This window comes from Betta splendens, chromosome 11, assembly GCF_900634795.4.
Source record: "Betta splendens chromosome 11, fBetSpl5.4, whole genome shotgun sequence".
Lineage (NCBI taxonomy): Eukaryota > Metazoa > Chordata > Actinopteri > Anabantiformes > Osphronemidae > Betta > Betta splendens.
The window spans coordinates 5,456,292-5,526,940 of record NC_040891.2 but is presented as its reverse complement, the minus strand read 5'-3'; the positions used below and the strand labels follow the sequence as shown (position 1 = coordinate 5,526,940).

Genomic DNA, 70,649 nt, shown 5'->3' with positions numbered 1-70,649 from the left:
TAATGGCCTTTACAAAACGCCGGGCACTTCACACGCATCCTCGCGACAACAACAGGCTGTTGCAACAGACAGTAACCCGCATATTTGATCAACCAACTCGCCGTTAATATTATTTAGTTGTTGACACTTTATTTAACACTTGTAACTGACTCACACACACACACACACACACACACACACACACACACACACACACACACACACACACACACACGAGAGCAAAGCTGTAATGTAAATGAATTATTAAACAGGAAGGACAAAAGTGTCCGTGTTTATCTTGTGATTTTAAATGTCCGTCATTAACTCATTCCAACACATTAATTATCTGCAAACATTTTCTAGGTGTCGACGTGGTTTGCGAATGCCCGCAGACGCCTGAAGAAGGAGAACAAGGTCACCTGGGGCCGCAGCGCCGAGGACCGGGACGGCAGAATTTTCAGCAGCGACAACGAGGACGAGCACGGCAAGAACGGCAGCGACGACGACGACGACGACGAGGAGATTGATTTGGAAACTGTCGACGCCGACAGACCGGAGGAGCAGAGAGCCGGGGAGCAGCAAGGCGCGGCGAAAGGAGAGGGAGACGCGGGCCTGTCCGTCAGGGAGGCCCCCGAGCCGAAGAGCTCGGAGGGCGGCAGGACGCTTTCTGTGGAGGCGGCGATTTCCCTCAATAAACCGCCCGCTGCCAAGCTCGCAGCGGACCGTTCGCCCAGCAGACAGGAGTGCCAGAGACCCCCGCAGAGCAAACCCAAAATATGGTCCTTGGCCGAAACCGCCACAGCCCCCGATAGCTCTCAGAAACCGGCCCACGCGGCCCACGCGCACCACCCGTCCTTGGCCTCCGCCGCTCACCCGGCCTTGCTCCCGGGTCATGGAATTTACACGTGCCAGATTGGCAAGTTGCACAACTGGGCCAACGCGGCCTTTTTGAACGCCAACTCCCTTTTAAACATGAGGTCGCTCCTCGGAGGAGCTCCGGCCGGACACCTGCCTCTCCACGGCGGCGCGTCGGCCGCGCGTCACGACGCACGGTCGGCGGCGGCGGCGGCGGCGGGCCCGGGGACCTCGGGAACGGAGGACGACAGTGACGTCGAGTCGTCTGAAAGCTTCAGCCCAAAAAGAGATGGTAGGGCTCACGTTCCTCCCAACAGCCTTTTACAATTATTTATTCACTGAAAATACTTCAGAAATGACTTTTACGCATGCGGAAATAAGAACCAAACGACCAAAACAAACAATAAAATTAAATAAATGTTCTGGTAATTTTTTTTCAGACGTCTGCATCTAATATATTCGTTAAAATAAACCCGTATTGTTTTCTATTTATAGATGAAGAGAGCGACCACAGGCCCGATAACCTGAAGTCCCCGTTCCAGCTGCTCACTGACAGGTAACCTCATGCATTTAGAATCAATTTGGGTTATGACATTATCAATTTCTTTTCTAAAGCCTTGTGCTAAATGAACCTTAAAGCAGAGGTAAACACTGTTACACCTGACTGGGCACAAGGCAGACCTCGGCACATAAATCATGTGATTGAGTCCCCACTTTAACGCCCCGTCAGGCAGCAGCCACCCCCCACACACCTCTGTCATTTAAATAATCTGCCGCCATTTATTCACGCCCACTCAGTGAATGCAGCTAATGTATGTCAAAGGGACCGCTGATAGCAACATCATGAATGTAGTGGAGGGTGAAGAGGCATTTTACAATTTACCTTTAGTGGGTTTTAATTTGCATAAATAGAGTTTAACAGAGTTTGGCATGATCTTTATTTCAAAATGTATGACTGAAGCTTTCACAGTTTTTTTTTTCTCATCATTTGTTTTTTCATAAATTCAACATAAAAGGTCAATTCCCCTTTTTTGACACCCTGGTTTCTCCTTTCTCCTCAGACCTCACCACGGGACAGCAGCACAGCGGGTTCTGACTACGACATTATGAGCAGGCAAAGGACGGAACAGAAGAAAGGAATAACTTTATTTAACGCAGAACAATTTAACGAAGGCTATTTTTCGACGGGCGATACATGTCATAGTATTATTGGTGAACTTCCACGTGCGACAGAGATGGTTGTTTTTGTCACAGATTTGCTCGTTTGTTTCTTTTATGTCTTTTTATGTTCCTTCTCTGCGTCCTCTTTTGTGAATGAAAACCTTGATTTGTAAATACAGGATATGAATTTGTCTTTAAAGAATATATTTTTTGGAAACTAAATAAATGTCATTATAGTCATTTATTATTATTGAAGACTTTTTCTCCCTGAATTTAATTATAGATTTAATCAGAAAGTTCTGTTCATCTTCTTCATAAATGTTGGTAGCAGAAGCCAGATTTAATAGAACAATATAATTCACCTATATGTTTATGGACATCAAGGCCACTGTTAGAATTACCAGATAATTTTACATTTTAAGTAAAAAAAGACATTAGTGTTTTCTATTTGTTTAGTGAGGATTACATTTAACCGCCTTTTAATTGGCTCCTTCATCTGTGTGTTCAGTTTCCCACTGTCAGGGCCAATCACCCACGCGGGCTGAGCCGTGGTTCTGCAAGAAAAGCCCAAACCCAGAGCCCTATGCCAGGGCCTTGGAAGCCACTGTAAACGCAGGCAAAATTGAAATTGAAAATTTCCAGGACCTTCTGAACCTGCGTCTGCTTTCAGCCTAGACCTTCCTGCTTTAATGTTGGATTAAACCCCCTCAGCGCCACCACTGCCGCCTCTGAAATATGGATCAGACGACAGGAAAAGGCCAGAGCCAGTATGGGGGCAGCAGCTCAGGAGGAGGTGGATGAGGAGGTGGTGGGGGGGGTTGTGTGTCACTCTGGGCAATCCTTGACGTTCACAGGCCCAAAGAGGGGCTTTGGAGAGAGAGGTTGGCGGGGGGTCTGTGGGTTGTTAATAGCGAGTATTTATCTGTGTGCTTGGGTTACGAGTAGAACACAGATGTCACACAATCTGGGGTCCCTCCGAATTGTGGCGATTCTCAGTTTTCCAGGTGGGGTTTTCGGGAGGTTGAGTCACGGCTTCACAATCGAAAGTTTGATGCTTTGCTCCTGTTTCATTTTCCAGTAACTTTATCTTGAGTGTCTCTTTTCAAATAGTCGCAGTAGAAGAATTCGAAAGCTTGAATTGGGTCAAAGAGAGTTACACGGGCAGCGAAGATGCAGCAAATAGGCAAAGTGAAAGACATCTGTCACCTGATAGAGGCCGGTTAACCCACAGCCGCGCAGGAGGATCCGGTGTCGTTCGCTAAACGGGGACTTGACCGGACCCAGAGATGAACCGTATCAGGTGAAGAGCACCGTCGAAAGGCGATTCGAGCAGACGTCACTCGCTCAACCATTAAAACCGAGGCCCCGGGTTAACGCAACCCGGAGATGTGACTCAATGCTGCCACCTCACTCCCAGACGAAGCAGAGCAGAGCCCGGCGCCTCCGCAGACACGATCCACCCACACGTTGGGCCACAGAACTCCATCCGTTGCATCCTTCGCCGTGCTGCTCGTCCAAAGTCGCCGCTTGATACCTCTCAAAGGGCGGCGCTCCAGCTGAAACCAACCCAAGACCGTGCAACTTGTTCATTTTGCATATAGCTGCGCATTGAGTTCTTTTTGAGAGCAGGAAGCGGCTTAGATCCATCTACACCGTCTTAAAAGACAGCGGCACCTGCTCACAGGACACACATGATTCATCCTATCTATACCTCTGTGTGATTCCAGTCACTGCTAAAGATCCGCCGCCAAGTCAGTCATCATATACTGGCTTTATTGTTCTTCCAGTTCAATCTTCATTAGTTGATGTTGCCACTTGTGCTGCCAGAAAGTAATTTGTATATTAATGTAGGATCAAAAGCTGCAGCGTCACAATCACAAAGGCCTGAAAGGAAACTCTGACAGTGCACCTGTAAAAACCGCAGCTCCTTCAACTTTAAACCCCAGAAACATTATTAACATTTGTTTACACAACTTAACATTCACCCTTACATTAAACTAATACTTAAATATGGTGAAAACTTTGATGTCATTTCTGATGTGTTGATTTTTTATGAGCCTTTTCCCTGGTTTTCATCATTTCATTTCGATCCCGTCACCAACTTTAAGCAAGAAAACCTCATCCACTCCACAAGTCTGACACTGTTTCTTGAAACTTGACTCGAAGACGTGGCGCGTGTGAAAAGCGCCGGCGTCGCGACTTCAGGTGCATCCGCGCATCCGACCTTTATTTACCCGCCCCCGCGCACCTTTTCTCACGGGGACAAAGAGGCCGAGAAAGCGGGCGCTAGAGAGAGCGAACTCGAGTGTAACGAGAGCAAATGGGACGGAGCGAAAGAGAGAGAGATGATGCAGTGAGAGCTGTCATTGATGTGAGAACAGCATGGAAGGAAGCCAGACACTTGGGGCCATTTTCACTTCCTCTGCCAGCACTGACAGACTGCCATCAGCACCACTGAGAAGAAGATCCACCGCTCCCGCACACACACACACACACACACACACACACACACACACACACACACACACACACACACACACACACACACACACACACACACACACACACACACTTCACTTTTTCCGCACTTCATCCCAGTCAGTCCAAGCTACTGTTCTTCCAAGTACCCAAACAATATGTTATTCTTTCAAAGTTGGAAATCAGTGATCTTAGCATGATGGGGCTGAAAACCACATCAAATGGCCGTTCAATCAGCTACGCCGCGTGCCCAAAACATGTTGTGCGTTATGAAAGGAGTGGAAAAGGAGAGCAGATCCAAAATATTATTAGCGCTTACTGGCGGGTGCTGCTGGAAAACTTCTTCTGAGATTCAAGTTTGGGCTTCACGTTGGTCGCTCGTCACCCGACTCGCCCCAAAACTTTTCAAAATAAAAGTAGCGTACGCTGCGAAAAAGCCATAAGTGAACCGTTGCTATTGCTCCTGAATAACAGCCATTGTCGCCGAGGTTTTCGAGTCATAGCAGCCCCTTAAACTCTCAGTGTGAATAGAGTCTTCATTGGTGCTTTGGTATTCTGATATAGGCTCTTTGGTGTGGTCTAATCCCTATTAGAGAGGCAGATTATGGAAGGGATTTGTCTTTGATTTGCCTGTCCCACTGCTCTTTTCTCTCACCACCTCGCTCTCCTCCTATATCCTTCCCTCGTTCTTTTGCTCTCTGCTCCTCTGTTGTCTTGATAGGATGGTCAGGGATTGAACAATGATTGCCTCCGTGTGTCTTCCCCCTCACGCTCCCACCCTTCAGCCTTCCCCCTGTGATTACGGCCACATGCATGAGGTCCCCCGGTCGCCTCAATAGACTTGTTAAAAGCTCCCAGTGGATGAGAGAAATGCAGGGCCCCGTCGCCCGGTCCTCATGTGCGCATCCGTGCCCTTTGGAGGCGCTCTGCATGGCGGTGGACTCCCCTGCCTGTCCCCCCACGGCGGTCACTCCTCCTACTTTCTCCCCGCCCCTCCGCCATGCAGAGATAATCAGGCTTATGTAAAGATGACGTGCTCTTTTGACAGTCACCAGCTCATCAGTGATCCAATCGAGCCCAAATCCGCCATTGTTGGCCCCTCAAAGTGTCCCAAATCCGCTTGTGCGGGAAAAAAAGGGGGCTATGCTCTTTATCCTGCCAATCACTCCTGACATTCCTGCCACTGTTGCCATGGCCTGGGGTCAGAGGTCGTGAAAACAGAGAGCATGAGCCTACTCGGGGAAGAATGCGGAGGCTTTAAAGGAGGGGACTCACAGCACGACGGCCCCATTGGTTAGCCGACGCAGGGGGCAAATGTAGACAAGTTAGGACTCTATAGACCCACTGAGAGGGTCAGCTGGACAGGCCATGAAGATGGGGCAAGAGAGGTGTGTGGGGAGAGGGGAGGAAAATGGGGGTGTTTGATTGCCAAATAGGCTTCACAGAGCTTGACCTCGAGGAGCCCTGAGACGAAAATAATAAACATACGAGTTAATAATTAGCGAATTTCTCATTGACCTCTCCAGTTCAAATGTAAAAGTGAAGCATTTTCCCACCATAAAGCAACAACGTAGGGAGGTAATTCTAATAATACTGATACGAGCCATGATCCAAAAGCTGCCCACAAAAACATGACGGTGGAAGCCGAGCTGCAATTTGAAATGTAAATGTACCTCCCAGCGCAACGATGCTAATACGTGTCACCGCAGGATAAGCGGGGCACTGGGTTAAATCTGTTGTAATGTCGTCAAAAGAATAATTTTCTGTACCAAATGTATACGTAAGTGAGCAAATGTTTAGCCCAGGCAAGATATCATAAGGAACTGACGCCATTCACTGTTCCCGCATAGGGATTAGTGGAATTAGACGCTGGCACAATAGCAAAGTATCAAAACTCATGGGTAATTCAACAAGCGCCACAATGCTGGAGTTTACAGAGCGCTGCTCCTCAGCCGCCATTTATTGTGGCGCTGCAGCTGCGCGTAGCGTACAGACAAATAGGGAGACAAATTTAATATACAGGGAAAATACACACAACAAATACTAATGAAAGGGTGGGAGTGATAAATCTCCCCCGTTGTTGTCTTGCCCATTCACGGCCATAATCTGAGGGAAGGAGCAGATTAGGACAGAGGGAGGGTCCGTGGCGGCGTGTCCGCATCGCTGGCTCCTTTCAGCCATTTTGAAACAATGTTTATCCACTGGTTTGTTATAGCGCAGCAACTTAGCTTAGTGCACTGCTGTGAGAGCCCTGAGGGGGCGGAGGACTCGCTGCGCCATTGTTCGCCGTCCATTGAGGCGGAGCGGCGCGTCGGCGAGGAGCTGCACTAAACTCGCCATCTTACTGGTTTCTGCAATTTAACCTTTGGTTTGTTTAGTTTCTCTCTATGAGTTTTTTTCTATTTTTAGGCCTCTGTTGTCTTAAAAAGAGCTATCGTGCGTCAAGAGCTTCACGGAGCACAACTTTAAAAACGTTAAACTTCTAATGACAAAACATTCTGACCCCAGGTTTTCATTTAGCAGCATCTACTGTACAGGACAGATCACACAAAGGACATATACAGGACGGAAGCATTGCTTTGAGTGGAATGTCTCCTATAGTAGATGATACTAGACAAATTTATTTTATTTAAGTTTTGTATCCAGTTGGAATAACGTCAGGGAATCCCAGCTTTTCCATAAACTGTCTTCATCCACACACAATTCTAAATTTTCCCCACCTGCAAAAACCGGTGCCACTGCCATGTAGCCAACTTGGACATTATAGAACTGGATGCTGCATCAGCATCAGGGTAAAGTCATCAAAATGTGTCTAGTTTTAGTAAAGTGACATGTTTGGAGCAGGGCATAATAACAGTGGTGTGATAAGATGGAGGTTTTCCTGTGTACTGTAAGGCAGAGTGAAAAAAAGAACTGCTCCGCTGCTTTTCACTTTTGTGGGTAATGACAGATGACTCATGGGTCACATATCTTCACAGTGTAATTACACATGCGATGCGTGCGCGTGCGCACACATTCTGTCATTCCTGCAGCAGAGTAATGTGACTCCTCATTCATCTGCCCCAGTCGTTTAGGGTAATAGAGCTTAATGGAGTATATTAACCCTGTCCAGCTTGCATCCCCCCAGATTTGTGCGTGTGTGTGTGTGTGTGTGTGTGTGTGTGTTCACGCACAGGGAAAGCGGAGTCCTGCCAACTGTTTATCTACAAGGAGCACACACACACACACACACACACACACACACACACACACACACACACACACACACACACACACACACACACAGTGAGGGAGGAGAGATCTGGTTTCCCCACTGTCACAGATGCTTACCCGCCTCTCCATTAGCGAAGTGATTGGAGTGGACACAGAAAACTAGGAGCCTTGTTCCCACGGGGGCAATCTGAGGAAATTATTGCCCCCCGATCATCTCCAGGGAGCGTCAGCGCTCCAAAAAGAAGCACTTAATCCACTATCACATGCCGCTCTTTGTAAACCGCATAGCGGGGAGTTTTGGAGGATTCCGTGTGGATTGATGCTCTGCGTTTGATTAGCATGCGGCGAGAGGGCCTGCGCGAGCTGCAGAGCTCTCTCCACGGGAAATCAAGGTGAGGAGGAAGCTCCGCAGAGAGATGGCAGAGTGACAAATGGCTGATCACTGTGGAATACAGCCCGATGTGATGCTTAGAACGCGTTTGTCTGTCTTTACCCACTTTTCTGTTTCATGACATCATTTTAGAACAAAGTGTGAATGTCACGGGGGCAGACGCTGTAGGTGGTCAGGAGTCCTGGGAGGTCCAGTCGGAGTAATATGGGATCTGTAACCACAGCCCAGTGAACGCACGCAGACAAACAGACCTACTATGTTGTCTTTGCGCTGTCACTAAATTGTGGCTGACCTTTTTACCCCGGTCAATAACAATTGCAAGTTGAGCCGACTGCACCCTGAGGCTAATGCCACACACACACACACACACACACACACACACACACACACACACACACACACACACACACACACACACACACACACTGCATGCGAGCTACAGTGTGGCTGCTGTTCTCCAAACCACCAGAGGATGGCACCTGCGGTCCAAGCTGTGGCGTCGCAGCAGCTGCAGTAGAGGAAAACCGTAGAGCCAGACGTTGTTGTTCCAACTTAAACTGAAGAGCATAGTTTACTATACACAACCACAATATTATGATAGAAACACCTCAAAACTGTACAGTACATCAGTGATTTTGGAAAGCATGACTGGCAGGTGTTACTTGGTACCAACGTTAAAACTATACAATTCCAATTATTAAATATCTGGTTAACCTTTCTCTTGTTTTAAACTTTTTGTTTCTATAAATAATAAATCTACATTGAATCCATTGACATGTATATGGCTCAAAAAACAAGCATTAATGAATCCGGCCAGTAGAACATTTTGGAAGAACCCACTGGTGAACTGGGCGACTCGCTGAACATTCATGTCCGAGTAAAGGAGGAAAAGAATTAAGATGATAATCAATCATGGTGACATTTACTGGCTGTGCAGCTGAAGTTTGACCCTCAAGAAGTAAAAAAAAAGTTTTTTTTCATGCTTAGACTATAAAAACAAATGTACATAACATTGTAGTATTTGAATATATGAATATTAAGATGTTTTCTGAATATAAAGAAAGAGGATCATTTCAGAAGTCTGAAAAAGTAAAATAACAAATTAATGAAGAGATTGATCCCTAAATGAATATGAGTCCAAGAGAGCGAATATCCAGTCCAGAGTCTTTTGGTCTCAAATAAGGAAGCAAAGGATCAGCGCCAGCATTTAGGTGGGTTAAAGTGTTTGTTAAAGGCTCTATTGGTCCCTGTGGACCAGGACTCTCCAGGCTGAATAATGTATGTCCGCTCCTGCAGTAATGAAGTGGAAGCGATAGGGAGGAATATGGCCGCCCTCCAAGGGCTCCGCGCAAACTGTACACACTCCTAAAAGCTGCCCGTGGCCCAAACCTGTCTCCCTGCCTCTGCGTCCGTCCGCCTCCTTCACGCGGCGGTTAAGAGGGTTAGCTTGTCTCTGTACCTGCGTCCTACATCATTGATGAGCAGGACCGGGGCATTTATAGTATCCCGCCCAGAGTTCAGCAGCTCCGGGTCGTCCGCGAAGCCGCCGTCAGACAGGAGCGGAGCGGCGGCAGGAACGTGGCTGCCGAGAAACCACTGGAAAAGGGCTTTGGTCTAAGTTGAACAGCAAAGCACTAATGTATATGAATCCATATAAATCCAAACTTTTACTATTGTAGAGTAAACATAGATAGAATTCAGCCAGTTAGCTTAAAGTAGCATGTCAATTTACCGTCCTGGCGGCAGAAGGTTGCCGGTTAAAATCCAACTGTCCCACCAGGTGTGTTCTTGAGCAAGACACCACCTTAAATGCAGAGAACACAGTCTCCCCAAGGGGATCAATAAAGTATGCTTCAGCTCATAATTTAACTTTAGAAAAGTAAATTCGTGCTTTTGCATGGGAGCCTCGCATGAAACCACTTCCTGTCCACTCGAATCAGACTCAAGGCTCAATAAACAACAAATCCGTGTTTTCACTCTGTGTTTAAAGTCCTCTCATTGAAATTGGAGTCCTTCTGCTCGAGCCTCCGAGATATTCTCCCTTTCGGAGCGAAATGGCTCCAACCCAGAGAAAGCCTCCAAAAGCATCTGCATGTTAAACAGAGATTAAAATTGCAGAGATTTCCGGCTTTACGGTGGAAAATATTCAAACGCGGAGCGAAATGATTGAAAGCGCTTGTGATTGGAGTTGTTTTGCCCTCTCCTCCCAACACTTTGTGCGGCGCCTGGCCGTCCTCCTCCACTCGCATTAACACGCTTCTATCATTAAGCCCCGCGCCCCACCCAGTGCATTGTGGGTACGGCCGGATGCAGGAAGCAGAGGATAAAAATGCGCCTCTGTTCTTTTTGCTTGTGAAGCATCTTGAATGAATGATTGATTCGATGAGGAGAGTGAGTTCAGGAAGATATAATTACGGTCTGACGAATGCATGAAGACATATATACTGGAGAACCTGCCATAAATTTATAAACACGCCATATATTAATATATAAGCAGCCCCCTGAATATATATTCACTGTCTTTAGGTAAGAAAAGCTTAAAGAGTTAAACCCAGAGCCTGGAGTCTGCTCGTTCAGCTATAGCTTACAAGTTATTTTGCTCATAAACCAAGATTAAATGCAGTCATGTTCATTGTCACTGGGTAAACAAATTGCCATTCTCTTTGAGTGGCATATGTTTTGTGTGAGGTTGTGCGACACGAGCGCGGGGAGATAACTTCATTTCCGAGCTTTGAGCACAGATGAGGAGGAGACCGTGAGTCCGTGTTCAGTATATGAGCACCTTTCACGGGACAAATGGAATGTCAATCATGCGCCGGTACACAGATGCCGTCTCCCCAGCGGGGAGCGGGATGCTTTCTAGTGATGCAGCTCTGTTGTTTCAGCCTTACTCTGGGTGCACTGGGAATATCTTGTCCTTTTACTCCTCCACATCCCCTCGCTCCATTTCAGATCCCCTGACTATTAACAATTTCTCCGGCTCCCGCACTTTGCCTTTTTAGACTTTCCCTTATGTTGTAGATCGTCTGTGTAAAGACTCTGACCCAACTCTTCTTTCTTCTTTTTCTTGTTTGTGCTGGACGTCCCCAAAGGGACTGTATATAAATGATTATAATGGAGAAGGATGAAATTTTTTTTAATGAATAATTAAAGTCCCCAGTATCAAATACAGTCACCTTTTTAATAATGTACGTAAAGAAAACAGAATAAAGAGAGTCAAAACCCAAACAAGGATCGATTATTTGGCTGATGAGAGATTTAAGCAAAATATTTTTTTTCTCCCTGCAGCTTCTAGAGATTATGTTCATACAATAAATAACTAATTTGCAATAGCACAAGTATTAAATTAAAAGTTATTATGTTTTGTTCCATGAATGTACATGACTGTGTGCAAAAATGTTGATGCTGAATTTTCAATGACAACTTATTTTAATACAATATCCACTTGTAGGAATTTGGTTGCAGTATCATTTTCAATCGTATGGGTCTGGTTAGATTCTCATCTTTGTTTTTGTCAAGAAACGTAAACTCCCTTCTCTATACTTGTCATCGCCTTCAAAACCGATAAAAATAGAACGATGATACGTGGAAGAAAAAAAAAAGAAATAAACGTTTCCACTTCACCAGAGCAGCTTAAGAGTGTTATTAAAACATGACAGGCCATTCAGTTGGTAAAGGTGCTTACTCAAGGGAATGCAGCGTTTATTCTTTGATTAATTTGCTCGGAGGAGATCTGAAATTCCCCCACTCATGAATACGTGCGTGACAGGGAGATTTCTCCGTGACAACTTATCCAAACTGCAGGGCAAAACGATTATGCTAATATCAGGTTGTAGTCATCAATCATCTCGTGTCAATGCGGTGTCAACGCATCTCGCTCCCGATCGTCCCCTTCGGCCGTGGCGCTGTTACCGCGCGTGCGTGTTCCGCGCGCACGTACGGAGCCTTGTGTTTATTTGGAGAGAGGAATTGATCGTTTCCTTATTACGCCTGGGGACTGTTTGCGGAGAAGTGTGTGTGTGTGTGGGGGGGGGGGGGGGTCTCTCGCGCTCGCTCGCGTGCAGCTCAAAGGAAACCGAGAGGATATTAATTAGGCGAACTTCTTGATACGAGCGCGGGGCTCCGAGCTGAATCCCGGCTGACGTCACTGGGGACGCGCCTTAAAACCAAAGAGCGGGGGAGACGCATGGTGCGATCGAACACACGTACGCACACGCGCGCGCGCGCTTCGGATTGGGAGATAGCGGAGGAGACGTCGCAGGAGAAGCAGCGGCTGCGTGAGCGGGACGGAAACTCCGGCGGAAGCGAGAAGTTACTTTTAAAACAGTCCTCGTCCTTTTGCGTCAAATAAAAGTGGCGCGCGGTGGTAGACGGTAAATGTATTTTAAAAAGTGAAAACCAGTCAGCGGCAGAGGTCTTCGTCGGGCACGGATGCTGTTGGATGTCTGCGCCTCTGCTCCTTTGATCTCCTTTGAGCCATGGCTTACTCTCAGCTGGGATACACCTACTCCACCCCACCGCAGGTACCGTCCGCACGCTCATGCACGTTCATCGTCACGCCATGAAGCCGTTACTGTTACTTTATCAGACACACTGATTTCGGTCACTGCCGTCTTCTCGCCAAAGTTTCTGGTGAACTCCAGCCCTCTGAGCGCCTGTCTGGAGCCGGGGACGCCCCCGTCGGTCCTGCGCTCCCCGGCGCGTCATCTGCCCCCCGGCGGCGTCGGCGTCTACGGCGGCCCTTACGCCAAGAGCCAGGGTTACTACAGCACCTGCAGCAGCGACGCCGCAGCCCTCTACTCCAGGGTGAGGTCCCCCTGCTTATTGCCGTAGTCTCCTAAAACACTGGAATAGCTGTTAACTGTAACCAGAGGTTGCTCCCGTGACGATATACGTAGGTAGTGTAGGGATTTTTCATTAATAAGTGATTTGCTTGTATTTTCAGGGGCCACTAGATCCCAAAGACGGAGCCGCATCTTTGGGGACGTCTCAGGCTCCTGCTTACTACCCTTATGAATATGCATTTGGACAATATCCTTATGACAGATATGGGTAAGTTAGAGTCTAGATGTAAAGATTGTGCATTAATCTTTCTTTAGATGATGATGAATGAATGAATTGATGAAGAAATCATGTCTGGGGTGTTAAGACACTCGATTACGATGCCAATGTTGTTTTGAACTTCATTAAGATATGATTTCATACTTCATAATTACTCCTAATTTTCATTCCTCTCTCGCAGGTATTCCTGCGCCGATGGCACTTCCCGGCGTAAAAACGCCACCCGGGAGACCACCAGCACCCTGAAGGCTTGGCTGCACGAGCACCAGAAGAACCCGTACCCCACCAAAGGGGAGAAGATAATGCTGGCTATTATTACCAGGATGACGCTCACGCAGGTCAGACGATCGCACGAGGTCGTTCCCCACGGTTTTTTACTTGATTCTCACTTCCTTCCCCTCCGCCCGCCAGGTCTCCACATGGTTCGCCAATGCACGCAGGCGGCTGAAGAAGGAGAACAAGGTGACGTGGTCGCCCCGGGCTTGTAAAAGCTCTGACGACCGAACCCACGACGATGACGGCGATGAAGCCGAGAAGCCGCCTAAATGTGACGAAGACCTTCCTGGTGAGTGGAGTCTGAATGAGTGTTTTGCCGTGTTCAAGGTTTGATTGTGTTGCTCAGACTTGGTTTCATCCCTATCGCTCGTTACCACAGACGACGGGCAGTGTGCCGACCTGCAGAGCGACCTCGAGGACTTCGACCTGCTGGAGTCGGATGCGTCTGACTGTGAACCCAAGTCAGACTTCCTACACGACGACAGTGACTTGAACCCAAGCACGGACTCGCGGCGCGGACGCCACGAACGCGCCTCGGAACCGCCGCGCGGCCGAGGCAGAACGTCCCCAGACGGCGCCGCACGTCAAAGCGACGCCTTCGGTACCACTCCGGACCTCGGAAACGCGCACGTCAAGCCCAAGATCTGGTCCATCGCCGATACTGTGTCTCCGGAGGAGTTCCCTCCCTGTATGCTGTCGTCCGCCGGGGCGTCCGCGTACCCGTCAAACATGTGTCTGTCCAAGGAGGAGCGGCAGCAGGAATCGCCCGTGGCCACGCTCAGAGAGTGGGTGGACGGAGTTTTCCTGGGGCCTCCGTTCCAGCAGCCCCGGTCGGCTGAGGCGTGGAAGGGCTTAAGCGACGACGTGGTGGACACCAGGACACCGGGACAGTCCTTTGAAATTCACCGACGTGCGTCATCGTTGTTGACCAACTAATTGCGGCATCAACGGACTCTTTTAAACGCCACTGGACTTAAAATAAAAATTCTATATTTTTGTTGTCGTGACTTGACCGATGGCTCAGTTAGTGAATCCTGCGTCTGTCAAGCTTTCTTATTTTCCCACAATGCATTATGCAGTTTGGCTTTTATGACGGTGCCAAATTAATCCATAAATCACCAAGTTTTCAAGGAGTGTTTTTTTCCAGTTTTAGACAGAAGTTCACAAAATTCTGCTTCTGATCTGGTGATTGATTGCTAGAATTCTTCTGTTGTGAATGACAAATATGAATTATTAGCTGCTTATTTACTAGCTTGTCAAAAAAGATCATCAACCACGTTTTTTTTCCTATATTTTCATTTGATTTGTTTAAAAAAGCACTTAAAGGTATTTCACATAATACTGAGCAAAACTATTGACTAAGGCTTCATGTCACAGTCAGTTCTAAACTTACAGAGCCGTATAGAAACTGCATCAGCATGTGGAACAATGGAAGGTTTGGCAGCGCTGGCGTGCCCAGGTCACTTCCTGAGCCTCTGATGGGTCAAATGTTTGGGGTTAACCTATGGTCAGTGTAAAACGAGGCTTCCCTTCGAACGCCTTGACAGACCTTCGCTGTCTAACGACTGACGGACTCGTGGGCCCCATCAGTAGTCACAGTAACTACTGTCACCATACACTTCCCTGCAGCGAGGTTCACACACTTGAAAAATATACAGTATTGTACACTTGCACTACAGCCACGAAATCACGAAAATAAAAGGTGTATTCTGTAGCATGGTGACGTTCTCCGAGTGTAACTTTGCATTAGCTGCCCGCTGTACTGGAACCAGCAGCAGGATCAGTCTGGGTGATGTACATTCTGCTCAGGAATTGTGAAATTTGGTGCGTGTGTGTGTGTGTGTGTGTGTGTGTGTGTGTGTGTGTGTGTGTGTGTGTTTGGCGAGAGTGGAAGAGGGGAAGCGGGCGCTGTTCAGCCGTGACTAATAGAAACACACAGAGGAGGGTGCTGCTAAATTGTTAAATCGATGCCACTTCCACCTCGGCTCCAGATATAGCTGCAATCAGCGATGCGCCCCGTTTCATTAGGCCCATTTTGACTTTGTCAACGTGGGACTGTAAGAAAATCCACCACGCGCAAAATGCCTCATGAAACCTCTTAAGTAGTTTAGAGTTAGTGTCAGATCTTTATCCACTCCAGTGACTTTCCATAGAACCAAGAATAAGAAGCATCACTGAAACAAACAAAGGAATGAAGCTCATCAGTACTAAGTGATGTATAAAAAATACATTTTCATCAGCCTCAATTATTAAAGGTAACTTCACAAATGCAGCACAAGAAACATTTAAACCAACATTTTCTAAAAGAAAACCCAACAAACAGTGAGAGGTTATTCTTTCACCCCCATCGTTCTCCTGTTTTTCGATTTAGGAACACTGATAAAGTATTTATCAGAACAGAGGAGGGATCTGCCTGGGCTTTGTATGGAATTAAGCATTTCAGATTAAATAATTCAGGATGAATTCAACTGAGAATTTCCCTCTGTTTCTGCCTCATAAATACTTCAGGTTTAAGATGATAAATAATGACATCTGACTTTTTATTTCTGTAAAGTTTCTTCTTCCTTCTGCTCACTGTCAGGCCCACTCTTATTATGGCAGCTGATAGCATTTGTTAAATAAATCTCTGGTTACATTTTATGAAATTAATGTGCTAGAATTTATATGATTTTATTGTCCTTTTCAAAACCATGAGATGAATACGACTTCAAAAGGAGTAAGAGCCAGGAAGGAGGTAGAATAGCAGCCAGATAAGATAATGGCTGTGTGTTAAGTGGGGTTAAATGTCACAGTTCTCACCGTTAGCTGTTAAAAACACAACTACACCGACTGAGAAGTGCGTGAGCTGGTCTACAGCTATTTATTAGTTGACATTTTTTCTATCTATTTTTCAAAATAAATGTTTTAATATTTCTAAGGTATCACACAATGGTAACGTTTATCGTAAAATCTAGTAAGAAAAAACGAGAGTCATCGTTGTCCAGCCTTTACGTTTGGATGAGAGTGAGTGATGTCACTGCATTGGTGCTGCCTCACAGCATTGCTTCTCCTCCGCATTCATTTACAAGCTGCACTCAATGGACAAAACATAGAAAAATACCATTAATACAGTTCATTAGTGACTTGATCCCAGAAACACAAAACACTTGAATTTTAGCATTGATGTTTATAAAATTGTGGTCAACCTAAACCTGAATTAGGGTTCAGGCTACCTTTTTTTTGTAACATTTCCTCACAATCATCTCTCTCGCCTCTGCTGTTCACACTCCACAACTTGCCCCACTGAGCGCTCACAGTTTTCTCCCCTGAATATTCCTTCCTCAGCCCCTATCCCTGTACACCCCTCCACTTGTCTCACCTCACCTTGTCTGCTCTCCGCTCACAAGTGAGCCACTCAACAGCAGGTCTGACACGAAGGCCTGCTCCCTGGGCCAGAAGCTGCCGTTGAGCCTAACTACAGAACTACATGACTACCTAACGACGCTGCAGCGCAGGTCGAGGAATCTTAGGCTCGGCGTGTTTGCTTGTCCAGTTTGGGAGATCCTTGGATGCGTTTCATGTAGGAACTGGCATACATGTGAACAAGCAGATGAGAAATGCATTGCAGAAATAACGCTTGGACTTGATCATAATATTATTATATTTCAGGCGCTGCAACACTTTTTTTCTGAATACTTCTACTTTTAAAAATTCTGTTGGACTGTCGGCCCAGAAGTACTGACAACTTCAAATTACTGCTCTCTGCACCCTCTGTCTGACACCTATTTCCTTTCAACACTGTGTCTCTGTCGCATACCGGAACACACACACAATCACGGCGTGCGTATACACACGATTCTAAGTCTCTCGCGTCTTGTCACACACACTTTGGTTTTCTGGGGCTATCAAAGTGCTGAGTGCAAACTCTCTCCTCTAAAAACTGTCACATTTAGCCAGAGGTGTCTCGCTCCCTGCAGTAACCCTCTGAGCTCCTGGCACAAGAACAAGTCATTATTTCCATGGTAAAGGTCAGAAGCTCTGTCACCTGACTCTAAAGTGCTGCTGACTGTAGTCGCCCCGAGACACTGACCAAAGGTCAGTTTTCTGTTTTGGCTCCCACACAGCGCACGCCGATGTGAAGAGGATCTGCTGCTCCCAGATCTGCAGGTGAGCCCGATTCGGTGACAGTGGCTTCCTGACACGCTGGTTCAGATAACTGGCTGCAGGGAGCTCCATAATGAGCCTCGGGGTCTGTAATGTGACACATCTTCAAGGTGAAATATTTTAATAGGGCAATTACAGCGACAAAGAGGATGTTTTGTGTAGATGAGTGATTGTTGTGGAGGAGTGCTGTGTCAAGGAATTCAGTGGCATTTAACTCCATTATCTATTGTGCGGCTCAGTAGTAGTAGTAGTAGTATTTTAAATATCATTAGTCTCTTTTGAGTTTGTCTTTGTGTGAGTGGTCTGACGCAACAGTGCAGATCACATTATGCTTAAGAGCTGTATGAGCAATTACTATTAAATATTATGCAGAAAGAAAGTAGATAACTGGATGTAGTCATAGACTCATGTGGTGATTTGACAGCTGGAATGAAAGAATGAGTTTGTCTCCAAATTGGTTGAGGCCACCTTTATATTCATTATCTATCAGCGCTACCTGGCGTATATGATATTAAATAATATTCTATTCTGATGGGTGATGGGTTTAAGGGCGGTGAATAATTAAAAAGCTCTGTTAGATCTAGCACAAAAACACACTGCTGTTTAATTCAGCACAATTCATATGCTCAGTTTCATTTCAAGATCTCGCCCCAGGCAGTGCCTCCAACTCATCCGACCACCACCTCTGAACCACTCAGACTTATCAACCGCAAGACCAACCAGTCAGCACTCTGACACCAACTCAGCTCGTCTGCCTCATTTTAACAATGCACCTCTCTCCCCTTCAATCATCCAAAGTGGTCTGACTATAGATGAGGTTAAGTAAAGCATAAGCTCCACTTCCAGGAGTCACCAGGGCCAATTATATCAGCCTGACTACTCTTCCCAACCTGAGCTCCATGGTGTGGAAAATGCAGTTCCACTGGCTGCATCACTGGGGACAGAACAGGCTAGTGCTGTCTGGAGACAAGCCAAACGCAGGCCAATTTGGCATGCAGAGGTCTATGGAGAATAAGCCTGATGAAATATATATATGATCTTCTTCAAACATGTATTGTTCCACGAGGCTGTGTCTTATCAGGCTGGCTCCCTCCCCAAGTCTTCCAGGGCTCGCAGACCAAGACACTACAGTACAGATTGTGGGAGGCCGATACACAAAGAATGCGACGGTTCTTTCTCTCAACGCTTTTGATTGCAATCACAAGCAATCAGTTATTCATGCAGGACCGAAATATATCCTGCTCACAGTGACAACTAAGGAGCTGTTGACATATGATAACCTCACTGAAACACTGACCACCTGCCTTTCAGTGGTTCAAACCCTGAGTTGTACTATCAGTCAGCTATGGTCTGTTGATTAGGAAAACATCTGAAACTGAACTTATCTCTTTACCACACAGCCCTTTACTACAGTATTTTTTCCCTCAACCCATAAACATGATCAGGACACTGCTGACCTCTGCCTGTCAGAGAGAAAAATGCATCCAGTGATTCAGATTTCAACATGTGCGTCTTACGACGTATTTGGAAAAAAAAACACACTAAAGAAGCAGTTGATCAGAAAAAAATATATTGTGAAATATGCACAAAGAAGACAAACCTCACACCTAGATATATACTTGTAACGTGACTAATTTATTCATTTCTTTAGGTCTTGTCTCCTAGTTATGAACAACAACCATTTCAACAGATGCTAAAATGAGCAGCAAAAAACAGACAGGCAAGATATAATTTATTAATCAATAAGAGAATTTATACAGAGAAGCAAAGACAGAGGGAACGCCTCAGTGATGATGCTTCTGCTTGAACTGTAGTCCACAGTATCCACATGTGCCCACTTTGGTGTCTTTATCCTGGAGGCAGAGTAAAGTTAGAGAAAAGTCAAGTTAGAATTTATAGCTTGGAATCTACCCCTGCCCATTGACATGTTTGTGACGGGGGACGTACAAGGTTGATATAGACTTTGGGATGTCCCAGAGCTCCTCCGCCTCCATCACAGGACACAACTCTGTCTTCAACGTCAGTTACTGGCTCCTCTGCCACCAATTTGATGGCAAAGTTCTTATTCACCTTAACATTATAAACAACTTGGTCATAATTGGCTCTGGAAACACAGTGAATACAGTTTGTTTTATAAAAACGGTGGTGAACACAACTGAAAAGGAGCAGGAGACCACACAGAACTGTATAAACCAATCTGTGCAAATGTAAATATAAAACAGCAGGTGCACAGGGCAGTGTGGTCATTTGTGGAGAGTAAACAAGAGTTTGGCTAATTATTCAGAAATGGCATTTAAGCTCCATTAAGTCTGGATGTAGCACCTCACCTCTTTCTGTCTGCCAACGAACCTGACTCTCCGGGGATCCTTCTCATCATACACCTGAAAAGCAAACACCAAAGTTGTAAAAGACGTTTTATTTATAGCGCTGTGTCTTGGTACTGTAGCTGAGGCACGTAGCAAAAACTTAAAAAAATGTTCTGAAAAAACGTTAAGTTCAGAGCTGAATGTGTGTATGTGTTATGGGCCAACACATTGCAAAAGTAAATAACAAGAACAAAGTGATGAGCGGTGCACGATGATGTTGTCATCAGCACTGCCACAAAGCTAATGTTAGCAAACATGGAGCCTCTCGGTGCTCCTAGCAGCAGAGCAATGACGCTAGCAAAGTTTAATCTTACCTGTCCGGTGTGAGTGATGGCCTCGCCAGTGGTGGAAACCTCTAAGCTGTAACGGTGAGCAGGTACAGCGGACAGTCTCAAAGGTGAAACAAGCACCTTAGCGTTTTTAGTGAAGGACAGAAGTCTGCCAACCGCGGCCGCCATGTTTACGATAGCCTGATTTCCCAGGGTGCCTTGCAGTGAAAATTGACTTGCTGATATTTTTGCCCTGGGTTTAGTACTACAGGTTCAAATTACTATTATACTGCATGACCGGTTGCAACGCGCATATTGGTTAAGTTAGAATATTAAAGAACACACATGGAAAAACATATATTAGTAGAATTTTGTTTTAATTAAAGTCCGTTAACAAAAAGAGATAGGCAAGAGGTAGCCCCTCTCAGGCTAACCTGAGGATTATGTTGAGGGTTAACAGGCCAATGTGAATTCAACCGGAAGTAGATGCGGTTCATGTTCAAGATTAGCAGCAGCAGCAGCAGCGTCGTTGTCTTCTTGCTGCGAATAAAACTTTAGCTTCATTGATCATATCTAATAGCTTCAGCGCATTTTAAAAGGTTTGTTCACGCTCTTTAACGTTTTAATACCAGCGTGTCATTTAAATTATTTTAGAAGGGCAGGGATTGTGTCCAGCTGCGGCGCTAGCAGATCGACCCTTGGCACGCTTGTCTCCTTGGCATGTTTCATGCTATGTAGCCTGTGTTGTTTAGCTATATTTTGTGCTACATGGTATGGCATTATAAAAACATACGCTAAGCCCTTGATTCAGTTCGTTAGAGTATAGTAATATGTCATTATTGTTCTGTCTGTCTCTTAACAAAGTAACAAAATGCGAATCCAAATTCTATTATATAGTGATGCCTACATTTTCCTGTTACTGTTTCCGCCCTGCAGCCTTTGACACGATGGCACCGCTCCTGTTGAAGCGCCTGACAACCTCCCTGACTCGCCGAGTGGTCCAGATGAGCCGCTTTAATCTGACTTGGTCCCCGCCAGCAGCTAGCACTTTCAGATGCCTCTATGCATTTACCCAAGCTCCTTTCACATCGCCGCTTTCCTCAGCCAAATTCAGCTCCATCCAGCAACTCTTCTCTGGCTCCTCTGCTCACTGCGGGTCATCACTACCGGGGCCACATCTTGCCTGCATCCAGCCTTTCGCAGGGATGAAAACCAAGTCTGCTCTGAAGAGGCGCTGCAAAGACTGTTTCTTTGTCCGACGGAGGGGACGTTTATTTGTTTTCTGTAAGACAAATCCAAGACATAAGCAGAGACAGGGCTGAAATGCGCTCCTGTTGTTAAAAATTAGTTTTTAGTTGTGTATATTAAGAAGGCCTTTGTTGCAATAATAAATTGTTTGGGTGGCAATTTATTGCTAGGTGTCTTTACATATGTGATGTTTCTTTCTTAGGGCTATCATCGTTAATGTACGAATAGTTAACATATATTCGGCTATGTCAACATTTGCTTCCCAGTAATTCCAGTTATTCCGTTCAATTTTATCAAATTCAAGCAGTCGTATTTTTCATTCTTTTTAACCCATTGTTTCTTTTCAATTATTTCTCCACACGAGGGCGCTAAAGCTTTGCTGTATGAATTTTGGCTCCAACCTGATTGGTGTGGTGATCTGTAATTGGTCATCCTTGAGTTTACGAGATACACAAACACTGTACAGAAGTATGATATATAGCATTATCCTGAAACATAGCAATATTCGATTAGCATAGTAAGCTTTTTTTCACTCAAAAATGTCCTCAGACATAAAACGTCTTTATATTTTCAGTATTGTTATTAATAACTAATAGGTTTCAGTCAGACCTTCATGACTTCACCACTCTACATTTAAAAAAAAAATACTACAGACATTTATTTTCTGAGGAGAAACCACTCAGCCTAAGGGAACAATGCAAATCTTTAGTTTCCATGTACAACCAAGTAACCAAATGTTTGTGGTCTAGAAAGAAAAGACACATAAAAGGGTGGATCAAAAACAGAAACAAACGCTGCTTCAAAAAGATTCATATCCAAGGGTCAATCACCACTAACATCTCTAGCGCACATTCCACAGAGATCCTCGGATTTCTTATCACAATATCGGCGAGTTTTACAGTAAATGTGTGCGTGCGCCCGTGAATATCTGTTACTGTTTTGTGGGTAAACTTGAACGCATCTTTTAACAATTTATGTGACATTTGTGCGTTTCTGTGTGCGCGCGCGCCTGGGATATAACTCGCCTTCACAATAAAAGCTGTAACAAGCCGCATTCAGTTATCTTCTTTCAAGAACACAAAACGAAGGGTTTTGTTGTGGACAAAACATAAATACGGAAAACACGTGCAAATATAAAAGAATATATTTTATATGTTAATTTTAAAGGAAACTTACTTTACCGGAAGTCGCGTCGTTTCGTCTCGGACATGTGCTCGCGACCGAGCCCAGCCCCGCCCACCCCGCCTACCCCTCCTTTTTGTTCAACATCAGTCTCTAACGAAGCCAGAAGAGGCAGAGCGGTGTGAAAAACGCACTTTTACTGTTGAACGCAACGACAACAACGGTAGCTAGAGTCCACTTTGGATACAACTCTGCTTCCTTTGCGGTTCTGGGGAATGTGTAGTTGTCAAACATGAAGTCGTCAAACAGTTGTCCTTCCGACGTGGGTCGAAACCCCTTTGTCCACGAGCTGGAGTTCACCGTGACAGAGAAGATAAAGGTGAGACCGTTACGGCCACAGCCGTTAAACATGTTTCTGTAGTGACACGTGTTCGCTTCCTTTAAACCCCCGCGACTCCTTCACGTTGTGCGTAAGTGGCGATTTCGCCACAGTCCAACGTTACCCACCGTCTCCGCACGTCCAGTCTGGCGGTAACATGACACTTTACACACTTTGACAACAAACGTGTTTCCTTTCGTACAGTAAGCAACAATCGGGAAAAAGCAACGAACGACGTCTAGGATACGAAGCACGTGTTTAGCAAAACTTCCAACGACGACCTTGCTTGTTAAATCGGTGTTTCCCGTTTGTTTTTGCCATTTGTGTTATAGCCCATATTTAACATAAGAGAAACATTTTTTTTGCTGACTTTTACTTCTAGTTTTTCTGTGGTTTCCACGTATCGTCAACGCTTCCCTGTGCGCCTCATTGTTCGTTACGTGATACTTGTGGTGTCATTACTGGAGCGGCCTCTATCCCGCACTTCCCAGAATCAGTCTGCGGAGCCAGAGGTAACTCTTGATTGAATTTGCATGGCGCACATTTGCATTTCGATTTGGCGCAAAGCACCCGCCAACAACGGGGAGTGTTTCTGCAAAATGCAGCTTCGAGCTTTATTTAGCCGCTGACCCGTGAGACACGGTAGACAGTGTTCACTTGACTTCCTCCCACATCGCCCCCTCGTCAGTCTGCACTTCTCTGTTTCTAGTGGCTTTGGCTCATCCTATTGAATTAGCACACAGTGTTTACGCTCTGATGTTAGCACAGGGGCCTGTCAGTGAGGAGTTAAGCAAGTTTGTGTGTACACAGATCCTCATGAGGATGGACCGTTTCCTGGGGTGACAAATGGTTTGGGTTTGGTTAAAGCCATTATCAATGATCTGTTCAGACACATGAGGAGGCCACAGCGCTGGTTCTGTCACAGTTAGTGCAGCTGTGACTACGTCTTAAATCAAATACTGAGGTCGATTTAATCTATGTGCTGGAGGACAGCAGGCGGGCTGAGAGACCTCCCCATCAATCATTGGTAGTAAGTGGTGGGTTCGCTGAAGGCGCCTATATTTTAGATACATTGTTCTAAGGTGTCTGATTTGTAATGGAGTCAAGTAACCAGATACATTACGCCATTTGCTTTCTTTTATTCAAAGCAAAGAATACAAAGCATCAGCCTTTTTGTTGTGACCATTTTCAACAGTGATGATTCACTGAGAAAACTCTTTGACCTCATACTTGTATACACCTAACGAGTACTGAAAGTACTCTACACTCCTCACTTACACAAACACACGGGACAAATAGCAGTTCAATGTCTGACTGTGTGTGTGTGTGTGTGTGTGTGTGTGTGTGTGTGTGTGTGTGTGTGTGTGCGCGTGTGCGGGTGCGTGTGTAGTAGATTGTAAGCAGCTGTAGGTTTGTGTCACATGACAGTGACAGACCAATCACTGTATGCTTCAATGTATGTGTGTGCGTTAGTCAGGTGTGTTTTTCCACCTCACACACGTGTGCAGACTTGTATCATCTGCTTTAATCGTGGCTTTAGCGTACGGTACAATACATGACTGTGCATGGATCAGCTGCTTTCACAAGGCATGTGCTGTTAAAGTGTACATAAGCATTACCCCCCCCCCAGGCTGTCGGTCTTCCTGGAAACATGTTTTCAAAGCTGAAGCGGACACAATCGGCCGTGCTGAAGACCAACTGGGTCAGCAAGTGACACAGACAGAGGGGAGCGCTAATTCAGCTGAGTCACACTTTGCTGAAGTGTGAGAATGCCGCACATCCAGCCGACAGAAACCAAATAGTTGTGATGTTTGTAATGCTTAGAGCAGAAATCACATTATTTGTGTGCTGCGTATGTATGTGGACTGTTTGTCAGTCACTCAAAATCTGCTTTCCCTCAGCAACCTGTTTTTTTAATGGCTGCACATAAACGTGTGACGAACTGTAAACGCAGTTAGGTGCTTCCTATGCCGCTATATTCAAATAAGCATATGCTTCCTGTACCTCATTTAAAACAGTTAGCAAAGAGCAGTTAGTCCCTGTTACAGGAGACACAGCAACTAGAAGTGTACGAGGCCGCATGTCACACAGGAGCTGGATCACATTGAAACATTGACAGTAAATCTACATGTGATTCCAGTAAAGCCAGTGGAGCACAAGTGCAGCATACAGTAAATTATCAGCCACGGTTGCCTGTACTCACATAAAATAGCATCAATTGCTTCTCTGTGCCTGCCCCAGCTCATTCTACTATCACCTCCTAAGAGAGTGTCAGTGGGTCCTCCTGGATGCATTGAACGTCTGACGAGTGCACTGAGCACTAGGTCTGGGGGAGCAGAGAGGTGCTAAAGCATCATAAATCACCCCTTTTACTGTTTATTTATTAATACACCCCTCCACGGTGCACCTACACTCCTCAAGAGAGAGCGACACACAAGAAAGAGTGGAGACAAGAAGGTGGAAGGGGGGTTAGATATGATTCCCCCGAGTAATGGCAAAAACCACATGAATGCAAAGCAGGATGAACACAGCAGTGTGATAAATAAAGGGGCAGCTGAGCAAATAGATACAGGGAGGGATGGAATGATGGATTGATTGGGGGGAAAATCCTCTGGGATTGGAGATTACTGTAAGGCAGGCTGGAAGGTTGATGAGTGGGGAACGGGGGAGCACGAAGGAAGTGATTAATAGATCGAGTGGGGGTCGGACAAGGGGGATGGAAGAGGCTTAATGTCTGAATTTACACCTGAGGCCGTGACTCTTTGACCCTGTTACTACTCACACACACACACCACATCCCCCTCATTACCCAGTGGGAGAAACAACATGACAGAAGAGCAGGCAAGTCAGCTGATCTGATCTGTGCTGATGCACTCAAGACAAGCCTCTAGACCCAAGTCGCCTTATCTCATCCCCTAGCTTATTGTTTGTGCAGTTAAATGTCAAAGTTATGCAAAAGACCTTGGTTAATGTCAAAGAGTCACTCTTTAAATATGCATGGCATTTACAGCATGTATGAAAGGTATTTCCCTCCCCTTTGTCTTCCCTGTCAAAGTGAACATACCGGTAATCACAATTAGCAAGAAGTTGATAGAAAGGATTTCAGTTTAGTTCCTCGAACAACCATTTGACTCAGAAGAAGACAACAGTTCAGTTAACAATTCAGCCCTGAAATCAGCAGTGGAGCACAACATTAAGGAACAGGTTAGTTTTAGTTTGCCAAGTCAGAAGTGTGACATTGTGTGTGTGTGTGTGTGTACTGGATACATAGTTGTTTGTTGCTTCTTTTAGACACATGAATGCGTGTTTCCTGCTCCTCACCCTGCAGGGCATGCAGGCGTGTCTTCCTCCACTTTACAGGAAGGTCCTCTGTGTTAAACGTATCTGTAGTTCAAGTTACACTGTGGTTGAGCCGTAAACATGTTCATAAGCTTCTCCTGCTTCTCCTCTGCAGATCGGACTGATGTCTGTCACCGTGTTCCCTGTGCGCCTGCTCTTCGTGTCCTTCTTCATGCTGCTGGCCTGGCCCTTCGCTTTCACAGCCGCCTTTGGCCGTTCTGAGTTTGTCATTGAGCCGCAGTCATGGTGGAGGAGGTGGGTGTCACAGCGCTGCCTGACCAAAAAATGTTCTAAGTAGGATATTGACAAATGAGAAAACACACAATTGTACAGAATCTGTTACACTTTCCTCTCACGGTGTGTATTATCAGATTTGTAGACCTGTGCTTGCGAGTCATCATGCGAGCCATGTGGTTTTGCGGCGGTTTCCACTGGATCAAGGTCAAAGGTGAACGTGCGGCACCGTCTGAAGTTCCTATCCTCACCGTGGCGCCGCACTCCTCCTACTTCGATGCCATCCCCGTCACCATGACCATGTGCTCAATTGTTGCCAAACTGGAGAGCAGGAGCGTTCCAGTCTGGGGCAGTGAGTAAATCTGACACACATTCTCCTGGAGGCAACATATAAGCTCTTCCTCCCTTGGCTGACACACACACCCACATCCTCCTCTTCATCGTCCTGCCAGCTCTGATCAGCTACATCCGGCCAGTGTTTGTCTTTCGGTCGGACCAGAATTCCAGAAGAAAAACCGTTGAGGAGATCAAGCGGAGAGCACAGTCCGGAGGGCAGTGGCCTCAGGTAATCTGAATATGCACAAACACACACGTAGGCTGGATACACAACACGAGAGGGATTGAAAGATGATAGTGTAAATATAGTGAGATAAACAGATGCAGCTCAGTCACACGGAAAAAAGCTGGGTCCAAAACATGGACTGTCAAAAGTTTGAGCAACTTAACGCTTGTGTGTTTGTTTCAGATCATGATATTTCCAGAGGGAACGTGCACCAACAGATCGGGTCTCATTTTGTTCAAGGCTGGTATGTGTTCAGCCCAAGTCTATTCTTTAGGCCGATTATGTTACCAGGTGGAAGGTGGCATGGGTGTGTTAGGCCTGTTCACTTCTCCCCACAGTCTGCCTGTCCTTTAATGTTCATCGTGCCACGTTTGCATCACTGTCCTGCAGACGTCCAGTCTTCTGCTCGCTGGTTTTATTATTTTTGACGGGTTATGTATTTACTCCTTAGACCAGGTGATACTTAATGTAGCTCATAAGCAGAAGCTCCTAAGTCAGTCAATGCAGGTTTGGGCAGCAGTCCAGTGTGTACCCACACAGCAGACTTTAAAGCCTTATAGCGTTTCCAGAGGCTGCATGTTTTTCCACTTAGTTCAGTTTTCATTCCGTTTAGTGCCTATACTTGTTAATGATTAAGAATGCATGAAGTTGCCTGCGTGGCTGCCAGCCGCAGGTATGGACGTCTGGGCAAGGTACAGCCCGGCTTGTTTTTCTGTTCCGCTCCGGTCGGTGTGCGTGCGCTGCGTTGGGATGTCGGACATTGTTCCCCGTCGCTCCGTGTAATCCCCTCTCTTCCAGTCTGTAATTCTGTCACTCCCAGTAAGCCCCGCTGATCACACCCTGTGTGTTTGTCCAGTTTGATCTGTCTGTTGCGTGTTGCCACTGCTCTTTTTGGCAATGTCCCCTCTAGTTATTTCTATTCACTGCTCCCCGCACAACAGAGCAACCGTGTGATGGTCTGTGTTTTATTGTGTGCCACGTTCGCATGAGCCTCCAGCTCATTTTCAGACCGTACCACCTGCTTTTTTATCACTCAATTGCAATACTATACTGTGTGTTGTGGCCGCGGGCTTGTCCCAAACTTACATTGCAGTGTCTTTCTACACAGTAGTTTTCACGCCAGTTAAAATCTGTCAAACCTGCTTGTTAAGCAATAGATACAAATAATATTAGTTCATTAATCTTCTATTCCCTCCACTGTTGTCTTTTCTAGGTGCTTTCATTCCTGGACTCCCAGTGCAACCAGTGGTGCTACGCTACCCAAACAAACTGGTAAACACCTGGCATCCAGTCCATCCTTGTCCCTTCCTCCCTTGTTGAAGTCTGTCTAACCATGGGCGTATCCTGACTCCTCCCTTACATTCACAGTGTACGCACACCTGTGATGTAATGGTTTCTGTCCCTTACATTACCAGAGTCCCTCTTGTGTTAAGGATGATATTTCATCCCCTGCCTCTCTCTCTCTCCCTCCCTCTCTCGCTCTCTCTAGTTCCTTCCGTGACATAACGCATTTCCTAGACCCTTTTAAAACGTCAACGCCGAATCTTTTATCTGAGTCCAACCCAGACCATAAAGCAGCTGAAATATTAAACCAAAATGTGTTCACGCAGCTTGATAAAGACCTGTACACACAGCAGCCGCTCATCTCTCTGCACCTCTTCTCACTCTCTCATGAATTATGCAGTTATTATTACCTAGTTTTTCTTTCTTTCCCTGGTCACTGTTTCCGCTTGTGCTGAGTTGAGCTACTGTGACTAAAGTAAAGCACAAGGCAGTGAGTGCAAAGAAAATTTGGATAAATATTTCTAGAAAACCTTTATCTGTTATAAGCTTCTGCCTTTTGAAGCTCAGTTCACAGTTTTTTAGTCTTAATCTATACACAAACTACAATATTGAATAATAAAAAATAGGAGGAGCTAATTTGTTTATGCTGAGCCTTTGTCTTGTCCCTCACCACAGGATACTATCACGTGGACATGGCAAGGTCCTGGAGCGTAAGTGTTTGTTCTGTGTTTGTGTCACACCCGTCATTACCGTCTCACACACACATACACACTCACAGCATCAGCTGCCCTCTACAGGATGCGTAGTTATAGCTTCCATTATTCCTTCTATTAGAATGTAATGTGGGAATATGCTGTAAGAAAAGATCTGTTACCTCCGGTACCATTAGTCTTGGTCACATTATTTAATTCCATCTTTTTGCCCATGAATATGAAACCAGTTTCTCTGTTTTTCAGTTTCAAGATTTTGTGGCTCACTCTGTGCCAACTACACAATCCTATAGAAATAGAGGTCAGTGTTTCAGTAATACAGTACTCAGATCTTTCTGCACAGCTTCATTATAACAGGATCGTTTTGTTCTCTTTTGTTAGTATTTACCAGTGTACACTCCATCAGATGAGGAGAAGGAAAACCCTGCCGTGTTTGCCAGTAACATCAGAAAGATAATGGCAAAGTAATTGTGTTTGTTCAAGTTTCTTTGTCTATCTTATCTATTTGCTTTGGATCTTCACAAGATGCATACAGAAATTTTGGCCTTAACACACCTTTTCCTTCCCTCCTGACAGGGCACTAAATGTGCCACTGCTGAATTTCTCTTTTGAAGATCGTGAGATCGGCTTTTCAAAGGGTCCGCTGCAGATATATGACTACCACAGCCTGCTGGAGTTCAACCAATTGGTGCGGAGCTTAGGGTAAGGTGAGGGGGACTGGACTGACTGGTTGGAGTGGGTGGGTCCCATCTTAGATGTAGGAAACATCTTCTTCTTCTTCTTCTTAAGGCTGAAATCGTAAGCGGATCAAATAAGAGCAGGCTTGTTGTTGTATTGCAATATTTTATTTGGCTGATTCTAACTTTGATAAAATAATGTAGATGTAAGATGACAAATCTCCCCCAATCATATTTTAAACATCATTTCGTCTTATTACAGTTTATATAGTTTGAGGTTTTGGACTGTTTTCTGCATAAAACCAGACATTTTTTGACAGCAGATAGTACTCTAGGGTGCATAGTTTTGGTTTGGATGTCTTAATTAGCATTAATTGATAATATGGTTTCAATTTTTTTGATTTCTAAATTTGGCCTATTATATATTTTATATAGATTGTTATATTACTATTAAATACAATTAAGATCTTTAGGTGAGGAGATTTAAAATCCTATAAAAAAATCTAAATATGTTACTTAAACCTTTTTTTTTTTTTTACTTTTTTTACTTGAACATTGTTTTTCTTTACTTTTTCTTCTCCAATTTGTCAGCTTGAGAGCAGGAACTACTAACAAATTGCTAGAGGATCATGCCAGAAGAGCCAGAAAGCTGCACGCTGACAAACTAGGGTTGGAGGGCTTCGCTCAGTTCCTTGACCTGCCAGTTACACAGGCACTGACACAAGTCCACAGCCTCTTTGACAAGGTAAAGACAGATGACTTTGGATGAGCGGTACGGTTAGGTATACCACATACATACACACAGCTGTCTGTTTCTGACAACCAATATCAGTTAACCTTACTAAGAGTGATTTGATAGTAGGAGGAAGCTGGAGAAATCCTATGTGAGCACAAATACACATTGTATGATGATGAACAGTCTGGGTTGAGTCTACATCTAAAAGAATACCTATCAAGAAAATGAAGAACTGGTCAGTGACTGATTAGCTCCCTCTTGTGGACAATCTGGATCCTGGAAGTTATTATTATAAGTTAGTATTAGTATTAATATAAGTATAAATTACAAATACGTGTATAATCGCATAACAGTTCTTCCTTCTGTAGTTCCTGTACCTAAGACTAGGATGCTTAGGTTTATTGGTGCCTGATAAGAAAATGGTTAAAACTGTAACATACAACAAAGACGTTACGAACAGTCCTTGTAAAATCAGTCACAGTCAAAATGAATAGAAACCGGTTAAATGAATTTAATAATAGTAATTATAAAACTTTAAGTAATTCAAGTGGTACATAAATGTTTAAAACACATTAACTTCCATCCATCTAAGTGAACAGCCACAGTTTCAACCTACATCAACATACAAGACGTTTGCAGCAAATTATGGTTTCATGTAAGATCATATTTGTTTAATATTGCTATTTGCATTTTATTTTCCCAGCATGGAGATGGACAGATAGACATCAGACACTACGTCATCGCTCTGTCTACTGTTCACCAGCCGTCGAACTCACTGAAGACCCTCAGGTTGGCTTTCAAGGTGAGCATATTTGGCACAGACTCGTCCGTCCATCCATTCATCCACCCACCCACCCACTAACATGACTTATTGTGGCTCAGATGTATGAAAGCGAGGAGAATGGGGAAGTCCTAGAGACGGAGCTCGCCGACATCTTGGAAATAATGCTCGGACTGAAGGAAGTGGAACTGTCACGTCTGTTTTTAGCGCTCGGTAGACATGACACAGGGAAGATCGCATACGGTAAGACAATGACAATAGTATTAGTTGATAATTTCATAAAACCCCCTTTTTTGGCTTTTCTGTCTCCTTCTTAATTTGCTTGGCTTTTTGCATTCGCCATCTGTCATGTCAGTTTTATTCTTTGTAGAAATACTTACTTCTTTACTTTTAATATCTTCTATATCTATATCTATCCAGATGAACTTCACCATTTCATAGAGCAGCATCCGCATTTCGTCAGGGACTACCTTGACTTCAAAGGCGAGGTCAGCCAGCCTCAGAGCTGCAACGGCCACAACCACAAAAAAGATCAGTGAATGACGAACTTTAAGGTTTCTGTTTTAACAGCAATGCAAAATGCTGCTTCTTGCCACCTTGTGCCTTTTTAAGTGCAGGTAAAGATATGGTGGTTTAGTTAAGCACAGATGCTGGGATCTGAATTTTTCCTCCCAATATTGTTCTCATTATAATGAACATGTTTTTACTGCTTTTCAAATGTGTTTCATTTAACTTTACAGCTATTTAAGACATTCACTGAAATGTGTTTTTTAGCCCTCACTTTGTTTTGAAGGTAACACTGCTGATCTCAGGTATTTCCCTGTTGTGGTGCTCATACAACCTTTATAGACACACGTGGGCCTTACTCCTAATAAATGATGAACCTGACAATAACCAAGCACATGACACAAGAACTGTAGACGAACAGCGGCGTTTCAGAGAAATTCTTAATTTTGAAGCAAAAACCCTCAAAAGATGAGCAACTGATAACACCACCTAATTTTGCAAATGTTTTGTAATGTTGACCTCTTGGTCAGATAACGCTTGTAAAAGAGATCCTGATCTCAATGGGCTTTTATCTGGTTAAATAAAGGTTAAGAGATCACTGCTTGGTGCACTTGGTGATGCCACTTAATCCTGCCTCAGGGTGTGATCATTAAATAGTTACAAGCATAGGATGCCATGCTGTTGACTTTTAGGCGTGTGTTAACTTCTCAACCTAAAAGTAGGACCAAATATGCAAAGCAACCTTCAGCCATGTATTATTAGAATCTCGGAGAAACTTGATACAGTGGTTTAATTTCTGATGTTGCCTTTTGATTTAAAGTGACTTTTTTTTTCCTTTGGTGCCTGAATGTGATTTTACAGATGGTTTGACAAATAATAAAATGGCTGAAATAGGATTTCTCTTCCACTGCAGTCTAGTTCTGTAGAGACTGAATCATTGTTGATCAATAAACCTTTTCCAGCAAACAACAAAGATAACATACGATGTTTGGCTCATCTCAGATAATTTTTACTGGACTGAGTGATTTACTTCATTATGACTGCCATGTTTCTGTAATGCTTCATTTCTCAATAGATGTCATGTGTTGAGAAATCAAAGCTTTATTTTGCTAATAAAATACATGTAGTTTTACTGTTGTGTGTTTTTTCGCCCACTAGGTGGAGCTCTGCTTTCACACATTCACAACCTGGTTTGACTTCCCCAAATTGACTGAATAAGAAGAAAGTCTGTGTTTACATTTTATTCACATATACAGCTGTTTGTTGTTACCATATAACCCGTGCTCACATTTGTTTGTTCTCATTTCCCATTGATCAGATCTTTAAGCCTTTAACCACTGCACCTGCGCTTTCTTTGAAAGTAGATCATCCGTCCTGAATCCACATGGTGGTGCTAGCTCCCCAAGTTGTCTGTTCCAGAGCAGCCACGCACCACTGCCCACCTGATGGACAGGAAAAGCATTACCTCATCCCTTTCGTTCAGTCCTTCAGGTAAAAATAGACAGATTAAGCCCAAGCTTTGATGAGAGAAACCTACAGAGGAGGTGTGGAAGCAGAGAGAGAGAGAGATAGGTGGAGGAGAGAGACTAAATGGATCGTTCTGCTCCAAATCCAATTCCTAATAGCTAGAGGGAGGGTGGGTGGGAGGAGGGAGAAGAAAACAGTCAAAGAAGAGGAGAGGGAGAGGGGGAGTGTAGATATCACGTCTAACAATTAAGACCTGCCCTAGGGGTCTAAAGAAGAAGCTTTGTTGAGAACATATAAATTGCTCATTGAGCAGTGCCTCTCTGCAGTCTCCCTCAGATACTCGTGCCTCAAAGGAATCAGCCATAAAAGACGGCAGGCCGCCACATAGGAAGGCTGGAATCTGTTCAGTGTTTGTGAATCCATCTTCCACCACCCTCCTGGCCAAGCGACCCCCCCCCCCCTCCGCCATGGTAACAGTAAGCACAAACCTGGATCAAATCCAGCTACTGTGGGGAAACATCACAGAACACGCGCTGGCGATGCCTTTTGTCCTTAGCAGGGCTGAAAGTCAAACTGTTTTTGGTTGAGCGGAGCACGTGGAGGGGATCCTTCACAGCCTGTGCCCGTGAAAGTGGCCTGGTGGCTCCTCTGTGCAACAGATATCAAAGCCTTGTAAAAACAGTAGGTTGGAGTAAATGCCACCGGGAGGATGGAGTGCGAAAAGTGTTAGTAAGCAAACGTGGCTGTAAAGGATGCATACACTAAAAAGACAGAACATAATACAGTAATGTTGGGTAGAATTTAGGAATAAACAATAAAAAAACTCACTTTGCTTAAATTTACAGCTGAAATACATTGTATCATGATTTTACAAAGTCATGTATATCTTATCCCATCAAGGCAGTTCAACCTGTGCAGGAGAAGGAGGCTTCCCAGCTGCTTCGGGCCCTTTGGGATGGTTGTTTATTATAAAGTTGAATATCCAACATCTGTTGCAGGAAAGTCTCATTGTACTTTACTAACTCGTACGCCTGTTAAAAGCTTTCTAGATCTACTGCATTCGATGGTCCATGAGAAATAATCGACTCTTTTGAGCAAACCATCCTTCTTTTGCCACTCTCTTAATTGACCTTGTAATTATAGCAGTGTTTTGGCTTTAATTTCACTGTTGATTTCCTCCTCAGCTAGCATTATTTAATTATAGCCCCGCTGCATTTCATTCGCCGGCTCTTTAGCTGTGACCTGATTCTGCTTAACTGTTCCCTGCTAGTGTGAAATGTATTTTCAGGGAGTGATTGATGACACATCTGAGCAAACATGTCAGCTTCTTCTGTCACTCAGCCCCATGTTATGGTTTCATCACGCTCATCAGCCCACTTGAGTACACGGCCTAAAATAGTTCGTCTAATCATCGCAAATTTTCTGTTTGCGCGATGACAGCGCTTCCAGTTCGCAGACAGTTCCCGTGTTCGGAAAATGAGTCATTAAAAGCGAAGCGCGCGACAACTTGCGCCGCTGCGTTTCTGATGCTTTGCGTGACTCACTGTGAAAGCAGCGCTTGAGAATGGAGTGTTGCGTTCACCCACCGGTGCAGTCTGCTGCTCAAAAGCAGGACGCCTCATCTGTTTATCTACAGCTCCACGTTCTCTTTTGTCAATGGTTCACTGTGCGTTTATCAAAGGTGGACGGTGTTATAGCTTTTATCCGCCAGTTCAGCCCACTTTGTTCTGCTTAAGTGTAAAGAACAGCGAACATTCCTGTATGTGGGCAGCCGGAGCTGGTTTTACACTCTCGCTGTATTCTTGCACGGGCTTCTGGCCTGACACCACAGACTCCACTCCTCTTTTCCCTCACGAAGGGCTTTGTGCGCTGCCTTCTCCAAAAACAGAGCGATGTAGGTGTAGAAGGAGGGAAACATGTTCCAAATTCCTCTCCGCGTTGCCGAACACCGCTCCTCCGTGTTTCATTGCAAAGAAAAAAAGAACAACAACTTTTGATAAATTAAGTGTCAGAAAAAGTAAGTTCTCCGAAAAAAGAAACAGGCACCCTGCTGTTCGGCTCAATGTGATTCTACTATATAAAAATCACGCCAATAACTCCTGCTTCTTGAACTTGATGTTGCTTTTTCATTCCCTTTTATGTTACAGCCTTGTTGAGGAGATGTGATTTTGAATCTGAACACACTAAGGTAGCGGCAAAAGTTCAATGATTGAATAAATTGGCCAACGTTGAAAGGCAGCTGTGAAGCCTTTCAACTTATAGCCGTCCTATAAAAGGAAAGTAAGCCAAGCCAAGTAAAAAGCTATTGAAAATGGATATGTACATGTGCCTTGTATATAGATAATAATTCATCCTTTATGTTTTCTTCCCTCTAACCTGCACATATGTCTCATGGAAGCGTGCATGTGACCAAAGGGGCCCTCGCCATTAAAGACACGCCGCGCTGTATGGAGTCCATTAGCCAGTGAGACAAGCAAAGAGGCAACACTTGGCATTCGCAGATAGAAAGATGGAGCGAGAGAGAGAGCGAGAGAGAGCGATGGTGCCTGAAAAGGTTCAAGGCGAGTAGCAAGAAAATAAATCAGACTCTGGCCGATGTGATTGTCAGGGTGAAAATACGATGGGGACGGTATCAGATAGAAGTGCCTGTCATCACAGAGCAGACTGGGCTTCCTATGGAGGAGAAACAAGACAAGGGCAGCTCCAGTCATGACAGGTAGTATAAATGCAGATGGAACACTATCCAGACACGCGCACTGAGGAAGCCTGGCTCCATTCATTTACTGCAGGCATCAAACCTCTATGTTGTTGTTGTGTACTTTACTTCATAACTAATTATAACAGATGTAACCAGACCTGTATTTGACACATCCTGCCATTTGGATTCAAGTGACCAGCTTATTAGATTCTGCGGGGTCAAAGGTCAAACCCATTCTATTCTGTATGAAAGGAATGACGTTACATCCATCACGAGCCCCACTTCTCATGAAAGAACTGATTACAGTCTAATATGAACCTGAACAGACATCACATGTGAAGTGCAGCTTGATTGGCAGTAATTCAAGACCCCTCTTCGTATCAGAGCAGCCGGGAACCTTGTTGAGCCATCGACTCATTAGCATGCGTTCTGGTACTTCTAAAATGTCCGTGGCAGGCATTCATTCTTCACAAGACTTATACTTTATACTAAATATAAAAACTTTCATATATGAAAGGGAAGAAAAGCAGCACATGTTTAGTCCAACAATTAGACTGAGCCAGAATAAACCTATAAAATCATGTTTAAGGATCTTTCTGGAGGAGGAGGAGGCATAAAGTCCCAACTATGCAGTCCGACTGGTGGTTCACCTCAATGCGACCAGTGAAGTGGACCCCTTGTTCCCAGTTCTTTACAGCGTTTGTCACATCTTCAAACAGTGAAATGATTCTGCAGGCAGCGTCAAACTGACGGAGTTGAAGCATATGTTTACTTTTCACTCAGCTCTTTTCACACTCTCCCTTATTGCAGTTCTTCATCAATGTGTCACTGACGCAAAATCACCGTGAACGTCCCGCGTCTTTGAGGTATAGGATCCAAATCTGGTTAGAGAGCGAAGGACGGTCTAATTCCCGTTAACAGATTCCCATTCCCGTCCCGGCGCCGAACGGACGGGCCGTCATGTGGCCCGCGGCGGCCTGTCAGCGGGCGTCTGTCCTGCCTTCAGCATCGGCTCCTTCACCGCAGCCGTAATTACCACTGTCTGAGGGTAACCAACAGTGGCGGATCTCATTATGCCATGATATGGGTCGCGTCTGCATACACAGGCTCGCATGCACTGTCTATTTACATATGAATGGACCCGCGCTTTTGGCCGCACACACCCACGGGCGGGCGCACACAAACACAGCATTTGCATATAAAAGTGCTAATGTGCGACACACACGTTACGTAGGGGCACACACACACACAGACACACACACAGCAGCCTTTTCATACATGCACCTCACACACATGGGCTACTCATAAATTTAGACACTTCCGTCAGAAGGCCCTCGCCAGCCGACAGGGATATGAACCCAATATAGCATCCCAGAGATAAGCCAGTGACTCTGGAAGCAGAACTAATATTATTTGCATGGTGTCGAACGTTTATCTGGCGCCGCCTGCAAAGTGATGGTTCGGTGTCACTTTTGTTTAATAATGATGTGCCAATAGTAATATGCCTGCAGGCTGGAAACCTATTACAGTTCAAAAGATTATCCAAATACAATCTAATTTGGAATATTGCATTCTGACAGCCTGTGACTGGAGGAGGTGGGATGGTAATGCGATATTTTCTTTCCTTTTTAAAAATTCCAATTAACATTTTTAATGCTCAACAAACCAATGGTGACGGCAAATATGCCGAGGTGTTTGACTGGGCCCAATCTCCTGATGGGCTCCGTACGACGGGGAACGGGGAAATAACTTCTGCACAGTGCAAACTTTTGATTAGGCGAGTGCCATGTTTGGACTCTCCTGTCTGTTGACTTTAAATTGACATTGTGTGGGGGGGGGGGGCTAATCTTTAAATATAATGTAGAAGAGAAAACACTGTCAAACTGTTATACTCCATATAAACACAGAAAATCCCAATTTTACATTCGTCATCTTTATCAGGGATGACAGAGTTGGCCTCTGTTGTCGCGCTAAGTGAGCTTATCGTCCATATTACTTAGCTCAGTAGCTCAGTGCAGCGTATATTAGGGGGGAGGGGGGGGGGGGGGGAAGCATCACACTCACATACACACTGTCATGGCTTCCAAGTCCAAATTTCCTCCAAAGAACCTAAAGAACATGTTCTACAGGTTTCCCAAATGTTCTAGTTCAGACCTAATATTAAACACAAAAAGCTTCATAGCTACCTTGGATTTAACTACCTCTATTATCACCTTCCTCTTATAAATACTTAACAATGATAGATCAACAAAGTAGATCAGATTATTTCAAGGGAAAAATGACTTTCGTCCTAGTTTTTAAAATTAAGTTATTAAAAGTGAAATTAAAATCCAGCTTGGACGTTCTGACGTCGTTATACATCAATACTATCTCATGTTTAATGTATTCCCGCAGTTATTTTGTGATGAACTGCTTTAATTTGCTCTTTTCTGTTGGCGCCCACTCTCCGCCAGCTTGTCGGCTTCCTGCGTTTCACGCCGATGGCTTTTGACAACCGCTGCAGGATCGGTGAGTTGTCGCTTCAATCAGCGTGGGTGTGTGGGCGTCTCCACCCGTCTCCCGACAACGGGAATAGAAGTTTGGAGCCTGACGAGCTTTGGGCTCCTTCATTCTCAGCATGTGTTTGTTCCTGAGGTATTTAAAAAAGGCAGATTTACAGTAGTAAACACCTAGAATGTATGCGGGCTTAGCTGTTAATTAATGCACACGCTGCCTGTACTGTAACGTGATAATTTATGCACCGACGCCGTGTGTTTGTCGTTGAGCTTATGGTTTTGTGCTTCGGTTCCTCCTGGTCCACAGCTTCCCACCACAGCGAGGATGCTCCATTCAGACATTCCGGCGTCATTTGGTTCTAGTCCTTTAAAGTCCAACACGCACGCTTTGCCTGAAATTCACACACAAGACCCCAATCTGAAGGAGCGCTGTCAAAGCGAGGCGCTCGGAGGACGAGCAGATCAACAAAGTCCTCAGGATTCAGCCTCCGTCACAGAGTCCCTCGGATGTTTGGGTCTCGACCAAACTGGTGGAGTGACATTAAAACATGGAATAACATCCTACACACCGTTTTCATTTACTGGAACTTAATTGCTTTGAAACTATAGCGACGTGATTTTAAAAATAACCTGTGATGATTACAGCTCATTACTCAGTGGAGCAGAATGTAGGTGATACTCATCAACTTTAAATGACCCAGAAGTAACTTGATGTTTTTTTTTTCTTTGACTTGATCCTTAATGAGGATGAAGTAATGTCAGTTTAGTCCGTGAAAAAAGTCCAATAATCAAACACTCGATTTCACTAAAAAGAACCTCTGTAACATTTGTAAACAAAGCGTCTGATTGGACGATACGGCAGCTATATATATCTTTGATTTCTTTTCCTGGGAGAATCAGATTTCTCCTCTTTACGTGGGAAGACGGGCTCTCGCAATGAGACTTTTTAACTGATGAAATCGGGTGTCGGTCTGCCCACCAGCCCCTCTTTCATCTTCGGCAGCGGCTGAGCAGAGATTGATTGGCTGCGGGACGCGGAGGGGCCTCTTCTTGAATGAACGCGGAGAACATCTGAGGGCTGAAGCTGTCTAAAATACTACACGTTGTACTGGAATGTTAGAGAGCAAAAGTGGAAGGACTCCTACAGCGTCAATAGACAAATTCACCAACTGCCACGTGCTCAGCGTGACTTTCATGCTGACGGACTCTACACCGCTGTGTTTACATATGAACCGGGCCGTGGCCAATGTTTAGATTGAGTTGTGCTTTAAGATGGAAATAACATTTCCTCATGTTGTGATGCGAGACATCAACCGTGGTGCATCTCTACTAATGGAGCTACAGGCATGTTTAGGAGGAAATGAACATTCGGGCATGAACGAATGCACAGTAATGGCAGATGGCGGGTGCGACTCGCTTCTTATAGCACATGATTCATTTCCCCCTGTCTGACTTTTATGCTCCCCGTAATGGTCACATCTGTCTGATAACGGCATCTTTATCCCGTTCAGTGAAATTTCAGCAGTCAGCTTTTTGTGTTTTTTTCGCTCTCGTACACTGAAAGTCAAAGGGTTTAAGACCGTTTATTGCACCAAATGTAGACAATAACTCGTCGGATGCTCCGCAAACGAATCCAGGCTGTGCAGGATTCTAAAGGAAGCGCATTAACTCACCCCCCCAGAGGTAAAGTTACGTGCAGACACAGATCACTGACATGTCGGAGACACATAAATGCACGAGGCGGCAGATGCCGTGGTGAGGGTGGCAATAAGAAAGTAGCCGAGGAGGAGGGTGAGCGGTGGAGTGAGAATTCAGCAGCAAGTGGCAGGTACAGTAGGAGCAGGCAGACGTGAGAATGTGTGAATTTAATGTAATAGTACTTTATAAAGTCCAACAATAAAGTTTACTGTTCTCTCAAAAGTATTGGAACGTCACCACCAACACGTTTGTGTTTGCTGTGGTTCGAACACACCGACTGTTTTCCTGTTGTCGAAAGAAAGCTGATCCTGAGCCTGTGGCTCCGTCGTTCCTCTATGTTCCAAGTCTTTGGCAATAGAGCAACGGAGCGTTCTTAGTGCTGAATTTGAACATTGTCATTTGAACCAAACAGTAAGTAAATATTTCATATTCATGTTTCATATTTTCATAACATGTTTCATAACTCAAAGCTGAGCAACCAAGATCCAGAAGCAGGTCCTCACCACAAATGTTTAGCTTCTATAACTGGACATGACGTCACCCACCTGTAGATATATATATATTGCAGGTTATTACTGGATGGTTGCAGATGATTCACCATTAGATTTGATATCTATAGGAAAAACCTTTAATAGTCCCACAGTGGGGAAATTGCATATAATAACATAATACTGATCTAGTTTATGTGGGTGGTTGATCTCATATCTCATTTAAGTTTATTCTGGTCAAGTGGCTATATAGAAATGAAAAAAATAATACAAATCTGGATTGATTCATTTTCCACACAACCGGCAACAAATACATCCAAACAGTACGAGCCGAGAAACATTCCAGGTGAGATGTTACAGTATCATATCAGTGCAGCACACACCCAGGGAAGGAGAGATACAGCATCCACACACACACACACACAAACACACACACACACACACTTACACACACACACACACTGAGATGGAGCTGGTCTGCCAATCAGAGCAGCAGACTGCAGCCTCGGCTGTGTGTCTCTCTCCCACAGCAGAGTGACTCACACGCAGAGCTTTGCAGTCAGTGGAGTGTTTCAGCCTCCATCTTCACAGGAAATGCTGTCACCGTCTCCACTTTTCTATCTCATTATGCACTTACATCCACTTGCTAATAAACACTGAATGCTCCAATCAGCCGTGCACGCTGAAGGAGTGTGAGACGCGCGTTGAGAGCAACGAACGAAAAAAAAGCCCGCGTGATTTTAGTCCACACACAAAATGTTACTGCTACTTGTATTGTATACTGCTACTCTATTGTATTGTTTGATTTAAAAGCAAACGCCTAACGTGCTGCAAAGCGGATATAAAACACGAGCCACGAACAGAGAGGGCAGGTTGTGACCGAACATTTATAGTGTGCGGTTTGGGGAGATGAGATGAGTCACACTACCAGCTGCGTAACACCATGTACAGACACACACGTCTCCTCTCACACACGAAGTACCTGCACAAGACTTCAACCTGGTGCTTGACTCAGTTTAAATGCAGTATGTCTCATGCAAAGGTTCGCTTTGATCCTTTTCAGCTGGGCCTTTGTCAAAAGAGATATTTATACTGGTTATAGTCAGAAATTAACCTTCAGAAATGCAAAGACAGACATAAGAGGAGGCAAAGAAGGGCTGGAGCTGAGGCAACCAGAGGTACGAGCCATGAGGCCCAGTCCATCAGGCCCAGTCCATCAGACCGAGACCCAAATAACAGCAGGCTCAAGCTTGTGTGCACAATGTCTTAGTAGAACTGGGCTTCATGTCATAGAACTTCAGGACTGACAGCTGATTCTAATGACAAGTAGCTTCTACTGTGACGAACAGCTTTGCACTCATGCCCGCGTGAAAAAGACTCATAACACCTCTAAAACCTACGTTTGCAGATCACAGGTTTATTATTATTTTTATTTATTTACACCAGTGACACGCGTCGCATCTTCCTCACAGTCAGTAGCACAATAACACAACGAAACACCGCCAGCGAATCAGTGCCGTTAAGTGATGACATCACCCTCATCTTAGTCCTATTTCATTTTGTTTAGCGTTCTGTTATTCCAAGTCATGTGACTAAACTGGAGGAGCCAATCACACAGGTGGTCCCTGCGGTGGCCACGCCCACCCCCGCCCTCCGTCACTCATGCGCCGCTACTGTGTTGTAGCACCTGTAAACATAAACCTCATTGGTGCGAAAGCGAGGAGAGGGGGCGTGTCGAGCCAATCGGAACGCGCTTCTTGACGAAGAGTTGAAAATAGAGCACTTGAAGCCGAACTGTTGCCTGGAGACACAGATTGCAGGCAATTACAGCGCCAGGAAATAGGCGATGTTGTCAATGGAGCGCGGGTTTTGTGCGCGGGGGGGCCGAGCGGGTGAGTCTTACATGTGGTGAACATGTGTGGGCTGATATGTGGGAATGGTGGAGTTGATGCCTCCCTGTGCGTGCGCGGCCTGTGATTCAGATGAATGGAGATGTGGGCTGTGATGATTCAGGCAAGAAGGGCATTAGTTAAACAAAATGACTGAATGCGATGGGAGTCACCAGCTGACAGGCTTCTTCTCCTCCTCAAGCTTTTAAATAGTTTATGTCTAACTCTAATGTCCAGGGTGCAAAGCAGCCTCCTTTTGGACTATTTTCAGCCAAACATTGCACATTTATTGAAAAACAGATCATATACAAACTATAATACCAGCAGGTAACTATATATTTACGAAGGCTGCGTGTTCTCCACTTTCAGCAGGGCGACGGGCGTCTTCCCCTTGTCCACGCTCGGCGGCCTGGTGATCACATCCCCGGGATCCCCGCCTCCCCCCCACCTGGAGCCGGCCTCCCCTCCCCGTCCCCCCGCCCCCATCCGGTGGAACAGCTTCTCCTTGAAGCCGGACCTGGGGAGGACCCAGACGACGACGCCCATGGCGGCCAGCGCCGAGCCCAGGCAGGAGAGTCCGATGCCGGCCGCGGCGCTGATGTGCAGGCCCCGGTTGAAGCTGACGGCCTGGGCGTCCACGAAGAACAGCTCCCCCTCTCCGAACGACTCGATCTTATGGGGGGTGGCGTAACCGACCGAGAGGCTGGCGACGCCTGCCGTCAGGATGAGGAGGCCGAAAGACAAGGACACCTGGAGGGAGGAGGGAGAACGGAGGTGATCGTCTGCGCTGTTCTATGGGAGGCAGTTCTAGCTCAACATGCTTAGGAAAGGCTGCAAACAAAGGAACTCTTCACATTTAGAAATAAATCTCAAGACTGGTTTGATTTGGGATCCAGCAGCTGAATACACAGGCCAGTGCTGTGCACATCTACCTTCCAGACGGCTGAGTTCCACCACAGGGTCGACCCCTGGCTCCGGACGAACCCCCGATCGTCAGGGTCTCGCTCCCACATGGAGCCTGAGCACTCCTCGTAGAAGTGGTGCAGATAGGAGCGAACGCCGAACTGAAGACAGTTGGATCCAGCCTGCAACGAGCCCAGATGCTTTAGAAGATCGCCAGATGCCCAGATGATTTATTCTGTAACCATGCCAACCAATGCAATAGGTTCTCCAACCTAAATATAAATATGTATTTATGTGTTCCAGACATTTTGTTGCCTGAGTAGCTCATTAAAACCATTACTAGCCTTGGAGACTAACATGAAGTGTCTTTATCCAATTTGCCATTTTTTTGTTAGTGAATTTCTATTAGTCCTCTTGAGTTTGATCATTAGTGTTTAGTTTACAGGTCACTGGATGTTTTGTGTGCCCGTAAACGCGTGAGCTGCAATAAAAGCAAATGAAAGTGGACCATCACCCTGGGAGACCAGGGCTCACCTCGCTGCCAGACGAGTCCCCTCCTGAACCAGAGACACACGGCTCGGAGCACAGAGTCATGGTAGCGCACCTTGGACACCTACAGTAAAGACACATACACACGTATCACTTCTGAACCCACTGATGCGCGCACAAGTCGGCCGCTGTCCTGTCGCGGAACAAACACTGAATATGGATTCGCTTCAATAAAAAGCTCCCTTCATAGGCTGCCCATAAATCTTCTCCGGTTTTGTCAGGTTGCCCCAGATATTGTTGTTGAACGTGAACTAACCATGGCCCCGAGAGGACTTTATTACCACCCACAGATGAGTCACAAACATGCGAGTACGTGCACAGCCTATGCTTCTTCATACACATATGCATACATGTCGCTCTGTTGTTGATCTCCTGAGATTTCATAGAATATCCTCCTTCAAGTGGCAACACATGACTGGCCTCAGTAGTGTAAAACTAGTAAAATTCAGAATAGAGATCTACTAATTGTTATTATTAACATAAGTTATAAGCATTTTTTAAAGGTGGAGTGGGCATCAGGCTGTTGTAGTGGTTGGCACTGTGTTGGCCCACTGATCTGTCCAAAATCACATCACAAAACATATTACGATAATAAATAGTGAAGAATCTGTGTAATTTTGTTTACTGCTTTTCAATGTTAATTCGAAATAAGTAATATTCTTATTCTTGTAATAAATAATTGACGTGCAGCATGGAAATAAGCACAGATGCCAATTTGGGTTCGATATGTGAGACACTGAATAAAGTAATGAAATAAGCCATTTGAGCCTCTTGAGCGCTGTCCATGGTGCTGGAAGGTTTGGTCCGTCTCTCCAGTTCCGGTTCCTAAATACAGACGGTCATTTGTCTTAAACGAGCTCATTCAGACAGTTGGGGCAAAAGGAGAGTCTGCGTTTCTTCACTTGTCTGAATGTTATTGTCATGCTAATATCTTGCAATAAATCGTCCAGATTGTGATTCGAGTCGCATCCATCTCCTTCAGACCGGCAGGATGCGACGCCGGCGTCATCTGATCTCCGCACGCAAACTCTGCGCCAGCGCTACACTGACCGGTGAGTCATCGCGGACACGCAGCTTCGCGCGCTTCTTCTTCTTCCGCTCCTAAAGCCACGTGCGCGTCTTTTTAAAAACTCTTTTTGAACTCTTCCCACTCTAACGCAACCACGGAGTCGTTCTTACCCCTCCGGCCGGAGCGCTCGATCTTCTCACTGGGGATCCATGTGCCGTCGGACCGGTGGAGCTCCGACGCTGCCGCTGATGACAATCAGCAGAACGGAGACACTGAGCATGCGTGTAGATGAAAGAAAAAAAAACATCATACGTGACATCTGGTAACAGCTGAGTCGAATAAACTGACGTTTGAAGACATTACCTCCTCACACTTGACTCCACCAATGTTCATCTATAGCTTCCTAGTTTGGTGGAAATGTTTATTTTTTATTTATGTCACAATGGAAAAAGCTGAAGATATATATTATTATTAGGTGTTTGGAAGAAGCTGAGATATTTTACTTCAAGGAAGGTGAGTTTATGAGCATTCATAAGCTCTTACTGTCTCCCCATCAGAGAGGGTGCCCTTTAGGTAAGAGGCATATTTCTAATGGCTTCATCCTTTCCCTCAGACCTTTAGCACAAAGGATTAGTGGAGCCAGGTGAGGCGTATTCTTTAAAAATACAGATGATTGTTATTTGCTAATCCCACTAAAGGTCAGATCGATTTATTTTTTCCCTTTGTGAACTGCCACCCACCTACATCCACAAAGAATGAAACTGGATTTAATTTATCCATCTGCCAAAGTGTTGGAAAAAGTTCACCTAATTATATCATATTTAGGCTCATACAAGAAAACTATCACAGCAAATCGTCATGGAAACGTCTATGTACCACAGGAGACTGAAGCCTTAATGACTATTGGGCACCATGGATTCACTACCTGCTTAAAGGAGTATAATATAATATACAGTAATGATAATATAAAAATTATTATCACTATATATTCATTACCATTCTTACAGTTTAGATCTTCTCCTGCAGTCAATTATCCATCTGGGGTGAGCTGTTCAGGACCTCATCCACCCATAGATATTATCCCTTTGAAGTTTGTGTAGTCTGAAGGCTTTTCCCAGTTTGGCCACAGGTGCTTTGGAATTACTTCAAACTTTCCCTGGTTGACCTCATTTCATGGCCCTTCAACTACTGTCGTCAGGGTCTGCTGCTTTCTTTTAAACTTTAATTTATGTATTTATTAATGTTATTACACATACTGTATATTTTATTACCTTTGTGGATGATGCAGTAGCACTTTTCGCAGTAACACGTCTCACTGATGCCAGTGTATTATCATTATCCCATAAGCCTACAGTGTGGTGGGTTGTCATAATTACACTCCTCTAGATCTAATCGAGACAGATTAGAATCATGTGCAGTCACTGATTGTCCATGCTGAAAACTGTTTTTTTCCTCCTCCGCTCATCTTCCCACTAACTGTAAATGTTCTTTGGTGGGAAAACAGAGGTGTATAAGCTATGTTTTTGTGATATTAGTAGTGAAACACAAGTGGAGTGGTGGTTCCTTCATCAAAATCCTGCTATGATGATCCATGTGTGAACGCGCTGACATTCAATGTAAGACACATTTCCCTATTACCTTCATTAATGAATTTTAGGATTTTAGACGCCCTTGAATACATCAATAATCCTTATTAAGGACTTTTATTTTTTTAGCTCAGTAGTAGAGCATTGGGCTGGGAAGCAGAAGGTCTCAGGTTCAAACCCTGCTTCTGACACCTTACACTAGCTCCCTAGTGGCTGCCCACTGCTCCCATCTGCAGAGAATAACTTCCCCAATGTGGGATCAATAAAGTTCCATTATTCTTAAACAAATGTGCCAATATTTCATCTCTGTGCAGTCATCTTTCGGTTGCATGGCTGATTTCTTTACACCTTTCGCTAACAACGAGACAAGCGTCGTTAGGTAAGTTTTTGTACGGCGCCGAGCCCTGAAACTGTCCATCAAACGTTAATCTGACAGGAGAGTCTACTTACACTCAATGCTGCATTCAAGCAGCTGTCAGTGACTGATAATGCCTCTGGGAGCCCAAAGTGTGGCTGCCTCTGTAAGTGGTAGCTCTCATTAAAGGCTGAAACAGTGTTAAAAGAAACAACCTCACAAACACACACACGCACACAGTCGTAATCCACAGCCAGATATGTGCCAATATGTGTTCTGTAAATATTTCAGCGCTTCCTGAAGATGCATTATTTATGCAGACTGTCATAACAGATCCCAAATGAAAAGAAAACAAATACTGTCATTTTCACATATTTATCCAGTCGCTGTGAAAAGAACATTTGCTAGCATGCAGAATAAATGTGTGTGGATTTCTATGTGTGTGTGTGTGTGTGTGTGTGTGTGTGGTGCTTTGTCTCTGCATATTTATTTGGACAGGCAGGACCAACTCGTCTCCAAGGTGCCCCGGTGAGAGAATGAGGGAAGTGGTCTCAATGTTCATTTCCACCACACACACACACACACACACACACACACACACACACACACACACACACACACACACACACACACACACACACACACACACACACACACACACACACACCATGACCACACTGTGCTCTGTCAGAAGGAGATTTCCATGGTTACTCCTCAACAAGGCCACATACAGGACGCTGTGCAGAGATTGGCTTAGAGAGATAATTACACTTCTCCCTAAGATGATGTGCAAACAGGACTTTTTTTATCTACTCTATTTAAAGGCCGTTGTAAAGTATTATCAGTCCTTTCAGCTGCTTCCCTCGCCGCCCTTATTACCTCCTTTATTCGCCAGCTCGGGAGGGTTATCCTCAGCCGCGAGTGCGTGCGCATTGTGTTTGTGCTATCTTAAAAATAACCTGCGCCCCGGCCCACGCCAGCCTATACACCCGCTGTCATTACTGTGGAGCATCCAAAGACATCATGTTAATTAGTTGTGAAAAGCCGCTCATTTATTGGCCCGTCGATAAAAAGGGCGAAGTGCCTTCCAACGCGACGATATTTAGGTTTGATGACAGTTTCAGCGCTGGAATCGTCGCCACCTGTCTAATCCTCTACGCGATGGTGGCAGCTTCTGAACTCACGTTTCATGAGCTAATAATGGAGACGGACGGAGAGGGTTCCACTCCAGCTCGTGCTCCTTCTCTGCTCATTGTTGAACAGCGCTGAGGGTTTCGTTTGTTTCCTTAAGACATTTTTGGAGAACCTGGAGAGAACCCCACTCAAAGCTCCACACAAACACCTCCACCAGCTGGTTAAAACTCACATCACTTCTTTTCTTCTCTATCGCAGGAACAAATACACACATAGTATCACAAAAGGCACATTGAACCTCAATCCACCTCAAACGAAGGCAGACTTGGACTTATCGTTTAATTGCGCGAAAGCTTGTTAACTCAAATCCCCTCTATTTTCCTCCCCTTGTGTTAAATCTCTCTTGAATTCAGGCTACATCACACCATCTCACGCGTTTTACCTCCGTTCCTTAATTAAAAGCTGGTTAAACTCCCTCTATCTCCGTCTTTAAAGCAGGTGTTGCAGGTGCTCGGCACTGGAAAAGCCGCAAACGCTCTTATCGCCGGTGCGGCCGAGCTTTTAGCAAACGCTCGCTTTAATTGCGCCGCAACTGTAACCACCGCGTTCCCTCCGGCTCAACGTATCACATGAGGCAGAACTGCTGCCGAGCTGCAGGCGAGGTGACGGCAGTCCACAGTTCAGAAGGTCACTGATGTGTGTGTAGGGGGGTGGGGGATGGCTGCGTTACATCACGCAGAGTGTCAGATAGCGGCACATTAACATGAATAATGCATCCCATGTTGACGAGCGGAGGAAAACGCACAGAGTCTAAATATTCTATAAGGGGAGAAATTCATAGAATACAATAGCACTTTGGGAACTAATGGGCCGTCAGGTGTCACATCCCGTGATGAAGAGGTATGGGAGTGTGTGTGTATGTGCGCCTGAATGGCCGCGCTGCTTGTTATCGTTGAAAATGGGCTCCTCAAAAAGCTTTTTTAACACGTTCCCTTTCTGGCCTTCATGCTTCTCACTTGCGCTTGTCATGAAGGAACAGTCTATTGTGAGAAATACTTGTGCAGTTATGCAGCCGATGTGCAGCTTTTACTATAATTACTTTTGCAGACAGTGGAAGTAAAGAGAATATGTAAAAATAAAGCTGTCACTATATGTCCATATATTTGCAAAATGTGGACAGTTAGTGCCATTGGGAATGTTTGCACTGGCTGACTGATTCGTTTTCTATGGACAACGCTGACAATATGGACAATAATGAGATTATTTCTTGCATATTTACTCTAGATAATAAGTTAAATAATATTCATAAATGAATGCTTCCTCTTTCAAAAAGAATAAAATAAAACCATAAAAGAGAGTCTAAAGTGTGTGGACATGGGCTTTTCTAAGGAACGCAGAGTCAAAGCAGGGGGGTCCATCCATCCATCCATCCATCCATCCATCCATCCATCCATCCATCCATCCATCCATCCATCCATCCATCCATCCATCTATCCATCCATCCATCCATCCATCCATCCACCCACCAAGGTCAGACCTCTCCCGTCTCGGAGAGACTGACCCACTTCTCCCTCTTTACCCAGAACAGCCTGTGCCTGCAGGGGAGGCTGGCGACAGCATAAGGCCGCTGCAGAGATGACTGGTTCAGGGGTCCATCTCAATGGGCTCCTATGCCTCCTCGTCTTCCCTCAAGTCATTACAGCGGCATCTAGCAGACAGAGGGGATGGATGGCTTTCATTCCAGCGAGGCGTTTCCACTTGTCTGATCATTCAAGGTCACATCGAGCAGATCAATAAGACTACACTGATGTATGGGAAAGTGTGTGTGTGTGTTTGTCTGGGGTGGGGGAGGGTTCACAGACTCGCACCTGCACGGGGTCAGACGCCGGCGTCTTATCTCACTTCTCCAATCTGACACTAGATGTCAGTGGAACGCAGCACAGAGCTGGAGGTGTTAAAGGTAGGTTCCCTTTGTCTCCGTCGGGGTGGATCTATGTACCAGCAGCTGCTTCACACAGACGCTCAATAACCAAGCTCAGGGAAGAGAAAATGTCAGCCGACCGTGTTAGCGCTCCTCATTTGTCGTTAACTTTGCATGACAATAACTTCATTTATTCCATATTAAGCCTGGTGTTGATGGAGTTTTATTGGGAATCTCCTTCGAGCGATTAAACGTAACTCTTGATAACCTTTCGCTTCGTTCTCACAAACACTGTGGGCGTGTGTTTTCTGCCAGCGCTCCTGAAGGGATGAATGCAAATCACATTACGGCATCTAAAAACACAGCTGCCGCGCAGATACACACGTGTCATCGGTGCGAAAGCTTCATTTTGAGGCCGTGTCTGTTGTCACATTTGGCAGCGTTGAGGTTCGCCATATAAGTGTAATCACATTACAGCAGCAGAGCTCACGTTGGGAGCGGAAATCATCATTATATCAATAACGCCATTCATCATCCACATAATTAGACGGCTGGCTGTGTGTCATTCCAGACTGGCATGTTTAAGTTCCTATCCTACCCCCCACCCCCACCCGGCTCCCCAAGAAGTCATTAATGTATCCTAGTGTAATATTATCACATGGTCACATTCCTTCTCTCCATCTAATCTAATTCATCAGTCTAATAGGTCATAATTAATTGCTCCATTATTAATCGAGTGATGTCATACCTGTGCCTGAGGGTGAAATGAACTGTCTGTCACTGCGAAGGTTGTCTTTGAGGACTTTGTGTGTGTGTGTGTGTGTGTGTGTGTGTGTGTGTGTGTGTGTGTGTGTGTGTGTGTGTGTGTGTGCGAGCGCCAGATCAGAGATAAAATCTTTCGCTTGATGCGCAGAGCTCGACTGTGTCAAACGCTCATCACACTCCGCCATCTACAGGATCGGATTTACCCCTGCTCGGCGTGACCGCCTGATTACGGCTGATTACCCCGGGTCACGAGGTTCAAACAGCACCGAGGAGGATATTACACCGCGGTGGGACATGAATATTTAACTGTCTCATTCTGGCGGCGCTCCTTCTTGGGCTAACTTGAGCTTGAGGAGGTGATGATTAGCATCGCGGACAAGGCTAACGACCCGGGATGGATTAGAGTGGAAGGCCATTGAAGACGCCAATGACATGGAGGACAGCCTCATTCATATAAAGGAGTCAGGTGCGGAGAGCAGAGGGCTTTAGACACATCAATGCAGCCTCATACTGTAGCTACAGTCACTGTTTCTAACAGTGGAGCTACATTATCAGCAACAGAAGCAGCTGCAGCCATGCAATTATTATCTGACTTCTCAATTCTGGGACTCAAAATCAGTCACAGACATGAATCAAGTGGTGCAGATATTTTAGCACCATAAACTTGGTGCTTTTATTATGAAATACCTCTCATGAGCAAACAGGAAGTTGGAAGAGAAGTACACAATTAGAACGAGGCCTTCTTATTTCCTTAAATGATGATTCAACACCGCCGGCGAGTCGGTTTAGAGCTTGTTATAAAATTTCAAAGTGTTTCACAGCGATGTCTGGCAGCATCTCGCTTTGCTGTGGGACCGGAGGAACAGACTAACAGGCCAAATCAAACACGCGGGGAAGTTTAGAGTGACGTTAGGCGAATGTGCACACACACACACACACACACACACACACACACACACACACACACACACACACACACACACACACACACACACACACACACACACGCACACAAATAAAAACCAGAAATGCATATTTTAACTACCTCGCCAGTCCTGGCACTGTATTATTGTCAACCATCTGCCCCTTTGTTTCAAACAGCATTGCAACCTTTCCCAGAGAGCGTGTGCATCTGTGTGTTTCCCGCGACTGGCTCCCCGTGCGTTATCGCTGGCGTCCACACACTCGCTCGTGTACCCAGCGTGTGTTCCGGCTGCCAGGCGTCCATTTGGTTCGGGAGCGCTGCCAAGGTGAGGCAGAGGTCAACTCCGCACAGCTGAATCGCTGAGCGGCGCCGAGCGGAGCCGCTGCCAGGGCTGGCGCCGCGGCGCGCAGCACAATGTCATCATCTGGGTACCGGAAAATCTCAGCGCAGATTGTGCTTGTGAACGTTGGGGGAGCGTTCGAATTGACACCATGTGACGTTTTATTCCGTTTTACTCACTTATTGTGTGTGTGTGTGTGTGTGTGTGTGTGTGTGTGTGTGTGTGTGTGTGTGTCATGCTCAGGCCGGGTTCAGTGTAAAATTAAAGCGATATTTCCTCGTCTCTCTTCGCACAGATGCTGATGGTCAAGGTTGTGTGTGTGTGTGTGTGTCTGTGTGTGTGTGTGTGTGTGTGTTTTTTTCCTGTGTGCGGCCAAAGATGCTCATTCCCCCACTGAGCAATCCTGCTTTCATCCTCGGAGCGTATCAATAATGGATGGAACTCCCACAGCCTTGCAGGCGGGGATTTGCTTGGAGGAAACTTGGAAAAAGCCGGCCGCAGTCCCGACGGTTCCCCGAGCGCTGCGGCGGCGGCGCCGCGCCGCTCGGCCGCCAATTAGCGCCGGCGTTTGACGGCCGCTCGCCGGGTGCGACCGTGTGGAGGCGCGCTCAAAGACAGACAGCCACACACACACACACACACACACACATGCACCTACACGCTGGCAGGCACCTCTGGAGAGCCGTTGACCTACTCCCCTAACCACTTTATTGATCTGTGGGCCAAAGATGTGAAAGCCTATTGAGGTCATCATTAATGATTCATCATATCCAGAAAATGTCAGATGTGACTCGGGAGCGTAAACACGAACACATCAGATGTTATAGATTCATAAACATGAGAGCTTTGAAGAAATATTGCATGCATCTACACTGTATATGAATCATACATGGGAGGAGAGAGGATATAAAGTATAGAGAGTGGTCTCTGTCTCTGTCTCACTGGCCTCCAGCATCCAGCAGATGGTGGGAATCAAAGGTACAAGTACACAGTAAGTACAATACTCACATGTGAAATAGACGTCCTTGGCTTGTGATGCTGCTGGTCATACTTTGATCAATATTCTAGCACACACACTGACATGTATATACACAATGCATTAGCGACGCGGCACACACGCTTTCCCACAGGGACGTATTAAAAAGCAGCCACGCAGCCGCTCCTCCATGGTTCTCCGCGAGGGGAACCCTGCAGCTTGTGCCGGTTCTCTAACCTGGGGGTGGGGTGGGGTGGGGGTGGGGGGGGTGCATCTGGGCTCCCAGGCCCAGCACAAAGCTCCATTCAGAGATCCAGAGGTCAGAATTTATGGACCAGGCCAAGCACAGACTGGCCTTGTGTGGGAGCCCCAGACATCAACCATGGGGGGACATCAATTCAAACTTTATGAGGGGAAACTCACCCGAGTCCTAAAAAACTGGATTTCCATCTCAGAGGCAGCACACACCGCAATCACGTGGTTTTCACTGGCTTTCTAAATGTTAACACCATCTATTTTAAAGAGGCATCAAAACCATTATCACCTCATGTAACAGTTTTTAAAAAAGGTGTGTTTTTTACTAGAGCGGATGATTCTAAAACTTGATTGACAAAGAGGCTGAGATATAGAAATTAATAGTATGGGCTTATTATTATTTAAAGATATCAGTATAATACAGTAGCATGGTGAACAATGTAACATTTATTTACTATGTTTGCCAGGTGTGATGAGTTCAAACATTTTATTTTAAATCAACTCGGAACCCGGTACCAGTGTGTTATAAGAACAGGTCACGGCACTGAGGCCCAGTCATCAGCAGCCATTAGCAGCCTCTTCTCTGCTTAGCGCTGCAGCTCCTATTAGACCGGGCCCATATCTCTAACTGAACAATGACTTCATGTCTCTGCAGTTAATTATCTGTCTGAGCCATACCATAGAGCAGAATGAATGAACTCCGCCGCTGTGTTCCATACGCGGGACACGCTAATGTTCCTCCCATATAGGCAGGCAGCGGCAGCGTCAGGAGACAGAGCTATTAGAGCGATGTAATGAGTTTACGTATGAGTAATGGCCGCACGCTCTCGGCGCTTCGTCTACGAGCCGGTTCCTCTCCCGGTCCGACTGGGAGGGAACAGGACCAATTCTGCGCCCCGAACTCCCCGACTTCGGCCTCGACCCGTAAACGGCATCGGCCCGAGAGGCTACGGCGCCGGTGCCCTCGAACGCCTCGGCCGTCGCTCCGCAGCGCCGGTGTTTATTCAAATGGATTTGGACCTGCTTGGGCTGTAAAGAGAGGGGACATAAAACACTGAGGGCCGGTGAATTACCAGCAATAAAGCCGCGAGCGCAGCCCGTTGACGGAGCTAAGCTGAGGTGGGCCGAACGGGGCCACGCAGGACCCCCGACTCCCCCGGCTCGCCTCGACAACAGCCCGGATCCCCGCTAATTGTCTCTTCTTGTCATCCCTGTTTACTCAAGCCTCACCACTCTCTGTGCCATAATGGATTCAGGGCCCTGACAAGCCATGTTTGATTGATTTCCCCCCCTGACCACTCGGTGGAAGGACTCCTGGCTGCGCGCCAGCCGTGCGGCGGCTCGTCCCCCGGTGTGTCTGCAGACGCGGGCGCGCACGTGCGGCGGCGGGCGTGCACGCTGCAGCTCTACAGGAGGATACTGTGGTGTACAGCGCTCTGCCTGGAGGGTATCATTAACATTTAGAAACAGCCCCAGCATCAGTCACACTGCCTCTGCTTAGGTGTGTTTAACCTTTCAATATGGAGGGATACAGCAGCCAGAACAGCGGGGACTTAACAAAGAAGAAGGAGAAGTGAAGTCTGACAGAGGGCAGCGTAAAGGAGCACATTTCCATATATGCACTATGTTACTGTCTTTGTAAATATATGAATGTACCGTGTGTGTATGATTCTAAAAGTCAAAGCAAAGTCAGAGAGATCTGATTTCTGGCCCGTGAGAGGAGAGCGAGGCTGAACTTTTTCCTCCTCTACCGACTCTCGCCCTGCGCTGTTTCAGGCTTCATGCGCGTCGGAGCCGAGCAGTTGCCGTGACGGATGTGCGCCGCTGTCATCTCCGGATCGCCTCAGTTAAGATGATAGATCCAAGCTCGGAGGAGAGGTCGATTAAAGTTCACGGCTCCGGAGTTCAACTGGCGCCGCGCCTTCTTAACCCCCCCCACCCACCCCCGCACCGCCGCCGCCACCGCCTCGAGTCGAGACACTGATAACGATTCTGATCGGGTCTCGTCGAAGGACGGGCGGGCGTCCCGTCTGAGCTGCTGTATTAAATCACTGCTTCTGTTTAACATCTGCGACTTACGGCTGTGTGTGTGTGTGTGTGTGTGTGTGTGTGCGTGTGTGTTCTCATTATCGCTGCATAGCTAAGCAAGGCCTGGCCCTCCAGTGATGGTGTGACCGTCAAAGTCGCTAACGTGTCTACACGCACGCGTTGAGGCAAATCATTTCTATCGATATTGAATCCTTCTGTGAGTAGAAAGCGGCTTTGAGGAAACATTTACCTTCACGCTTCACGTTCAAAACGGCTACTATATATAATGAGGCCCCTACAGCATTCTTTTAAGGACCAACATGTAATCCTGACACTTCTTATGTCAAATATACAAAACGCAGAAGCTAGTTATTGTCAGTAAATGCCTCCGAATGTCAGACGATGACAGTCCGTGGCCCAAAATATGCATCACAATTAAAGAACGGCACAAACAGCACAGCACATGCTCAGTGTGATCCAGAGCCAGTAATTGAACGGCAAATTATGAAGCATGGTTAAATATAAAGGGAGCGTTAGCCATAGCTGTCAGCTTAAACTGATTGATAGACCGCACCGGTCGTGGCAGACGCTGAGGTGGGAGCGGAGGAAGCCGTGAACACGCGTGTGTGTGTGACTGTGGGTGGACGTGTATTACAGCTATTATCAGGGAGGTAAATCACTTCATGGGGTAAGCCTCCATTGTGATGAATGAACAGCGCGGCAGCACACAGGCTACCACTCATCCTGTCACACTCGGAGGAAGGGATGTATATGAAAACGTAATTAGAGCATAATTGTTCCATATGTCTAATGATATAAATGGCCACGCAGCTGACTGATGCCTTGTGTGCGTTGTGATCCAACAACAGCTGGCGTAGAGCGAAACACACGTTGTGCCGCATTTAAAGCAAAGTTCAGCAACTATTAAAAGATCAACCTTTTAATGTTTTCAATTTTGAGCCCTTCAGTCACGACCAACCAAGAAGCCGAGAAGAGATGGAGAGGAAGCAGAGGAAGAGGATGATGAAGACGCATGACAGAGAGTTTTTCACCCTCTGCATTGTGGACATTCCAAATAAAGAACATGTTCCTTCATGAATGGCCCAATTTCCATTGACTCTGCTGCGCTGACATACGAGATGTGATCAAGCAGCTTGAATGTGTGTTCAAGGCCACTAAAGCGCCACAACTCCCCAGCTTTAAACGGATTTTTCCCATGTGAATTGCTTGTCTCACACGACTTAATTCCAACAGCACAACAACAGCTCTCAGCATGTCACAAGTTGCTCTGTTTTTTTTGTTTGTTTTTTTTTGTTTATTTATTTATTTTTTTTCTTACGTGCAGGATACCGAGCACAGCGGTCAAAGTCCAACCCGCCGTGTGCGCGAAGCCGAGGTGCAGAACAAAGCGGAGAGGCGCAGAAACGCACGGAGCGGCGCGACAGGCGCTCCCGAGGGGGCTCCGTTACGCGCGCGCCGAGCGCTTCCGCCATCGCAAACAAACAAGAGGCGCGTGTGATTCGAAGTAACACAAAGACGCGGGTCTTTCATCTTTCATCCGCCGCCTTCATCAGCGTGTGATGAGCGGAGAAGCTGAGTGCTTTTATTCTGACGGAACTAATGCTACACAAGTTCCCCATTCTAAACGGCGTCTTTTACTTTGAAATGAGACATAAATGGTTCTAATTGAAGATGGTGGCACAAACGAAGGATGGAGTTGGTGTGTGTGCGTTCGACCTCAGCACAGAGGCGACTCTGATGATTCCTGGATAGTAATTTCCTCTTTGATGAGCTTTTTACTTTAATCCGTCAGACACCTGCCATCGTGCTTCTGTGTCACATCATATCATCATATTGGGCCCCGCACGCGAGGCAAAGAAGATATTCTTCAGATGATCTCGGGTCAAGCGCTCTTGAGGTTTTTACCGCCCGCCTCTGGCTCACTGCTTTGAATTACTGCTATGGTAATTTTGGAGAAACTATACATTTAAAAGAGCCCATTTCTATGGCGGCGAGGAGATATGGGTGGTTTAGGTCAGAATAGCTCATGCGCCCATTTTCCCCATCAAACACCCACCAAGCAGCCATTCAGCTCCATCCAGTCTCTATTCACTGCTCATTTAGCGGCAGAGAGATGAGGAGGAGATGAGGGGAAGAGCGAGGCGTCACGCAGCCACACACACACACACACACACACACACACACACACACACACACACACACACACACACACACACACACACACACACACACACGCCACACCGTGCTGTTTATCTGAACGGAGGTGGATCGTTTGAAAGAATATTACAGCTGCAACTTAAAAGGCGGAGCCGAGCCGGCAGCGAAGGACTCGAATTCCACTCTTAATCTCTTACTCACTCTTTCTCCCTCCTACCGAACGCCACATTTCTTCTTTCCTTTCCAATCTCACTCGCTCTCCCACCTCATCATCTAATCCAGCCTGAGGGTAGAAGAGCGTGTGTGTGTCTGTGTGTGTCTGTGAGTGTGTGTGTGTGTGTGTGTGTGTGTGTGCATCTGAAAGATGAGCCGGTCTTAGCCTTGCTGTAACCTCCAGCTCCCTGCACACACACACACACACACACACACACACACACACACACACACACACACACACACACACACACACACACACACACACACACACACACACACACACACACACACTCCAAAAGTGCACATTTGTAAAAATACAAGTCTGTTAGTGCACATGTGCCGCATCCACCCGCACACATATGGACATATGGACACGCTGATTACACACACACACACACACACACACACACACACACACACACACACACACACACACACACACACACACACACACATTAGGTGGTGGGCACGATAGGTGAGGGCATGCCTCGCCTGTGATTAGAAGGCCAGGGGTTATGATCTAGGCGCAGAGGTGCAACGCCTGCATGCATTATACACTGAACAATGAATCTTTGGAGAAAATGGAAATCCAAACACGGATGAAATATTCATGCCGCATGGCAGCGTGGTTCACCTCTTTTTGCTCTTTAACCAGGGAAGATCCGCGCGGGGGTTAAGGGAGAGGTAAATGAGACGGAGAGAGAGAGAGAGAGAGAGAGAGAGAGAGAGAGGAAGGAGAAATAACGTAGCGGAGCATGAAATCATGGCTGGCTTGTGTAATTTAGCTCTGGGATGGAGCTCGCTGCCCAGACTTTGGTTCCCCTCAGGTCTGCTTTTAACACACGCTTTCATGCATGCACACAGTGTAGTGCATACTTTAAAAAAATAAACAAATACATTGCAAATAATTACTGTGGTGTGTTGTGTTGTTTCGCCGATCTCCCCCAAGGTCTGCTCCATCTATTCATCTGCTCTTTGCGTGCACTGCTCACGCATTTCTTTACACTTCTCTTCACCTTCGACAATAATTACCGCAGCGCTCAACAAAGCAAAAGGCCCCTTTTTTCCTCTCCCCTGCTCGTCCGACTCTGACAGACGAGCCCATTGTCCGCGTCCTTGTGTGCGGCGGCGCCCGGACAAAGCTACCTGACTACCTGGTGGGCGAACGAGGAGGAACACAAGAGAGAGAGAGGCGTTGGGGGTTTTTTACAGGGGGGATTCAGGTTTCAAGGTAGATGAGTTCCACCGGCTGGTAAACCTTCATATCAGGCGGGGTCAGGAGGTTGTCACACGTGTGTGTGTGTGTGTGTGTGTGTGTGTGTGTGTGTGTGTGTGTGTGTGTTTTCAGACGATGAGTCGGCTCACATCCATAACATTTAACGTGGAAGTGAACTGCAGAGATCTGAGGGCGGCCGATAAGCATGACAGCATGGCAGAGGGACATAGCTGCACTGCTGAGGACACACACACACGCACGCACGCACACATGCTTCTTCATCAAATATTAATTGACACATACACACAGAGACAGTCGCGTACAATCCCACTAACCCAGCGCCTGTAAAGCAGCCTATTAGGCCTCGTCCCATCACATGTGAGCCCACCTCATCACTGACCTCACCCTATAAAACTTTAACACACCTTGATATGTGTGCTCACACTCCACAGTGTCATTACAGCGGCTAATAGGGTTGTGCATGTGTGTCAGCTCCTCCGGGTTTATTTGCCGCGCGCTCCCTCCGCAGATGGAGGCTTTACAAGCCCAGGTGCCTGTTATTGGCCTCCTATCGGCGTCACCGTGAGCTGCGTTCGACCTGACAGCTGAGCAGATACTGGAGGACTCTCCAGAAACGCGGCTATCGCTTAGTAACAACACAAGGCTTTACAAGCTACTCAGCACCCACTGCTAATGATGATTATTATCATGAGCTGTGCTGCTGTGTAGCACTGATAAATACCAGGACTGGGTCCAACCTGTTCTGTTTGTTACCAACTACTACACTTGTAACCGTAATGTGACCCGACTAATAACACAATCATGTACAGCACATACCTTCTAGCCTCCGCACCAGTCTCTGCATCACATTAATGCATGCATATAGGCAGCCACCAGCTCACAATGTCTCCTGCTACACACAATGAGCACGGATGCATTAGCGGCCCAATGCCATGCACATTACAGAGGATAATTGGCTGTGCATATTTCCTCCTGTGCGCTCTTACTAGCGGCGGATTGGATTTGAGTGCCAGTTGCAGAACCATTAATAGAAATTAAGTACCAGCGAGAACTACTGAAGAGAGACCGGTGGAGACGGAATGGAGTTTATGTGAAAGATAAATACATCTCCACAGAAGAGTGCCTCCGCTTATTGGTTGGGAAATGCGCTGTGATATGATAGAGGGGCAACAAATGACTATGGAATGGGACGATATGGCTGAGAGAGAGAGAGGGGAATGTTGTGGAATTAGAGGCCTGACTTGAATAGGAATGGGGAAAATGGGAAGTCAGGTTGCGCCTCAGGTTTAAAACCTCTCGCATCCTCCGTGTGACGGCTGCACCTCAGCCAGTGTTGTAATTGACCCACAAGCAGCGGTGGAGTGACTCAAACGCCGCCCGGGCCGGTCTGTTCTGCTCTGTTATTATCTGCGTCCCTCCCTCTTGGCCGGCCGGTGTCACACAGATTACGTACTCATCACACACGCTAACGCGCCCCTGTTGATGTGGAGTGGAGCTCACAGGAGACGCTAACTCCATCCTCACCACTAGGAGGCAAGGGTGAGCTTCGGCAGACGGAGGAGAGCCCAAATGAAATGTAGCAGCTTCAATTACACACATGACTTATCCCATTGTCATATCGTTCCACGGAGCATCAGCTCATCCTGTGCATACTCACTGTATATCAGCTCTCATCCTCAGCACTTTGCCCTATTGAAGAACTTTTAAATGCATAGTTTTCCTAAAAAGGCCGAGTGGATGGCTGCACAGACCCACTGGGCCCGATGCCAGGAGCCCAGGGGGTCAGAGGGTTTACGGGCCAGAGCTGCTGTTTGGCGTGTTCATCCTGGAAAGTCACAGGGATCAGTTAAAAGCAGAGCCGCTCTGATGGTGCTTTTTTTTTCGTTCCTGCACTAGATTAGACTAATGCCGAGTTTCAGCCGACCTCTAATTCAGAGTTTGCTTTTGTTGATTATTCCCAGCTGTAAAGAATATTAAGGCCACAGTTCAGCTCATGCAGATACAGTCATGTTAGGGAAACTATTTTTATTTGGTTTGACAGCAGAGCAGCAGTAGATGTGGGTCGACTGTGGCAGTTTTAGACAGTGAAATCACCTCTTTTGATCTCTGGTGTGAACACCTAAAGTAAAGCACAGCTCCACCTGAGACACAGCGAGGCTACAAAAAGTTGAAAACCGCCATAAAATAGCACATTACCACTACAAAAAGACGACAAAATGCACAAAATGACCCCATAGCGACGAGAAGATAATGTGGAACTAGAGAGACACAGGACGGAGGAAACGACAAGGCAATCGACAACTGCAAAAAAGACGCAAAACCACTGAAAATCACCGGCAGATGCAAAGTGACCACAAACGCACACGAAACCAAATGGAGGTACGAAGACACACAGCAGGTAGTTTTACAACAACAAGACACACAGGAGACCCTGAATGTCTAACTGCCTTCCTCCTGGAGGGGGGGGGGGCACGTTGCTCATAAGCTCATTGTCCTGTTCTAGCCTCGAAATCCAAAGGAAGTGGCATTAAACACAAGCGAGCCCAGTGTCACACATCAGCGGTGCGGCCCGTTTGATCAAACTCACAGTCCGAGCCACGGGGGACGGAATTACCGTCGCTGTTCCGAGGCTTTGAGCGCAGGGGCCGATCCCGTGTCAAGAGGATGCCAGGGCAGACTGTCACGTGGCGGCTCAGACGGCGAGAAGAGAGAGAGAGAGAGAGAGAGAGAGAGAGAGGCTGCTAGGTCCGTGTCTGAACTTCACCTGAACTCCACATAACTTTCCCCGCGAAGGACGGATGAGGGAGGAGGGGGCAAAGATGCGACAGGGTGAACGAATGGGCGTCGTTGTGGGGGGGGGGGGGGGGGGGGGGGTGCGGACCCACCTCAGGCTGCCTTTCGTCGCTGCTCGACCCGCTATAATTCAGCATTTGAGCGTTAAAGCGCAGCCCCGCCAGTCTCAGGCTGTATTGATGCGCGGCGCAGTATAGGACACGTATGGATCTCCCAAGGTGCTCACTGCCACAGACACTGACTGTAACTGAGCTACAACATGCAGCCATGTGTTTGGATACGGAGGTGGAGCGAAAGGAAATGACGAGGCAGAACTGGGTTTTGGTATGTTTAATAATAATAATAATAATAATAATAATAATAATAATAATAATAATAATAATAATAATAATAATAATAATAATAATAATAATAATAATAATAATAATAATAATAATAATAATAATAATAATTCTTGTCTCCTTACAAGACATTTTATTTATTTTTATGTTTTTCTATCTTATTTCATGATTACACTTTATCAATATAGACAATCCACACAAGCCTCTCTCCTTCCCCCTTCCCCCGACATCACCCCCCAACCACCCACTTACCTACTTGGATCTCCGACCCGCCCACGCCTTGCCCCCCTCCCCCACCCCTCTTCCATCCTCTTAGTAAACTTGGACATGCTTCCCAGCCCACTGCCCACACATTTCTCAGCTCCTCTTCATTTTGGACACTCATGAATTTATGGAGTGATTCGGTGCAGTACTCCCTCCAAGGCACACAGGATTACTGCACATACTGAGCTGTGGCGAGCGGGGTGTGTGTGTGTGTGGGGGGGGGGGGGGTCAGACAAAACAGGGGGAGGAAGAGGGGGATCGTTAAGTGAGGGATGAGAAGACAAATGGATGAGGGGAAGATGGGACTGAAGAAAATGACAAGTGAGGAGAAGCAAGATTGGTTTTGGCCAATGGAGGGAGGTGTCCTACAGAGGACAGAACCATGTGTGTGTGTGTGTGTGTGTGTGAGCCTTGTTTGAGACGTCACCAGTAATTTAAGGCCCTCTCTCCTTGCTACACACACTTTTCTCATGTGATAAAACACTGTCTATATCACCCGCGAGCCTGTGGTCTCCCCGCGCGTGTGTGTGTGTGTGTGTGTGCGCGCGAGCGTGTGTGTGTGTGTTGTACTCTAATTAGCAGCTAAACACACAGGAGAGTGCTGGAGTCAGACAGCAGATAAATCAGAGCGGGCTATAAGATCGTAACACCCTAACCGAAGACATCAGCTGCACCGCGGCTTTAACGCGCTTGATAAATTGACAGTACGGAGGTGAGCTGTAAGCACCTGGCACCGCTCCCCATTCCTCGGCTCAGGGCTGCGAGGACGCTTTTGTGTTTGCACTGCAACTTTCTTTGTATCAACTACAAAGACGCCATAAGTAATGAACACACACACACACACACACACACACACACACACACACACACACACACACACACGTTCATTTCCTAATACATGCCCACTGCATTTCTATATGTTTCTCTCCAATTACTCGCATTAGTCAAAGTCAGGATCTTTCCAAGCACATTTTTCATCCTTCACTTTCCTCACTCTTATTCATTAATTTGAATATCCCGGCCCCAGCCGAGCGGCTCTGGGCAAACACGACGCGGAACGCAGCGGCAGCGGCTGTGCTCCGTGATGTGTGCGCGCTCCCCTCTCCGCCGTTGGAAGCACTGCGAGCATGAAGGAGACAGATCCCAGCAGCGCGGCGCAGTCTGGCACCGGTGCGTCCCCGCCCCAGGGGAGTCTGGGAGAATGAGTCCCAGCGGAGGTTTGTTTAAATGCTGGAGGGAGTGTTTGCCCTAGACCAGCCTCTCTCGCACTAATGGATGTGTCTGCGTTATTGATAGTGGGCACGCTGGGAAAAAAGTGTATCAGCCTTTCCATGCATTTATTACTGCGTTTTGTGAGCGTATCCGGTAGTTTTCATTGGCCTTTACATCACAGTAAACATCACTAAAGAGGAATTGTTGAATTCTGCTGCTTTTGTTGGGTTTCAGTTGGTCTTAACGGCTACCTTGTAAAATGCCTTGGCATAACTTTTGCTGCAAGTCGTTGCTTAATACATAAAAGTCGATCAAAATTAATTAAAATGAATTTGATATTTTCCTCCAAGAGAAAAGTTACAAACAAGACAGTAGAGGCTTGAACGCGTCATCGAACACGGATTGATTCTTTTGTGTCACTGCTGAGAGGGAGGACCTTCTACCTGCTGCATCAGATACTGATGCTGGAGCTGTACATCCAACACAAGCTGGATTATTCAAATCTTCTACATTACTGTGAATTGAACCGTACAGAACCCTTCAGGTGTCGTGGTGCATTCAAGGGCTGCCGTGACGCTCCGGTGTTGTCAGGCCCAGAACACAAACACTAAATCTATTGAATGATATATGGAAACCTGTGATGTGGAGGAGACTGCTACCACACAAAAAGGACTTTCTCGACACAAAACAACTGTATTTTGAGCGATAAAGTGAAGCCGGGCGTTCGACTCTAAAGCTGAAAATGTCCTTTCACGTGCGTTTTAGTGACGCGCCTCTTCATTTTCCTGTTGTCAGGCTGTTTGTCTTCCCACAAGGCTGCTGTAAATGCGTGTTTTTCTCCGCCGCGGCTGACGTTTATGCAGAACAGCTTTCATCCCCCCGCCTGTACAGTTCAAACCGATTTCATCTCTCCGGCGCGGTGAGAGGCAAGATAAAGAAGGCGCAGCGAGAGACGCCGAGCGAGAAAGCAAGTGAGAACATCCTGTAAGTGAGAGTTTACCCAAGAACAATGCTGTCTGCTTTCAGCTGTCTGCAGGAGACATTACATCATGTGTTACGCCTGCGAAGGCGAGAAACTGTGTCTTGTAGTCAATACCTTGCTCTCTTTGCTCTCTCTCTCTCTCTCTCGCTCTGACTCTGAGCGAGGAACCCGAGGAGTCGGTGGATGCAGTTGCGAACTCTTCGCTGACACGATGCATATTCACATGGACCTCCTCGGTGGCAGCTCCCCATCGCTGCTGGCAAGGTTAGCTCTGTTTATGAAACCATCAATTACACATATTTAATTTAGTAAGAGTCAAAAAAAAAAAAAAAGAACGCCGCCACACTGACTGAATCCAGACCGAGTGTCCCCCTGAGCACTGGGATAAATAGAGCAAAGGAAGAGGAGGAGGAGGAGGAGGAGGAGAGATAGGAAGGGTGAGAGACACCAAGAGAGACAGAGTGAGCGAGAGAGACAGACTTCATTAATTCCGTCGTCCATCTAATTGGAACCCTATTGGACCCTACAGCTAAAATGAAGTCCGAAATGAGTTCTAATGAGAAAAAAAGGGGGGAAAGTTGGAGATACTCATATCTAGAGAACAACCTTGGGCAAAATAAAGACTTCATGTACAATACGGACCCTCGGGAAAACCCCCATCCCTCCGTTGGACCCTGATTAAAATTGGACAGTACTCATTCTAAATAATGAGACTAGAGGCTTACCTGAACTTCCTAATCGGACAAACTGACGTAGTGGAGCAGAAAATACAATGGGGTTCAGATCAGAAAGTCTCTCTGTTGCTGCTGGAGGTGCGTTTGTTCAGTCTCGCCTGGTGTTTGTTGTTGTCATGTGACTTCCTGTTTTGTTTGGTGACTGTGATTCGTTACACCTGTCCGTTAGTATCGACGTTTGCCCTCCTCATGCGTTCTCTCTGAGTTTGTTTCCTTGAGTTAAGTGTTTAGTTCCCTGTTTCCTTTGTTTGGCATTGTGTTCATGTTAAACCATTTAATGATTAAATTGTATTTATTCAATGTCTGTCTATCTCAGGTCATTGCATGTGGGCCCTACAGTATCTTGTTGAGTGGTCGGCTCCTGTCACAATGACTTTAGTAGCGTTTTTTCCAGTTTTTCAGAGATCTGAGTCCGCAGGTTTCTAACACCCTCACGCTGTCATTAGGTGAAAACGTGTTTAACGCACCTCAGTGGAGGACGATGTGTTTAACATACGGCCCTTTTCCCTCTCGACAGCACACAGAGCCTACTGTTGCAGACGCTTCCTCCCAGCTGGAGTCTGGCTGCGTTTCTCCTCAGGTGACCTTCTGACCTTCCTGTGGAGCAGAGCAAACGTCTGCGCAGCCTCTTTCATGCCAACACGCCACAGAAGTTGTATGTTTTTAGATCATCTCTTATCAAACCATTGTTGCATAAAAAGCGCAGGCACAAACATTCATTACTGAGTAATTAGACTTCCCTGTACGCATATCATTGCCCCACCTCAAAGTCCCAGCCATAACAAATGTGGCATCAGAGGCGACTGTGGTCGCAGCAGCATCGGTGCATGAAGTCTTTGTCTTTCATTATGGCTGTGATCAAACCGTACACTGGACCACAAATTAAAGGAAACTGAGGTAGGAAACAAGGACAACAAGCACAAACAAGTGAACAAGAGACACAGATCTGACGATATTAAATCAAGTAGGGTAAAGTACAAGAAAGTAGAGTTAGGAGAATAAAGGAGCGGTCAAGAAGAATTGGTGGCGATTAAATCATGAATGATGAATCATGGAATGAGGGAATAAAGGAGTAGTGTGGTGATGTAGTAGTTCTAGTACACGGGAGGCAGTACAGTACAGTACAGTGAGCTGAGCAGAGAGCGCTAGTGAAGTAGAGCGTCAGATCACAGACAGCCTGTGTTTTCGCAGAGCCGCGCCACAGTCTGAGACTCGCGCAGGATGTTCGCTTCATTTGTTCGCGGCGTGATCGGCGGGGGGTGGGGTGGTGTGGTGTGGGGTGTTGGGGGTAGCGACGTCTGGCCTCCGCCGGGAAGCGCTCGCCCCGCGCCGAAGCCGGATCGGCGGATGCGACTGGTCTAACCGAAGCCATCGCACGCACACACGCACACACACACACAGACACACACACGCACGCACGCACGCACACGCACACAATCAAACACACACACACACACACACACACACACACACGCACACAAACAAACACACACACACATACACACACACACACACACACACACACGCACACACACACACACGCGCGCGCACGCACGTACACACGCACACACACACACTCAGCACTGTGTCCTCTGCCGTTCGCCCTCTTACCAGGAAGGAAGACGCCGTTCAGTGGCATACCTACAGCAATCCAATTAGGTCTGATTTCAATTCAATTACTGGACTGTTAGGGGAGCAGAGTGGAGATCCATTCAATGAACTTTACTTGGGAATGCCATTATTACTGAGAAAGTCGTTCAAGTCCATAATCTGGATGGGAATGGGGCAGTGGAGGACGCGGAGGCAGACATTAACCTTCACTATTTCACTGGGAATGAAGTGGAGCAGTAACGTGGCCGGTCTGTCTGCCGCAGTCACGCAGGGAAACCATTACAGGCCTCGCTTCAACAGAAAGCTGCAGAGCCTCGCACAGGAAGACATCTGCTGCTTGTGCGACCACAAGCGGCAAACTGTCAACAACTATCTTCCTCCCGCGCTGTGTGTGCGCGCACGCACGTTTGTGTGTCTGCACGTGTAGAACTGCACGCGTGTGCAACGCCGCGGCTGCAAGAACAACAGATAAGCGTTAATGCAGCGTGTGCAATGGTGAATTACTGCCTCCTGAAGATAAGATCAGACCCCACTGCAAAAGATGGGAACGCAACACAAGTTGTTTTTGTCTCTTAGTGTTAAAATTTGTTTTTGAAGCTTGCTTTTACTGTTCTTAGTCATTGGTTCTAATTATAGAAAAGCAAAAAACATTTTTTCAACACTTTTTAAAGTGTGGAGATGAACCTGAGAGCCCAGAAGGAAGTTCCTGTAGAGAAGAGCAGGCCGACTGTCACAGATAAGAGCTAATGCAAAGCTTAGACCATGGGGAAGAATGGCTTCACTAACTTTTTAATATCACGCTTAATAAAAAACAAACACAAAAGAGAAGTGGATATTGTTTGTAACACACAAAACCTTTTTAACTCCCAGAATGCACCGCTCTCCTTCTTCCTCGTACACAAACACAAACCCTCCGTTGAGATCCCCCGTCTTTGAGTTTATCCATTATCCATATCCATCAGCATCAATCAGTCACCCCTGAAACGGCTCCCCATCCTCTGCCACACACACACACGCACCGCAACTCAGATCCACTTCACTGCCGGCGAATAGACTATCAGTGTGGTTTTTACTGGCGTGTCCGAGGTGCTGACACCTCAGCGCCCGCTCTATTGATTTTGTTGTCTTATCCTAATGAGCCTTGCGTCATCCATCACTGCTCCACTGGTGGCACTCGAGCGGCTGAGGGCTGGGAGGCGGGGCCAACGTCTCGCCCCCCGGGGTGTTTATCAGCAGGAGTTTTCTGAAGACCATTTCTGAAAGACATCAGCAGCGATAATAAAAAAAAAGGCAGTTTGAGGTTCTCCATGTGGGGTTGTGAGTGGGATAAGAGCATCCTGACATGATTTCAGGCCCCTTAGCTGATGACATCCGACCCCGCGGGCTCTTGCCTTTACCACTCGCCTCCCGGTGTCAGGAAAGTGCTTTTAGGTGGCGTTTCACTATGTTGTGCAATCAGGAGCGCAGGTGTTAACCACAGCGATGATGGGGACGTTGGGAGGCAGCTATCACCCATTACTTACAGTACTTACACCTGTTTGGAGCGAGGACAGGAGATGAAACACGTCCACGCGGCAGGTCGTCCCCTGGCTTCAAGTCTGATCATTCTTCGTTTTATGATTGGCCTCAAAGCCTATACTTAATGAGTCTATGAAATATTGACGCCGCCTATAAGGGCTGTAACTGTATGTGGAACATGTGTTCTACACCCTGTGTCCTGCATCTTCCAGCCTGCGTCCATGCTTACACTCAGTCCTGCACGCGGCTTAAATATTCACTGCGAAATTATTTCATGTTTTAAATAGAACCCTTTTCAATGAGATCTGTTGAAACAATAAATGCGAAACACTCATTTACAAGTGACTTCCTGTAACATATGCCGTGTTTTGCGCGCGGCTCATCACTACTGTGTTTTTCCTCCTACATTTCACACCCTTTAATCTCAGTGAGACAGTGAGACAGTGAGAGTGAAATGAGATGAAACACATCTCCTGTCATGTGATGTGTCATGTCATCCATCCCCATAAACATCCTATGGAGGAGCCTGCACTGTACTGTACCATCAGCAGCCGCTTGACGATTACCTGAACCTGAAGCTGATCCCAACTCACCAATTCACTTTGTCGTCTCCCACTCCACCTTCTTTTGAAATGGTGGAGACCGGAATGATGCAACACACCCAGCAAAGCGTGTTCTACAGTACAGTATGTCCTGTGTGCTTTAGCTCATGTATTCATGTTCTTCTCTCTATCAGTCGCTCTGCCGTTGTAGACCTAAACCCACATCCTACTGTAACGCTATCTTATCATCTTATGTCATCATGTGTGCAAGCTGATTGTGTATAATGTAAAATCTTGTGTTTTGGGCTGAGGCTGTTTGTCAAACGCGCTCCATCCTCCAGTCTGAGGATGACGTGACATCACATCCTCCTGCGTGCGAGGAATTCAAGTCCAAAAATACACAGTCTTCAGGGGCCACTTTTGTGACAATTAAAGGGTCTAATCTTATTAAACTCTGAGTGTCTCAAACTATTTATGGAGGATAAGCTACTTATGGAGGGCCGGGGAAACGCGCCATGCGAGCGCGACGCACACCCAGAACGCGATCTGACACACACTGCGCCGTCATGTGACTCCAGCGTGCAACAAAAAACAGTTTGTGACATTCCCGCAGCGGCAGCGGCATCGGCTCGGAGCAGCCCGGGGCCAACACATATATAACTGCCAACACACACAGTCAAGAAACACAAACGCACACAGGCACAAACACAGACACACACAGGAGCCAGCAGGCTCTGGGAGTCATGCCCTGACCTCTGGTTCCCAGTCAAAGGGGTGCTGTTCACCAGCATACAACAGCACCACTGATCCCCTCTGTTCCTCTTGTAAATTTTGCTCTTTCTCCTCAGGCCTCAGAAGAGCCCTGTGTTGTTGCATGAAAAGGAGGAGGAGGAGGAGTGGACGCGCTGGAGGACAGAGGAGTGAATCCGCTGTCTGTGTGCGAGCGCTAAATCACCGTGTCCGCATGAAGGCCGCGTCTGTGCGTGCTCCTTTGTGTGTGTGTGTGTGTGTGTGTGTGTGTGTGTGTGTGTGACGCGCTACAGTACATGTGCGTATAAAAAGAGCCGAGAACAAGGAGCCTTCAGTCTGGGATGAAAACATAGACCAATGTAACAGGCCAAATAAGATTAACTGGTCTAATGGACACACTTATTTTCATTATTCTGCATCGCTGCTACCGCTGGGAGAGAACAGGCTCGCTACTACTAGCGTCCCCGCGGCAATGACGTCCCGATAGAGGAGGCTCCCCTCCATCTGCTTCTAATTTGCAAGAATTCACTCATTCATCCGAGCATTTACCTCATCAGAGCGCTCCTCTATCCCGTCCGGAGAATTTTAATCGCTTAAAACGCGCACACTGGCTCCTTTTATTATTTGCGACCAATATGTTCCCGTGAGATTTATCGCGGCCCCCGCGGCCGTTACCGGGAGAGATGCAGATTTGTGCGGCGCAGCTTAATGAGAATGAATAAATCAGCGATACTGAAGGCGGAGCTTCGCGCGTCACCCTCCTCCCCCTCCTTAATCGTGCCTTCCTCATTAACATGGGCATAAATATGCAAATGAGAAGAGACAGCATGAAAATATACAAGGCTATTACACAATTAACATGACTGCTTGATTAAGTAATATAAAGTAGCTTCATAATATTGCCACGCTTGCATGTGTATATGCTTGCACATTAAAACTCATTTATTGTGTAGTAACTGGGTAATTGTCTTTAGTGCAACCTCAGCAGCGTCCGCCGCTCTGCTGATTTTATGTTTTGG

At 46.3% G+C, this 70,649-nt stretch overlaps 5 protein-coding genes and 1 long non-coding RNA gene across 7 annotated transcripts in view; 4 read left to right on the top strand and 2 right to left on the bottom strand.

Annotated features, from left to right (window-relative positions):
• Positions 1–2,235, top strand: part of irx1b (iroquois homeobox 1b) — a 3,722-nt gene extending 1,487 nt beyond the window's left edge. The window contains exons 3-5 of the mRNA XM_029167691.3: positions 343–1,126; positions 1,330–1,390; positions 1,896–2,235. Coding sequence (XP_029023524.1) covers positions 343–1,126; positions 1,330–1,390; positions 1,896–1,944 — 894 coding nt within the window. The 3' untranslated portion in view covers positions 1,945–2,235. The remainder of the gene's footprint in view (positions 1–342; positions 1,127–1,329; positions 1,391–1,895) is intronic.
• Positions 2,236–12,184: 9,949 nt separating this feature from the next.
• Positions 12,185–15,128, top strand: irx4b (iroquois homeobox 4b). The gene is made up of 6 exons (XM_029168046.3): positions 12,185–12,600; positions 12,704–12,883; positions 13,023–13,129; positions 13,320–13,476; positions 13,550–13,703; positions 13,794–15,128. The coding sequence occupies exons 1-6, from the start codon at positions 12,556–12,558 to the stop codon at positions 14,348–14,350; spliced, it is 1,200 nt and encodes a 399-aa protein (XP_029023879.1). The 5' UTR covers positions 12,185–12,555; the 3' UTR covers positions 14,351–15,128.
• A 4,144-nt stretch (positions 15,129–19,272) lies between these two features.
• On the bottom strand, positions 19,273–20,417 carry ndufs6 (NADH:ubiquinone oxidoreductase subunit S6). Its single transcript, XM_029167638.3, has 4 exons — positions 20,238–20,417; positions 19,885–19,938; positions 19,505–19,627; positions 19,273–19,410 (listed from the first exon to the last, which is right to left on the bottom strand). The coding sequence occupies exons 1-4, from the start codon at positions 20,379–20,381 to the stop codon at positions 19,342–19,344; spliced, it is 390 nt and encodes a 129-aa protein (XP_029023471.1). The 5' UTR covers positions 20,382–20,417; the 3' UTR covers positions 19,273–19,341.
• A 2,270-nt stretch (positions 20,418–22,687) lies between these two features.
• Positions 22,688–32,903, top strand: lpcat1 (lysophosphatidylcholine acyltransferase 1). 2 transcript variants are annotated; one of them, XM_029167476.3, is made up of 14 exons: positions 22,688–22,941; positions 26,396–26,535; positions 26,652–26,866; positions 26,967–27,079; positions 27,260–27,320; positions 28,290–28,348; positions 29,036–29,070; positions 29,317–29,371; positions 29,452–29,534; positions 29,647–29,772; positions 30,339–30,492; positions 31,187–31,285; positions 31,366–31,507; positions 31,685–32,903. In XM_029167476.3, the coding sequence occupies exons 1-14, from the start codon at positions 22,855–22,857 to the stop codon at positions 31,801–31,803; spliced, it is 1,488 nt and encodes a 495-aa protein (XP_029023309.1). In that variant the 5' UTR covers positions 22,688–22,854; the 3' UTR covers positions 31,804–32,903. The 2 variants fall into 2 exon arrangements, with proteins under 2 accessions (XP_029023309.1, XP_055368781.1); XM_055512806.1 differs by lacking the exon at positions 22,688–22,941 and adding an exon at positions 25,759–26,145.
• Positions 32,904–38,443: 5,540 nt separating this feature from the next.
• On the top strand, positions 38,444–38,990 carry LOC129604822 (uncharacterized). The gene is made up of 2 exons (XR_008696093.1): positions 38,444–38,570; positions 38,739–38,990. It is a non-coding gene; the product is annotated as an uncharacterized LOC129604822 (long non-coding RNA).
• Positions 38,991–42,014: 3,024 nt separating this feature from the next.
• Positions 42,015–64,706, bottom strand: nrsn1l (neurensin 1-like). Its single transcript, XM_029166289.3, has 5 exons — positions 64,590–64,706; positions 45,138–45,239; positions 43,944–44,022; positions 43,439–43,591; positions 42,015–43,256 (listed from the first exon to the last, which is right to left on the bottom strand). Exons 3-5 carry the CDS (start codon positions 44,001–44,003, stop codon positions 42,846–42,848), a joined length of 624 nt encoding a protein of 207 aa, XP_029022122.1. The 5' UTR covers positions 44,004–44,022; positions 45,138–45,239; positions 64,590–64,706; the 3' UTR covers positions 42,015–42,845.
• Positions 64,707–70,649: the final 5,943 nt, after the last annotated feature.

Coding starts and splice junctions, on each gene's coding strand:
- nrsn1l (XM_029166289.3), bottom strand. CDS start 44,003: ATGACTCTGTGCTCCGAGCCGTGTGTCTCTGGTTCAGGAGGGGACTCG. Junction 43,592..43,943: donor GGGACTCGTCTGGCAGCGAG/GTGAGCCCTGGT, acceptor GGCTCGTTGCAG/GCTGGATCCAACTGTCTTCA. Junction 43,257..43,438: donor GGAACTCAGCCGTCTGGAAG/GTAGATGTGCAC, acceptor TCCTCCCTCCAG/GTGTCCTTGTCTTTCGGCCT.
- irx4b (XM_029168046.3), top strand. CDS start 12,556: ATGGCTTACTCTCAGCTGGGATACACCTACTCCACCCCACCGCAG. Junction 13,130..13,319: donor TATCCTTATGACAGATATGG/GTAAGTTAGAGT, acceptor CCTCTCTCGCAG/GTATTCCTGCGCCGATGGCA. Junction 13,477..13,549: donor CCAGGATGACGCTCACGCAG/GTCAGACGATCG, acceptor TCCGCCCGCCAG/GTCTCCACATGGTTCGCCAA.
- lpcat1 (XM_029167476.3), top strand. CDS start 22,855: ATGAAGTCGTCAAACAGTTGTCCTTCCGACGTGGGTCGAAACCCCTTT. Junction 26,867..26,966: donor GAGCGTTCCAGTCTGGGGCA/GTGAGTAAATCT, acceptor TCGTCCTGCCAG/CTCTGATCAGCTACATCCGG. Junction 29,535..29,646: donor ATCAGAAAGATAATGGCAAA/GTAATTGTGTTT, acceptor CCCTCCTGACAG/GGCACTAAATGTGCCACTGC.
- ndufs6 (XM_029167638.3), bottom strand. CDS start 20,381: ATGGCGGCCGCGGTTGGCAGACTTCTGTCCTTCACTAAAAACGCTAAG. Junction 19,628..19,884: donor TCGTTGGCAGACAGAAAGAG/GTGAGGTGCTAC, acceptor TATAATGTTAAG/GTGAATAAGAACTTTGCCAT. Junction 19,411..19,504: donor CCAAAGTCTATATCAACCTT/GTACGTCCCCCG, acceptor CTCTGCCTCCAG/GATAAAGACACCAAAGTGGG.